General features: G+C 43.2%; 2 long non-coding RNA genes across 4 annotated transcripts; one reads left to right on the forward strand and one right to left on the reverse strand.

The window, feature by feature from the left end:
• Positions 1-7,088: 7,088 nt before the first annotated feature.
• Positions 7,089-17,681, reverse strand: LOC141420894 (uncharacterized). The gene is made up of 2 exons (XR_012445610.1): positions 17,216-17,681; positions 7,089-7,255 (listed from the first exon to the last, which is right to left on the reverse strand). It is a non-coding gene; the product is annotated as an uncharacterized lncRNA (long non-coding RNA).
• An 847-nt stretch (positions 17,682-18,528) lies between these two features.
• On the forward strand, positions 18,529-33,326 carry LOC141420895 (uncharacterized). 3 transcript variants are annotated; one of them, XR_012445613.1, is made up of 6 exons: positions 18,529-18,589; positions 24,338-24,365; positions 25,510-25,719; positions 26,488-26,666; positions 26,798-27,262; positions 32,805-33,326. It is a non-coding gene; the product is annotated as an uncharacterized lncRNA (long non-coding RNA). The 3 variants fall into 3 exon arrangements; XR_012445611.1 differs by lacking the exon at positions 32,805-33,326 and having other exon boundaries at positions 26,798-30,848; XR_012445612.1 differs by lacking the exon at positions 32,805-33,326 and having other exon boundaries at positions 18,554-18,610; positions 26,798-30,848.
• Positions 33,327-72,089: the final 38,763 nt, after the last annotated feature.

Here is a 72,089-nt window from a genome sequence, read left to right on the forward strand (position 1 = left end):
GGTATTCCTTGTTCTGAGGGAGCAAAGCAGCTGATTAAACTATGGATTTTTATTCTCAAGATTCAGACTGTGTATTTGCAAGGTTTCAGCATGCCAGAAGTTTCTGGAGATGTTAGATGGGGAAGACTACTTTCTGAAGCTTTCAGGAAGGCTTAAAACTGACACCCCTGAAAAGAGTTAGAGACAAAAATATGGATTTGTGAAGAGAAGCCCTTTTTAGCTAATAGTCTGCAATATAAACTCCCCAGGGACCTGGCAATTAATAATGAGACTTGCAGAGTTGGGAAAGCCACATTCTCTGCTTCAAGCTTAATTTCCTGCAGTGGAGGCAGGAAGTGAGAAACTCAGCAAAAGACAGATTAGTACCCAGGAGATGCCTAATCCCCTAGGTGTTTCTCAAGTACACCTGTTAAGTGAGCACAGGGATGTCTCACTCCATTGGCTAAAATATAGCTGTAAGCATGAAAATTTAGAGGTGTAGCCTCACCCCAATGGGAGGTCTCCAATTGCCCCAAAACACAGCCCATTAATGGCTAGAGGAAAAGTACTGCATTGACGCCAGGGCTAATTGTTTAGAAATAAAAGTGTCCAGACTCTTGTCTAGCCTCAAAGACCAATTCACTAGCTTTAATTGTCCATGGCCTGAAGGAAATAGACTCATAGGACCTATGAGGATTGAGTTTACTTATCTCTATAAAAGCCCAATTATAGTGGCTTCTCCAAAGTATGAGTTTACTTTTCCTACCATTTCCCAGAATAAAAGATGCATCCCAGACATTGAGGAAACACTAGCATATGATGAACAAATGAGTGAATGAATCCAGCCCCCAGCCCTACCGATGGTACACAGAGCATGGAGCTCAGGTTGAAAAGAAGCAAGGCAAATTCCTCGGTTTGGTCTGGAAAAGAGAGACCCCGGATAAGGGAGGTGAGCCTTATCCCCTTACACCTGAGCTGCCTGTACTGCCTCTCTCAGATGGAGCTTCACTACTAAGGATCCTCTGAGCCTTCCCTGGAACTTTACACTGAAACCAGAATTCACTTATATTTCCCAGGCTCCTTTAATGCATTGGGTGACAGGCAACATGGATAAATGCAAATTGTTCTCTGCAGGAGAACAATGGACAAGGAACCAGGGACACAGGCCATCTAGTTCATATGAAAACCCAGGGTACCCAGAATAGCCAAGCCATTCTTGAAAAAGAACAGAGTTGGAGGATTTACGCTTACCAATTTACATGGGTACACTAGTCAAGACTGTGTGGTATTGGCTAAAGATAGACATGGTGTGGAGCGTCGAGACACAAACCTCTGCATTATGGCTAGTTGATTTTACAAAGGTATCAAGGAATGAATAGTCTCGCCAACTAATAGTGCTAGATGTTTTCTCTCATAGGCAGAATCTGGACCTAAAAGAATAATGACATGATTGTAAAAGGGGTACTGTTTGTAGGAGAAACCAGTAGGGGGTGCCCACCACCATCACTGTCATCATCGCCTAGATTCATGTTTGTGATAAGGCACCTTAATTTGCATTTCTCATAAGCTTCCAACAGTGTTGCTGCTGTTTTGGGGACCATATTTAGAGTGGGATTGGTTTAGAGCAGTGGTTCTCAAAGTGTGAATCCCCTAACCAGCAACAGGAGAAGCAGCTTTTGGAAACTTGTTAAAAATGCAAATCCTCATAGCCCCCCAGACTAGAAATTCAAAGGGCAGGGTCCAGCAATCCGTTTTGATAAGCCCTGAGCTGGGTGTGGTGGTACATGCCTGTAATCCCAGCACTCAGGAGGCAGAGGCAGGAGGATTGTGAGTTCAGGGCCAGCTTGGTCTACTTAGTGAGAACATGTCTCAAAATAACAACAAAACCAAAACCAAACAAGCCCTCTAGGTTGTTTTGATACAAGCTCTGTGATTATAAAACCACAGAGCTAAGTTTTGCAGCTCTAGTCAAGTGTCAGAATCACCTAGTGAACTTTAAGAAACACCAGTGGCCTCACTTACCACTGATTTATATAGGATACCTGGGCTTGCTTGGGTAAATATTCTTGGAGAAGCTTTCTAGGTGATTCTAAAGCTCATGAAGGTTGAAAGGAACCTTGTCTGATGGCTTACACTTTCACAACAGGTTTAGAGAAGGAAAGTGACTTATTGGGGGTCACACGGAGGATGCAAACCTTCTGGAGACCCCAGTTCCCTCCCTGAAGTGGCTAGTATCTGGGAGCCTGCGTGGGGCTTTGCAGCTCCTAGAACACCCTCTGAGTCCTTGTTCCACCTCTCCTGTGCCTTTGGAGGAGTGAGCTCCACCTATGTGTTCTGCCAGGTGGGCCTCACCTTGCTGTAAACGCAGGACCAGTTTTCCTGGACCATGTGCTCTTCAGCTGTGCCTCCATAGTCCATGGGACACACACAGAATAAGGGGATTGTCTCTTCTAGGACATCACTCCTTTTTCTGGCTTCCCTGAACCCACAAATCAGGTCTTGGGAAGTGGGGACTGGTTGAGGGAGAGGTGTGGCCAAGTCATTTCTAACTGCTAAATTCAGTGTTTCCATTTGGGATTCAGCTGGGACATCCTTGTTATTTCTCTGATGGAGGCTCTCAGGCTGGGAGAGGCCTGCTACTCTGGGCTCTCACATTCACCTGCCTTCTTTTGGAGCCCACACTGTGATTTCCCACTTGTCTAGCATTGCTGTCTTAGCTGACCTCCCCCAGCAACTGAAGCAGGACAGCAGAGAGAAGAGGGAGACAGGATGTGAGGGTTGGAAAGCAGCCCTCCATTGTCTGAGGTAAATCCCCCAAGCCAAAGTGCTCCCAAGTTTGCTTCTGTTCAGATGTAAAATAAGTCATCGTGTTGCTGGGTGTTTTCCCCCCAATTAGCCATCTTAATTTCCTTGAACTTAGTCAAAAATTAAAAACTGGTTCCCTGTGCTTGCCCCAGGAGCAGGGATGGTGGCTGGTGGGCATGATAAATGACAGGGAGGAGCCAACACAGGACTCAATATTTGCACAGTTCGTAGCAACAAGGTTGTCAGCCATGCACAGCCTGCCGGGTCAGTTCTGGACCTAGAGTGTGCACATGCATGAGTGCAGGTGACTGTAGCAGGCCGGTGAATCAGGGGGCGGTTTCTTAGTTGGTCCACCTGCCCCTCAGTAATATTTGGTGCCTGTGCCATGAAAGCAGCTGGTTTCCTGGCACCCGCTGCCTGGCAGATGGGCCCTGACCTTTGTAGCAACTAGCAGTGTGTTAGGTAAACAAGGCCCCCTGCCCCTCACTCTCAGGCTCCTGCTGCCAGTGAGCTCTATTTTTGACAGGCTTGGGCCTGGGAGACTGGGATAGCTGATAGTGGGGGCAGAAGCAAGGGCACCTGCTGAACTGGGGGCGGGAGGCAGATGGTGACTAAAAACACAGCCTCTCACCTCAACCAGATCTGGTCTGTCTACAGGAACCAAGGAGCCAGAACCCAGCCCAGCCCTGCCCAGCAGCTCTGAGATGCTGTGGGGGAACTAAAGCTGTCAGGAGAAAGGGGAAGATGAGGCAGAGGTGTTCCACAGCTGCGTGCTTGATCTTGTGATTGTGAGAAGTAGGAATCAGACACCTCTAATGTGGGCCGAGCTGCTTAAGGCAGGGCCAGGCTGTCCCAGGCCCCCTATTAGCCTGATGGATGGTTCTTGTGCTGCTAATGTCATTAGGGCAGGCAGTGGCCTGGGGGGCTGGGAACACAGAGACTGGCCAATACAGGCCCTGCAGTAATCACATTTGCCTGTACACAGAAGGGACACAGAGTCCCCACCCAGAAGCCCAGAGGACGTTAGTTAAAGTCATTTAGAAATATTTTTTCCATATCAAGCTTTTTTTACCTTATTATTATGAGTATTTTAAACAATCAGTTTACTGCCCAGGGCATGTGAAAAAGGAGCAGCTCTAAGAATAGATTATGGGGGACTGGCCCAGGCAACTTAAGTCTGGGTGTGAGTATGATTTGGGGGCTCAGCTCTGCAGCAGGGAGGTGGGGAGCACCCCACATTTCCGGGCCAACAGAACACTGAGCCTCTTTCTTCTATTGCCCAGCCCTGAAAGGCCACTCTTTTTTTGTTTAGAATAGCTTTAGTTTTACAAAAAAATTGTAAAGACAGTTTCCAGACACCCCCCCATAACCAATTTTCCCCTTTACATTTGTAAGATGAATTTGTTTTAAGTAATGAAGCAATATTGCCTTTTTCTTTTTTCTTTTTTTGGTAGTGGTGATTGAACTCAGGGCCTCATGCTGAAAAATAGATGTTTTTAAGATTGGGTCTTTGGCTTTTGCCTGGGGCAGCCTCAGACTACAATCCTCCTACCTCTGTATCTTGCATAGCTGGAATTACAAGTGCATGCCACCACTTTAAAAAAAATCTTCCTATGTAGTCCAGGTTGCCCTTAAACTGATAGTTTTCTTTCCTCAGCTTCTCAGTACTAAAATTACAGACCTGGGCCACTATCCTCAGCATCTGATCATTAACTAAAATCCACAGTTTATTCAGATTTCCTTAGCTTTATCAAATGTCTATTTTCTGCCCAGAATCTCATCTGGGATAGTATGTGACATCTAGTCATCATGTCTCCTTAGGTTCTTCTTGGCTGAGAGAGTTTTTCAGCTATGATTTATTTTTTTTTCTAATTAAGAAACAGTTTACAAACTATAAAATTGGCCCTTTTAAAGTACAGAGTGGAGAGTTTTAGAATAATCACAAAGCTATGCAGCCATTCCCACTGTCTAATTCCCAAACCTTTTCGTCACCATGCAGAGAACCCCTGTACCCATTAGCAATTACTTCCCACTCCCCTCTCCCCCAGCTCTGGCAACTACCAATGTCCTTCCTGTCTCTATGGATTTGCTTTTTCCGGACATTTCATATAAATGGAATCGCACACAAGGCAGTCTCTTGTGTCCGGCTGAGAGGCTACTCTTATACATGCTTTAATAACTTTAATTTTCATCCTTACACTGAAGACAGATTTCTAAGGAAAACATATTCATGGAACATAGGCAAGACTTAACTATGGGATTCTGACCCAAATACAATTGTTCTGATTCCAAGACTGGGACATTTTCTCTCACCCATCTATCCAAGGATTCATTCATTCAACATTCATCCACTGTCTTCTCAGTGCTAGGTTCTGGGGATACAAAAAAGAATTTCCACCATCCTCACTTCTCAGTTTGTTGCCACATCCCTCTAGTTGACCTGCTTCGGTCCGTGTCTTCTCCAGCCAGGGGGACCAGGTCATATCTCAGCACATTGTTTAAAACATTCAGGTGTGTGTGTGTGTGTGTGTGTGTTTAAAGTTTCATTAGGGTAAGAACCAAGGTGCTTCCAGAGATCACATGCCCCCTGAGAGCTGTCTGTATTCACCTCTTGCTGTCCTCTCACTTGCTCACACTGACTGGTACAACCAACCTCCACACCTATTTTGTCCTGCCAGGAGCATTCTGGCACTTCCTCCTCTGGAGCATTCCTCCCCAAATACCTGCCTGGCTCACTCTCTCACCAACTACTGTGAAAGGTTATCTCAAAAAGGCCTGTCCTGACCACTCCATTTCAAGTAGCAACCTTCCCTCTGGGTTCCTTGTTCTCTTTTCCTGCTTTATTTTTCTCCATTGCACTTATCACATCTAATACACTATTTCTTTATTTTATTCCTTTATTTTCACTCTCCTCTCATTACCGCATAAACTCCATGAGGGAAGGAACCTTTTGGATGTCTCCTATGCTTACTGCTATAATCCTAATATCTAGAAATGTGTCTGGTATATGATAAATGCTCAGTGGATAATAGTTATATGGATTGTAACTTCTTCACTCTTCATCCTTTACTTCCTCTAATCAGAAATCTCCCAGGAGTCAGCTTCCTCTTACTATGGGATGTGTATGGATGGTACAAGGTGGAGACTTGTTTTGTGGGATCCCCAAGAAACACAATGAGCACCACTTGGGAGGGAGAACGTTTAGGAAGATAAATATGCTCCTCTGTTCATTTACTCATCATTAAAGGTGTTACTCTTTGTTAAGAAAGCGCAATGTCAGATTGTTAAACAAAATTACAAATAATTGGTTCATCTACCTAGTCAATAAATAGGTACTGGATGTCTATTAATTCCCTTTATACTAGGTGAAAAGATGCAGTCCCTGCCCATGTGACTTTTACAACGTAGTGTGGGATGCAGACATTGAACAACTTAGTCCGTAAATAACCTGTAAATTGTAATCTGTAATATATGTTCTGAGGAAATGTATACTTGTTCTATGAAGCTGACAACTGGGGAAACTGAGCCAATCGAGGGGGTAGGAAGGTGAGGAAGAGCTGATTTAGAGTCAGAGCTATCCAAAGTTGAACGGTCTGCTTTGCAGGTGAGTTTCCTTTGACTGGAGGGTTTAGTGGGGGCTGGAAGACTCTTGGTGGGAACTTTGTGAAGTACACTAAGTGAGCATTGGATAGAATGGGGGTGTTCCTGTTCTAAAAATCTGGCTATTTGTTGTATTTCCTGGTCAAATATAAAAAAAAAAGTTTCAAGTTCCCTCTTGAAAATGAATTGAATCTCCCCACCCATTGTATCTCCTTTCCATTGAGTGTACAAGGCCCAAAGCTAGAGACTAGGGGTGAACCAGGATGTTGGAGAGAGACTTATGAATAAAATTTCTCAATAACAGTAACCCTTGGGGGAGATGGAAAGACAGGTCAGTGGTACAGGGCTTGCCTAGTATGCATGAAGCACTGAGTTCAATCCCTGGTACTGTAAACAAAACAAAACAAAAAGTTGAAACAACAACAAAAATAATCATTTATCTCCATGCTGCTGGTTAGCCCACCATTATTTCTTATCTTTATCTCGGTAGAGATTAACCATAATCTTTGGGAAATAGTTAAGCCAGAAATTGTTACTCAAACTTTATAGAGGAAGAATTAACTCTTAGACAGAGTGAGATGCTAAACTTCATAAACCATGGTCTTCTAGTTTAAAAAAAAATCTTTTGTTTGCTTTCCTCTGTGTATTGGTTAGCTATTGTCAAAATAATGCTGTGTAACAAATCAGCCTTCAGACTCAGCAGCTTAAACCAATAATCATTTATTATTACTTGTGACTCTGGAGCTCATCTCAAGTGGTATCAGTAGTCTGGTTTTGTGTCTCACTTCAGGTCTGTGAATAGCCATGATGGCTCTGGTAGCTCAACTCTCCTTGGCTGACATCCTCCTCTTGGAACCATGGCATGTCCTTTCTATATTAGGAAGTCAGAGAGAGGTGTAAGACCTCTTAAAGCTTAGGCTTAGAGCTGGCCCACTGTCACTTCTGCTTCAACACATATTTGTAAATCCAAAGTAAAGAGGAGGGAAAATAAACTCTACTTCTGCAATGAGAAGAATTGCAGACACATGAAAAAGGGTGTGTGGATCCAGGGAGAGGTGCAAGATTGCTGCAGAAAAATGGAACCCACCACACTCAGTTTGTTCATTTGTTTGTTAATTTACTTCTTCACTCTGGGCCAAACAATATGGCTGGCATTGAGCAAGCTGTTAAGGATACAGAAGTAAATAATATATAGACATTATTTAGTAGACCATGAGACGTGATATAAGAGAAGTAAGCACAGATACTTTCAAGAAATGAAAAATAAAAGAGTCACAATGTGAATCAGTGAAGGAAAAATATTAAGCTGAAAAAAAAATTCTGGAGTTAGCTCCAGTCATATTGTACCCAGTAAAACCAGCTAAGGCAGCAGTGAAGTCTTTCCGTAGGTGTCAACATCTCTGTCCGTTATTTTGTTAACTCTGATTTCTCTTTCACTGATGCAGTCAAACCCTTGGAAAATTTGTGTTAATTTTAAAATAAGGCATGTAAGGAGGAGGATGAGGATGGCATCACTTATATAAATACTATTTAGTAATGGATTTGGGGGAAAGAATGTTTCTGGGAAGTGAGACTTTTCCTGAGGACTGTAGAATAACAGCGTAAGAATAGATATTTGTGATAGGTACGGTGCTAAGTGCTTTGCATGAGGTGAGTACTGTGAACAGTCCCATTTTAGGGGTGAGTGGAATGAGGCTCAGGGTGGAGCAAGAAGATCCAACTCCCTGGCTCAGTGGAATAGAAAAAGGATGATCGACCAGAACCTACTGGGTCAGGACCACGGACAGCAGCCCTGTCTACCTGCAAAGCTCTGATCGTATTCTGCAGGTGAACTCTCATGAGCAGAATAGCAGAAATGTTTTTCTGTCAGTTATTTATAATATCTCCCATGGCCTGGATGGAGTTTTGATAGCCAGGGGCCACTTCTTTGAGAAGGACTTGGTAGTGTGTATTGGATGGGGATGGGGGCAGCTTAGGGTGTGAAAATTTGAAGACAAAAGAGCCACACTCTTGTGTGTAATAAAGTAGCAGTGAGAAATTGAGAAGCTAAGTTAGTTTTCCAGTAAAACTTTAGGAGAATATTTGGGTAGCCAGAGAGAAGAAGTTCTGTGTGGAGGCAAGGAAAAGAGAGGAATGAACTAGGGAAATGTTAAAAGGAGATTTCTTTGGTACGTGCAGTAAGTTGTGCTCTCTGCTTTCATGTTCAGTAAATCCCACACTGCTGACATAGATACACTTGGATTTGTTTGGAATCTTGGAGAGGAAGCTGGAAGGGACAGTGAGCTCTGTGTTCCACGTGTGAACACCCACAATTCTGAGTGGCTGACTGGCTGGAGAGTGTCTTCCCTGGGCGTGCTAGTGGGTTCTTCTAGAGTTTAGACTCCTGTGTTCCAGTTTGTCTCCTTACCTTAGTCACTTTATCATCCTGGAGAAAGGCATTGTGCTTATTTGAATCCTTCCTCCTGTGGTCTGGCACACGGGTGGGTACACGTCACACACTCAGGACAAACTCCTACTCATTTCTCACTCATGTCAGGTTGATTTGTTTCCTCTGGCTGAGTCCCATTCAGAAAAGAACCAAGGGTTTTCCTCTGCCTGCAGCAATCAGACTTGCCAGTATTTCCATGTCACTGGTGATTTTAAATATTTTTTGCCCTTGTCACTATATATGTTCCTCAACCAGTCAGATCACATCTTTGAATTTCAGGCTTAGGAAAAATGGTCATCGTGCTTTTGGGATTAATGCTAGAATATGCTACAGCACAGAACTGACTTGCTTGTCCTAGTCCCAACCACCAATGAAAATTCCCAACCACAAACTGGACTTAGCAAGGGCCATGTGGAATGCCCAGGGGTCTTCCATTCTCATGAAGATGACTGCTCTTTTATTCTGATTCAGAGTCCTACAGAGCAGCTGACCATGAAGCCTCCACATCTTCAGAAACAGCTTTTCCTTAGATCTAGAAGTGGCATCCAAAACTGTTGGGGATGAGATGGTGGTGATGGGATGAATTCTCAGAGTTGGGTTTGGAGCCTCAGTCATGGACCCCCACAGAGACTCCTATGAGCATTGATTAAGGATAGCTGAAAAGTGCATTTTGTTTTCTGTTGGACAAATAGATTTTGGTGATTGGCCTAGGAGCTTGGACACGAGTTATGGAAGATAGTGTGGAAAAATTACTGGCTTTGAGTCTGACATGGAGTTTGAATCTTAGCCCTATGATTCCTTGCTGTGTAAACTTGGGAATGTCTTGCTACGTCTCTGAACTTCAGGTTCCTCATTTGTAAAATGGAGAAGGTGACATGTAATGAGTGAGTTAGAATAGATGAACTCACTGAATCTCTGTGGCTTAACACAATGAAGTTTATTTCTCATGTTGCAATTGCGTGTAGGCCTGTACAAGGGTTTGGCTCTATGTGGTTGCTCAGGGACCCTGGATTCTCCCATTTCGTGGACGTAATTCTCCTGGGGGAACCTTCCACTGGGTCCTGTGCATCAGGCAGGCAGGTGAGGGAGGAGAGAGAGCATGAAGGGTTGAGCAGGAGGCATTGTTTTGGGCCAAATTAGTAGGTGGTTCAAATGATTTCTATCTGTATCCATTTTTATGCGGCAGCACCCATATAAGGAAGGCCGAGAGATGATTGTGTACTTAGGAGGAAAAGGTTACTGATTTGGTGAACATTGAGGCAGCATCTGCCCTATATACATTGTGGGCTTGTAATAAGGTGAGGTAGTAATGAAAAAAAAAAAAGGGAGGCTCTATCTAGTACATAGCAGGACTCAATAAATGTTAGTTCTAGTAGATTAATTTATGTAGAAAGTGAGTTTCGAATTTCAAACAAGCAACTTAGAAAGGACTTTCAAGTCTCAAGTCCATTGTCAGATATGTGCTGCCTTGCCTGCTTGTCTTGGGCTCCCTAGGGATTCTGATTACTTGGGCCATGAAGGGTTAAAACTACCCTGGCCTCCATGGATTCTCGACAGCTGGGTGTCTTTCCAAGGGCCTTCAGCACTCTCTTTCACCGCAGTAAATACATCTGGCATTCCCTATTCTGGAAATACAAGCAACCAGTCAATTGAAAAAGGCGTCTGCTGATGGTAGCATGACAAGCAATATCCATAACTGCTTGTAATCTCCTTCAGACATCCGCCTGCTCCCATGCAGCCCCACTGAGCACAAAGGGGCTCCTATTATCTCCACAGCCTTCTGTCACCAGGAAGGCAGATGAACCCTGACCTGATATTCCACTCAACATGCCCTCTGAGCACAGGACCTTCTTCAAGTGTTTACCCAACCAGAATAGCAGATGAGCGGGGCACGGGGCGCGGCCTCCAGGAGGAGGGAAGCTGTGGCAAAGTGATAGGGAGGGCAGATTTTGCGTTTAGGAATTAACGACTAAGATCTGCAACTTGCTAGCTTTGAGGGCTGGAAAAGACACTCATGTCTATTGCCTCAGTTTCCTCACTGTTTTTTAAAAAATAGTTTTGGTGGTACTGGGCTTTGAATTCAGGGATTTGCGCTTCCTAGGAAGATGCTTTATCACGTGAACCATGCCCCCAGCCCTTTTTGCTTTAGTTTATTTTTCAGACATGGTCTCACTTTTTGGGGGTGGGGTCTGGGGCCAGCCTGTTACCTATACCTGCTGCATAGCTGGTATTATAGGCATGAACCACTGTGCCCAGTTTGTTTTTGAGATAGGCGTTTCACTAAGTTTTTGCCCTGGCTGTCCTTTAGCTGTGAACTGTGATCTCCGATTAATCTCCACCTCTTGTGGAGCTGGGATTATAGATGTAAGCCACAGTGCCGGACTCTTTTCATTGTTGTAGTGAGCATAAACACGGTATCTTCCTTATCTACATCATGGGAGCTGTTGGGGGCTCAAATGACGTATCTGAAATATGTCTACATCTGCATTCTTGAATCTTTTTTAAAGGCTAGCTAAAAAGGGGAGGTGGAATCATGTCCGCAAGCAGGTGGGAAGTAAACTTTCATTGGAATAGGATGAAGATCCCAGATGACCATAGAGAAACTTAGAGGAGCTCCCAGTAGTGTTCCCTCTGAGGGCACTGAAGTAGGATCAATGCTTTGCTTGAATGGACCTGTGGCAGTTAGGCAGAGAGAAAAGAGTGACTTGGATCCTACTGCTTGTAGAAGGTCTGAGCAACTTGTGACTCCAGCAGAGCAGAATACAGGCCCAGAGGTCTTCTACCTCAGCAAGTGGAAGCAGGTTAGAGAGTCCACCGAGGACATGTTGAACGTAAATAAGGCACTGTGTGGGAAGAGAAGACTCCAGCCCAGCTCTCCCGGGATGGGGAGGAAGAATGGCTCTGAGAATGCAGTATAAAGGTTGAGCTGGAGGAAGCTGAGATAGCTAGGAAATGCAGGTGGTGGCTGAGAGTCAACCATTGCCTGGAGACAGGAAGATCGGGGATTACAGTGAGAAGGTCCAGCCCATGCAGGCAGCAGCACCAAAGGAAAGAGGAATGGAGGTTGTGATGGCTAATTTTATGTGTCAATGTGGCTGGATGAAGGCATGTTCAGATAGCTGGGAAAACACTATTCAGGGTGTTTCTGGAAGAAATGAACATTTGAACCAAAGTTGACTGAGTGAAAATTGCCCTTGCCAGTGTTTGTGGACATCATCCAATATGTTGAGGGCCTGAGAAAAGAGGCAAAAAGAGGGCAAAAATACCATAAGCCTCCCCATTCTTTGATCTTCAGGTTTGGACTTGAACTACATCATCAGCTTTTCTGGGTTTATAGCTGGCCAACTGCAGACCATTACTGTATGCATCAGTCCCTCAAAATAAATCTTTTCGTTTATTATGTAGATTCTATTGTTTTGTTTTTCTGGAGAGCCCTGACTACTATAGAGCTTTGAAGAGTGAGTTCAGCAGAGTTTTTCTGAGGGTGGCTGGAGAAGACAATGAATTTGTAGGAAGGGTGTGTGTATATGGGGGAGGGGACTTCACCCTTGAGCATGGATGGGTATTGAGGGTTCCTGCTGTGGTTTGAATATTGCCTCCAAAACTCATGTTGAAATTTAATTGCCTTTGTAAAGGGTGGGCCCTTTAAAAGGTGATTAGACTAAAGAGGAACAGCCCTCATGAATGGATTATTGCTGTGATTGAGGAAGTGGGTTAGTTATCATGGGAGTGGGTTCCTGACCAAAAGGATGAGTTCAGCCTGATTTTTCTCTGTCTTGTGAGTGTTCACTTATTCTTCTGCCATGCTGCAATGCAACTGAAAGGCCCTCACCAGATGTGGCCCATCAGTCTTAGACTTCCCAGGCTCAAGAACTATTAACCAAATAAACTTGTATTGTTTATAAATTACCCAGTGTGGTTTTTCTGTCGTACTATCAGAAAACAGATGGAGAGAGCACCCCAATTAAATGGAGGGGGGGGGTTGATCCACCTCTGAGGACATAGAGTTCCGTCCTTGTGATTCTGGGCAAACTCCCTGCAGTGGTCATCTTGCCTCCCCTTTCCCTTGGATGCCTTTTCTTGGGGGTGGGAGTAAGATTGCAGACAGTGGTCCCTGCACAGCCATCTTGCTCTTCAGGATTCACGGCCCAGCCCATCCTTCCTGATGAATGTGACCCACCACTAAAACCTCATCAGCTGCCAAGACAGAGGAGGTCAGGCCCAGCGGCTACAGACAATGGCCTTATCGGCGGCTGCTAGTGAGGCTATAAGCAGGGGATTGGATGGTATCATTCTAATTTACACGGGATTTTGTTTCTTTCCAGGTACTTAGCATGTGGATCTAGGTGATATCAAAGGCAGGGCATTATACAATAAGTAGGCTTAACCTCCATCTCACCCCCTCTCATCCTTCTGTCTCTTCATTGAGGCCACGAGGAGCTGCAGCTTGGGTTGCCATAGTGACCAATTAGGATTACTGAGATGTTCTTGCAGAGAAAAAAGAGAGTATCGATTTAGCTTTGACAGTGGGGCATCTGGGGACCAGGGGGAGCCCAGGGTGTTCAGCATTAATGGGGGGCACAGTGTGCCACCCCTAAGGACTTTATGGGTTTGTGTTGCTTTGGGGTTGGACTTCATATGTGGCAAGACCACTGGCAGCTTCCTGACTGCTTGGAGCTTACATGGCAGTACTGAGGACATGGGAAGGTATCTGGGGCCACATGAGAGTGACCCCTGCTCCCCACTATTCAGAAGACCCTGAAGGGAAGTGGGATTTCTTGGCTCGGTTATGGGGAGGGTTACATGTCCAGACAGGTTTACCCCAGCCATGAGCTTTCTGTTGTAAATTAAATATTTCTGAGTGGTCTGATATATCACCTTCAGCTGGGGTATGGATTAGAGGGGAGAAGGCGATGTGAACCCTGACCACTGTGGGGCAAAAACATTTGATGTCACCACATCTAATCTGCTCCCTGGAATTATTCTGACTTTAGGAAGACAGAAACCAAGAGGACTCATGAAGCTTTTGAGGTGAGGATGGGATTTGAGGCTGGCGCAATGCAGCTGTGTGGCTGTGGACACGTCACAGAACACAATGGAGCCTTCATTTACCCCTCTGTAAAGGGTGATAATAAACAAGTAGGAGGGATGTAAAGATTAGAAGCTATCAGATAAAATGCTTGGCACTTTCTAAGTGTGGGAGTCTTGACCAAAAGACACTGGAGACAGAGAACTGGCAAATGAACAAGTAAAGGGGAGGGGGCTTGGAGACACCAGGTGAGAATTTAGGTGGCTTATGGCTAGAGAAGGGGAAAGGAGATCAGGGACTAGAGAGAACATGGCCATCTTCTCCATTTTATGTTTCTATAACAGATTACTTGAGGCTGGGTGATTTATAAAGAAAAGAAGTTCATTTTGGCTCACTGATGGAAGCTAAGAAGGCTGAGAGTGTGGAGCTAGCATCTTCTTGGCTTCTGGGGACAGCCAAGTGTTGCTTCAACTCATGGCAGAAAGCAGAAGGGCAAACGCATCCCTTGGAAGAGAGAAAAGTGGGCTAACCTCCTGTGACAGCTAACCCATTTCTGCAAGATAAGCATTAATCCATTCCATTACCCAAACACCTCCCTCATCTCTCAACACTGGTACACTGGGGACTAAATTCCAACATAAGCTTCAGAGGGAACAGACCATATTCAAACCAAGGAGTCTCTTTGAGGCCACAGAGGAGCTCTGGGGAGAAGAGAACAGAGAGGCAGAGGGACAAGTGGCAGCCTGGAAGGGCAGAAAGCTCCCTGACTTCATCAGAGGAGACTTATTTTTTCCTTTCGTTATCCAAAAGTTCAGAGAAGTAGATTCATCTAAAGTACTATGAAAGTAAAAAGGGAGCAAGGAAGAAGAAATCACCAGCAGGTCCCTAGGGAGAAAGGTGATCCTGTCTTGGGACTGGGCACATCGGTAGGTAATGTATCCGCTGGGCTTCTGGCCCCATAGGCTGTGTGTGGGAACCTCTGGGATGAGCCTCCCTTCTATCCTGCTTTGGCCTTGGACTGCAAGGAACCAAGGCTAAATTAACCACCCTCCCCCGTCTCGCAGGGGCCATTCAGAGAGACCACACCCAGTGATGCTCTGCCTCTGCTCCTCATCTACATCCCCAGGTGGGCTCCAGGATGTTTAATTACAACAGAGCTGAAGAAGACCCAGGAAAGTACAGCTTCTTCTCCCTCTCCCCCTATCCTCTGCCTCTGCAGGATTTAATAACTGCCCTCCTTAAAGATCAGGAGACATGATTAATTCTGACTCGAGGATTCTTAAAATGCTTCCACCAAGCACCTGGCATTAAAAGTTTTAAATCAATTAATCTGTTGTTTGTGGAGGAGCGTTCCAGTTAGCACAGCTGCAAGAGGGTGCTCCAGTTGCTGTTGGGTTGGGAGAAGCTGTGCTGAAGGGAGGGCCCAGCCTCCCCTGGGAACTGGAGGACACCCGCTGGGCTTCTGGCACTTCCCTTGGCTCCAAGCTTCTGTCACCTCTGTCATGTGCGACCAGTTACTAACTGGTTATCCTTCTCATCCCCTGATAAAAGACAGGATGTTCACTTGGTTTTGAATTTGAGATAAGGAATTAATTTTTCTTCAGTGTTAACTATATCTCATACAATATTACAAAATTATTTTTGCTTGTTGATGTGAAATTTAAATTTAACTGGACCTCCTGTATTTTTATTTGCTAAATCTGATAACCCCGTCTGGTGCGTTCTTAGATGTAGGACATTGAGTCCAGAAGCATGGCATCCCAGTTAGAGCTAGACTCCTGGGTGTGAGGCCTGGGAGTTGCTATCTTTATGTCAAATGTCCAAGGACAACATGTCTGTGTCCCCTTTTCTAGGTCAAGTGGGTAATAAGCAACCTTGAACTCTGGGGCACTTACAAATTTGTGGGACTCTCATTCAGTGGTTTACAAAAGCTCCATTTGATTGATAAATCACATGGAAAAATTACATTCTCAACCTATGATCCCAAGACAACCTGCCTGGCATTATTCATAGCAGGTGGTTTTGCCTTAAACTCTGAGTGCCCATGGCATCTTTCTGTTCTTCCTGATGTGGGTGTCTAGCCGTGAGCTCTTGATGGCTTGTGCAAATGGCCACATTTGCATCCCCAGCACCCAGCCTGATGTCCTGCCTGGGCTCGCCATTTACATCCCCATGGCAGTCACTCAATTTAACCTTATAAAGTGAGCTCATGAGCAAACAAACCTTCCTGTGTTCTCACCCAATCTTCCAAGTGGCCAGAATTGTCATTTATAAATCATAAAGGGTTAAGTGAATGGGCCACGATCAGAACTAATCTTGAACCTACTGGATTGGCAGCTGGCATTCCTAGGCTCAAACCTGAATGCAAGTTCTGGCTTTTGCTTTAGGATCTCCTAACCCTGGCCAAGTTCCTGTCCTTGTCTGGCTTTAGTTTCCTCATCTGTAAATCCAGACAATCATCCTTGGGAGTCTATAGCCCAGAGATTCTGAGAGAACCCCATGAGTGCCAAGTTCTGCAGCTGAATTTTCAGTGGATGAAGTTGAAGCCTGCCTCCTGGGACCAAGCTGAGTCCCATTGCCTGGTACATGGTGAGGACCTAGCCTGAAAGTCCAGGGGAAGGCCTGGCCACTTAGTGTACACTGGCCTTCTGGGCTGTAGTCTGTTTTGGGTTTTGATTACCTCTCTGCAAATCAGGCTTTGACTCTCTTGTTTCCTCAGCACAAGAGGAGAGGGAGGAGACCGGACTCTCCCCGACTCTGCATCCTGTCCAAGCCTCTTTTGACCCTGACTGCACCTCAGATATTTCTTTTCAGACACTGCAGTCAGACCAGATTTATCCTGCCTCGTGTCTCTCATGTAAAATGCATCTCCCGACACTTTGCCAGGTTAAATGATTTAACAGCCGAGGCAGAGAGAATTAGGGGTCCAGGAGCAGGAGGCAATGCCTGCTTTTCAGATGAGATTGGAAAGGAGATAGAGATAGGTGGTGATGATAATCTCTTATTTTAATAATATAAAATAACTGTCCCACTGAATCAGAGTGAGCGATGAATTCTGTGGCCTAGGGTTAGATATAGCCCAACCCGGAGGAGAAAGCTGGGGTGCAGGGATACCTCTTTGTTGCACCTTCTCTTTTGTTTTTCTCTTCTGAGGATTTGTGCCAGCACCATGCTGTGACTGCCCGGGATCTGGTGTCACTAAGAATGTGGGGAGTCAGACAGACTGAAAAGGGGTGTGATAGATTTGGGGAATGTGTGCATGTGTGTGTGTGTGGTATGTGTGTGTGTGCGTGTGTGCATATGTGTGTGAGACAGAAAGAGAATGAATGACTGAGTCAATGAATAAGTATAAATTCAGAGAAACTGATACCTACCTTTTTTTCTTAGAGATCCATTGATAGAAGATACCCTGATTTGTGACCCAGAAAAGGAGTCCAAAGGCAGAAACCTGGACAAGATGGCCCCTAGGAGATGAGAAGGTTTGCAAACTAGGGTGCAGATCATCGGAGGCTTGGTCCTGCTCCAGCAAACCCAGGTGTAGAGTGACCTCTCTTCAGATGATGCCTTCATGGTCAAATGCATATTGAACACCTAACCTGTACTAGTCTTCCCAAGGTGGCTAGGCCAGACCAGGGAGCTTCCAGAAGGAACCAGGTGGTGGGGAACAAACTCCGTGACACACGTCGGCTCAGCAGGGCTGCTGATGGCTGAGGTGCTGCAGACCTGTCTTCTTCCCCAGGATTAATTCATTACTCCAGCCCTACTTGGATTCTGTCAGGTTCAAACGTCAGAATTTAATATGCAGCTAATGAGTCAGATGCTCTCTCTATCTCTCCCTGTCCAAGGTTCACTCTCTGTGCAGATGATTGCAGGTTCAGGGGTTATATGAGGGAGAGTAGAGGCTGGGATCATGTGGCCCAGTGAGGGGCGTTTGTTCCCTTCCTTAGTCAATGGAAGTCTGCTACATTTACTGTACTCATTTATTAAAAGCATAAGTGCTTGGATGATGGAAGCCCACTCCCACTGGGGCTCCTGAGTTGAGTCATCAGTGCTCATGGAGAAGTGGGGAGTGCTGAGGACAGGGAGAGCCTCATTTCCCTGCACTTGGAAACTCTGTTCTTCATTAGTCAACAACTATTACGAGACCTCATTATGTCCTGAGTCCAAGCAAGGTACTAAGAATCTGATGTTGAATGATTGACTGAATACATAAAGAAACAGTGGGGGACAGTCATTAGATTAGAGGGCTCAGAGCCAAACTTCTTAGCTTTGGACCTGCTGCTTACTGGCTGTGCAAATGTAAGCAAGTTGGCTCTTTGCCTCTGTTTTCTCATCTGCAAAATGGATATAGCAAAATAGCACCTTCGTACATATATTAGGAACATTAAATGAGTGGATCCAATGTGTGTGTGCATGAATGTGCTTGCGAGCACTAGATGAATGTAGTTATTATTCCTAGGTGGTAAGAACGTAGGGTCCCAGAATCTAAAATAGATTGAGCCAACACTGAATGGTGGCTTACTATATATGAGGTGATGCGATTTTTATGCATTAACTCAAGAACCACAACAGACTTATAAGGTGGCTCTTGTTATCCCATTACTATTTTACCCAGAAGGAAGTAGAGACTAAAGTCTGTTCTTGCCCAAGGGCACCCAGCTAATAAATGATGGAGCTGGAATTTGATCTTTGTTCTGTTACTCTGTGAGTCTCAGCTCTTGGGGAATGAACAAGCATGAGGCCGGCAGGTGAGAAACGCACTATGCAAGGTACTGTCTGTAGTCAGTTTTCTGTGAGACAGTGGTAACTGCTGGGAGTCTGAAGCTGTGAAATGCAAACCAGGGAGGGGAAGGCATGAGAGTAGGAGGATACTTTGAGTACTGGTAAACGTGTCAGGTATATTGCTCTAGACAGGACAACTCTGCTGCCCATCCAAGGAGGCTTGAAGGTGGTGTGAAAGGAGAGTGGGGTTTCTGAGTAGAAAGGCATATGGTATCTCTTTCTGATCTTTGGAAGCTGACAGTGGAATTCAGCCATGTCATCAGTTCTCAAGGCCTCCTGGAAGTCAACGAGAACATGGTGTGGATGAAGAAGAGGTGCAGAAGCTGAGCCTCCCTGGGAAGAGGTTAAGTTTTAACTGGTACCTAGTGGAGAGCAAACCAAGCACACAGTGAAGGGATGTGGAAGTGGGTAAGAGGACTATTCTAGGCTCAATCAGAAGGGTCTTCGTGTTAGTTATTTTTCTGTCACTGTGACAGAATACCTGAGAAAATCAACTTAAAGGAGGAAAGATTTATTTTGGCTTATGGCTCATGATTGTTAGGTCTTATTGCTTTGGGCCAATCATATCACAGTACATCATGGGAGAACGCATGGAAGACAAAGCCTGTTCATCTCATGATGTCTGGAAAGAAGAGAGAGAGAGAGAGAAAGAGAGAGAGGAACAGTCTAGAATCCTAATATTTCCTTAAAGACACTCCCCCAATGACCTAACTTTCTTCTACTAGGCTCCACTTCTTAAAGGTTCCACCACCTTCCAATAGCACTACCAAGCCTTTAGCATATGGATCTTTGGAGGACATTCAAGATCCAAGCCATAACAGTCATGAATGGAAGCAAAAATTGCTGGGTTAGTGCAGGAAGGCCTAGGCTGGGACAGGGCACAGAACAGCATGCCAAGTAGTCCGTTTATCTGAATCGGGTGAAGAGTGTCAGAGTAGAAATTCTAGTCTAGTGAGGGTAACCAGAGACCCAAATTGAGAGACAAGGCAGGCTTGAGAAGGCACTGTGAATCCCATAGCCCCTAGGAGCAGGGCCAGGCCTAACCTTCTTGGGGAGAAATCCCAGTATCTCTTAGGTATTTAGAGAAGAAAGGGTTGAAATAACTTGAAGAGACTGGGGCCCAGGCCATGCAGAGACTGGGGGCCTCACGGGTTGTTGCCAATCAAGCCAATATTTTGCTAAATCCTCAGGTTACAATCAGAAATGAGAACTCTGCAAATAGGTTTCTTTTTATAGCCTTTGGTATTTTTCTTTTGTTTTCGTTAAAAAAGTAGTTCTCTCTGATCCCATTGTGGTTGCATTTGCAAGTCACAGAGAGGGAGAGACACCTTGATGGCTGAGTAGGGTAACAGCCAGGACTTTGGTCAAAGAAGATCTAATGCAGGCATTTGGAGAGTGCAGAGACATGAAAGCAGCAGCTATAGAGCCAGTCAGAAAACTATGCTGACCATGTCCCATGGTGACCGATTCTTCACAAATAGGTGACGTGAAGCTCTAATGGAAATAGTCAAGTTGGGTGAAGAAATGGAGACCTGCAATGGCTGCCCTGACCATTTTTTTTTTTAAGAACAGCCACAACTGTTTAGTCAGAGAGATTCTAAAAACCTTGCTGAATCATATTTGACCTTGAATTATAGAATTCTTATACGTGGCTGGCCCTCTGTACTGGATTTCAAGCTTCCTGAACAATGCACTACTGTTAAGTTACTATTTTCAACACAGGGAGTTATAACAAGGGTGGGTAGGCCCCATGGACAGGAACACGGTCCAGTTCCTAGGAAAGCAATACTTAAAAACTATCTCAAGCAGACAGAGATTGGAACTGTGTTACAATGGAAATCTTAGAATAAGGTCCATCACAGAGGCCTAGTGATTCTGCCTGGCACACTCAGGGTGAGGAGAGAGGGGTCCTGGAAATTAGGAACAAGGTGAGGGCTCCTTGCTAGAGTCAAACAAAAGGGAAGAGATTAGTTTACATTTCTGTCATGTAGGCCACTGCAATGGCCTCCAAAGTTGTCTCTATTCTATTCTCTCCCCATTTCAAGTCATCCATCATTGACCATCACCCTACATCACTCGCCATTTCAAAAGCCTTCTGTGAGTGCACTTGGTCTCAGGAGGAAGTCCAAACTCTGAAGCCCCAATCTGTCTGACTTCCCACTGTCTTCAACCTCCACCTCTGCATCATTTGCTATTCGGGGCTGTAGCTTATTTGTAACTTCCCCTCACCCTGATGCACATTACAATTTCCTACCTGGACACCCTTTCCATAGGCCCCATTCTGTCTCCCACATACCCACACCTACAACTACTTCCTGAGCCCAATTTAAATCTTACCTTTTCCAGGAAGACTTTTTGGCCTACATTCCTTTTTAGTCTAACATCTGTTGAGTATGTACCATGTGCCAAGCATGCTATGTGTTTTTAATCTCATTTAGCCCTTCCAGTAGCTACATGACATCAGCTCTGCTCTTAGTCCCAAAAACAAAATACCTTGCACAAAGTTACCTAGTTGGCAAGTAGTGAAGTCAGTATCAAACCCTGGTATCTTAAAATTCTGATTATTGGTCCCAATCTTGTCATATATGAAATAATCTGTTGGTCCTTTCTCTTGTCATATAAAGAATATAGCCTTAGTTCCCCTCTGTGACACCAGGAACTATGGGTACTATGAGAAAATGTGGAGTTAGGACTTTCTAATCCAAAAGCAGATGATATTTTATAAGGATACTGAACTAGGATTCAAGGAGCCTGTCTTTTGGCTCTGCTCCTGGGTAAATCACTCAACATTTCTGAGCCTATTATTTTTTTGTTAAAAGCAAAAGGTAACTTATGACTTGGGCCAGTGAAGGTCAAATTAAAATTTATTGCAGTCTGTAAACTATAGAAGATGCAATTATTATTGTTATCCTTTTTTAAAAATTATGTACTGGATAATTATGATAGATGACTGAAGTGATGTCTGGAAAAGCAAGGGATAGAAGACAGGGGTATACAAATTGACATTTTGCAAATTCTTTAAAATTTATTGGGATTGGTTAGATTTGACCAATATTGGCAATCAGATCAAGAAGCCTCTACAAGGATGTCATATAGAGAAGGCCAATAGACAGAGGCCAAGGTGTTGGGCAATTCTGGGAAGAAGACCCATTGGGTTCATTGGATTCTAGTGGGGTCTATGGTCTCCAGAGGCTTAGGAAGCAGTAAACTAAGGAAAGGGGTTTGGCCAAGGATCTGATACAAAACTAGTAGCTAAACAGAAGGTCTCTTTGATTCAGAAATGTAGGCAGGATGGGGAAGTTGTGGGGGTTGCTAGGAGTGGAATCCAGTCAACTTGAAGGTCACCTGACAATTATACTTCAGCCTGGTGAGTAGTCTTACCAGGAGGAAGCCTTGTATCTACATGGGAAGTCAGAGGTGTCCAGAGATGAGATGAGCATCCAGAGAGCAGAGAGTTCCTGGGTGCAAGTGCTCAAGCACTGAATGAATCTATCACACAGGTTTCCTGGAAGAATTCTAGCATGAGGTGGGCCACGGGGCTGAGAGATGTCTGTACTTTCTTACACCTTTGAGTCTCTGATGCTGTCAAACAAGCAGAATCACTTAGCTGAATATCTGTACTATATCTATCTTGGCTTCCAATTCCTTAATCTATCAAAAATTCAATTTTTGATAGCTATCTATTATGTATGTGATGCTTTCACAGCTCGAATTGCAAGAAGCAACTTGGAAGAGAACAGAGTGTGGGCTGGGTCTCCAAGACCACATTTAAGGAGGAGAAAATGATCCTTGTGGTCTGCTCAGGGAAGACTGTTCCACAGATCAGTGGATAGACCCAAATATTATGTGCTTTGACAAAAAGAAAAAAAAAATGGCTTCTGGGTCAAACATTCGGGAAATTCTGATAAAGCAAAGTTAAACAGTTTTGTGTTTATTGGTTTGTTTGTCTTACTTCTTTGAACCTGTGACTTCCCAAGAAGGGAGTAATAACTTCCTGCCTCCCCCCACTTTTGAGCACAGAACCTTTTCTTCCTCAAGAAGCAAGTCTCATGACTCATGTCACAAAGAATACACTAATATTCCCAAGACAACTTTGTCAGATGCTTTCCATGTTTTCTACCTCTGGTCTGTCCCTGCTTTCATTTTTCTCAGTTCTTTTCTGCAGCCAGGATTCTGTAGGGAGGCATCTGGAGCCTCAAGAAGACCCTTCCTCAGCCCAGTAGGATTTCCGCAAGTGGTATAGGTTTAGGCGTGTAATGAATTTAGATTTAATTTGCAAGTGAAAAAGCTTGCTTTCTTCTGTAGCTTACACCAAAGCTCAAACGTCTAAGCTTCCAGGGTTTAAGTCTAATTAACTGTATTTCACAGCTTATTTAAAGAAAAGAATGGAGGCATTAAAATTGTAAAATCTAATTTTTGAGTAAATCTTTCAGTGCAAAATTAATGTCGCAGTATTAGAGCCGCCTTGGCAATAATATCTCTTGTCTTCAAATTTCAAAATGAGCTTTTGCAAACATGAAATTATTCATTAGACTGTCTGGTAAAGAGATAAATAAGTGTCTCTTCAAATCCTCCACCTCCTCTTCTCTATTTAGCCAAAGACAGGGTTATTTGGTCTGAGGGGCAAGTGGGTTGATCAGATTTGTGAATTTCGACAGATAAGGAGAGAAGTGGAAGCAGGAGCTTCTGCATGTGGAAGGAAGGAGTAGGGGTAGACACAGAGTCCCTTCTGTGTCCTCCTGTCTACTCCCAAGGACTAGCTGGGCTTGGGGGACAATGAGATGTTTCAGCAGTCATACTGGAGCCAGAAGCAGGGGTCCATGCATTAGTGGCTGATCTGTCTGAAATACCTGGATTCTGTAGTAACTTCAGGTGGGCATTTGTCCATTCATTCTTATAACCAAATAATCAGCATCCTTAGCATCATCTATGCTATTCACTTTGTCTCCTGTGCTATGACTGCAGTTCATGTGCTCTCCCACCCAACTTTCTATTTGCACTTGTCCCCTCTTCCCCTCATGGGTCCCACTCTTTGCTCGCACTTGATGCACACAACCTGTTCACCACTCTGAGCCTCTGCACATAAACTGGACACTTTCCTCTGTTCCTCCCCACCAGATTCTGAGTTCCTCCAAGACAGGGAGCATACTCAGTTTTTGCTATCCATATCATTTAGTCTAATACTTGACATACAGTAGGTACTCACTAATTGTTTGTTGGCGGTGATTGGTATTCCCAAACCTCAGGTTCAGGCTTTCCAGCCTTTCATTTCACTTGATAACTGTTCCCTTTACCTGCAGTGCAAAGTTGGGGGGATTAGGCATAAAGAAAATGGCCTTGGGGGGGTGCCTCAACTTGGAAGGGGCCATTCTGAGAATTTACAAGGTGGGACTTTAGCTGTGCTTCTTATTCCCAGGTGACTTGATCAAGCAGCTTAGCTTTTCAGTTTCCCAACTTGCAATATGGAAATAATAACACTTGGGGTGAGGGAGTTTTGTGAGACCTTGGGATGATGCAGGAATGGTATATATATATATATATATATATATATATATATATATATATATATATATACTACCTAATGCTGTTGCCTGGTACATAGTAGGCCTTCAGAAAATGATAGCCACTTGTTTTGAACATTATGCAATGGAGAAACGAGTTTAAGAATGGTAACCTTTATATACTGGCACTTACGTAATTTTTTTGTTCAACAGGTCTTTCATTCATTTGTTGATCCACTCAGTAAGTATCCATTATTCGTTTGCACTGAGTACAAGGCAGCAGGGTAGGACCTGGGGACGTAGTGCTGAATTAGATCTCACTCTGCCCACCATTTCCTATGTATCATCAGAATCCAGCATTATTGCCCATTTCCCTTGACTGTAAGCCAGTCCAGGCCAGCATTGTCTCCTCACTGGTCTACTCTAATAGCATACTAGTCTCCCTACCTCTGTTTTGCTTCATTCTAATCCATTTCCCATAGAACAGACAGAAGAATATTTTAAAATTCAAAATGGCCATATTACTGTCCTGATTAAAACTCTCAGTGGCTCCTGATTGTCTACTGGACATGGTCTATTAGCTATCATATAGCTCATGATAGGTCCATTCTCACCCTTTGATCCCATCTCCCCTCACATCTCTATTGTAGGCTGTCTGTCCTGCTATCCTCAACTACTTCCAGGTCCTGGGGTCTGCCCTCCAATCCTCCACAAGCTCTGTCCACTTTTTGCACGCTCTTGCATCACCTTCTCCTTGATGTTGGCTTAACATCTACTCATCCACATGTTAGTTTAAAGGATTCCTCCCTGGAGCATTTTCTTGGCTCCAGATCAGGAGGGGGCCTCTCTCAGGAACTACCCCACCCTCTGTATGTCCCTCTCATGACTTGCTATGTTTTATTAATATTCTCTCCTAATACCCATCCCACAGTGTTACACTCACAAGAAACTGAGGACAGACATCCAAAAAGCATTGGAAAATAATTTAAATCTTTTATGAAGCCACTTGAAAAATGCCACAGGGGCATTCATTTCTAACATATGGCAAAACATTTTAAAATGCCTTTTCTTTATCTCTTTCTCAATATCCCACAGAAAAGGGCGGCATCATCACATTTTCTTTCCCTCTCCCTAAACTTTTCCCAAACCATTCTGGACACAACCTTTGTTTGCTTTGATTTTTCTCACATGTTCCTCCAACCTCCTAGACTTCAACTTGTAAGTAACTCTCTTTAGTTCTATTCTTGTGCTTGAATTAAAAAAGGAAAGATCCAAATATATATACAAAAATAGAACGTAATAGAACAAACACTCTCATACACCTGCCACAGATTAAAGAAGTTAACATTTTGTCACGTTTGCTTCAACTTTGTCTTTTCTAACAGGCCATCTAGTGAAGACAGCCACAGAATCAGCATCCAGGCAAGGATCCTAAACAAGAGAAGTGGTCTAGGTGGACCGCAGGGAATGGTGGGATGTGTGACAAACTACAGGGAACATGTCCTGCAACAGGGTTCCTTGAAAACATGCTTCTCAGGAACAGTGACCTTGACTGCCCCACTCACCTGGCAAGAACAGGACCAGGCTATGGCTAAGTGAGTATTTTCTTTTTGCTGGTATGGGGTTTGAACCCAGGACTTTATGCTTGCTAGGCAGGTGTTTACCACTTGAGCCACACCCCCACCGTAGTTAAAGAAAAGCATGAAGGAATGAAGAAATGGGGCCCCTGTTACCTGATCTCCTGAGTGTACAAAGAGAAAGCAGGAATCTGAATCTTAATGAGAAATCTGAGTTTTTTAACTCCCTTGGGCTAGGTGTGGGCGTTGTCTATTGAGGTCTCTGTCTCAAGCTACTGGGCTTCTTGAACTTACTCTCCAGCTTTGGCCTGATTACAATATCTGAGAGGCCACCTGGACAGCCAAAGCTCTTCTCAGAAGGCAGGGGAGATGGTGGGGACACTGAATACACATAAGAAATAGGTTTGGGGGGCAGTGGTTGGTGTTGTAGCTCAGTGGTAGAGGACAATGAGGCCCTGGGTTTCATCTCCAGCAACACAGAGAGGGGGAATGGGGAAGAGAGAGTGTGGGCTTTGTAAATGCACTGGCTTGGGTTCAAGGTCCATGAGAACTAGGAGTGCAGAGAGGCTGAGAGTAGCAAGGCGGGTGGGGGTGGGTGAAGAGGATAGGGGATTCCTTGAGTCTGTTGTATCCCTAATGATTGACTATGTGACTCCTCTGAAGAGCACATGTCCTCTGTTTGGCTCTACAAGGGCTGTGCCTTCCATAGGCCTCTGATTCCATATGACCTCAAAGCTAGGCAACAAGGGCAATATGTGTTACTGCAGCCCGCGTCTGTCTTTGCAGCGCCACCTACAGGCCATTGAAGGCCATCTCTGGGCCGGCTTTCAGGTGCTTGGAGAGGCAGGGCATGCTGTTTGTTTTTTCTGAGAATCTTTATCTGCTGGGAACTTCTTTGAAGTAATCGCTTCTCAGAGCCAATTAGTGTCTGTCTGGCCGCTCTCTGTGGAATGATCCAGGCCGAGGTAGGTTGGACTGATTATCTTGCTGGGACAAAGGTGGTGGGCTGGTGGGGAGGGTGTTTGGAGGTCCTGGGTGGGGTGTGACAGGATGACCTTCTTTGGCCTTCCCCCAACCCTTGCTATTTATTCTGCAGGAGTCTGAGCAGCTTTCATGAAGGTCGTGGGCCAAGGAGAGATGGACAGCACTTCAGAAGTCTGGGCAGTTGGAAGTTGGACCTTAGCCATAGCACCATCCTTGTTAGCTCCAATATTGGAGTACTTCACCTGTCTCAGCCTCTGTTTCCTTTTTGCTAAAATGGAAACACCTGGTTGTCTATCTGGTAGGCCTGTTGTGAAGGTGAAACTAGAGGACGAATTACTTGGTCTTCAGACTTTGGCTCTCTCTCATTTGTAAAGAGGGTTGAATTAAATAGCAGTACATGTAAAGAGCCTGACATGCAGTAATGACTATGAAGATATTCATTAGCTTCTGCTAGGATTATTAATAACTCTGAACACTGCATGGAGGTGCCAGATTGTGGCCCCCAAGGGACAGATTTCAAGTTTCCAAGATGAGTGAAACATCTCAAGGTATCACCATGAAGTTTCCAGACGGATGAGTAAGTTTTTGGGTGGTGGTGGGCTGGCAGCCTGGGCAAGATGGAGTGCAGATGGCTTGGACTTCACAGAGCTGTGGAGGAGAGGGGTCAGGTAGGAGCTGAGAGTCTCATAATGGGGTTGCTGCTGAAAGAGCCATGGAGTCAACGCAGGACCCAGAGGCACCCCAGAGAGGACCTTTTATGAGGACAGGGTGTCAGGGGCAGCAGAGACTCAGCATGAGACAAGTTCATGGCCGAGAGGTCCAAGCCTTGGACGTCAGTCTCCTGGTCCAGGACTCTGCTCTCAGTCCCATAATGGGCACCCATACTCCTCAGACCCATAGGAGCTCACTGTTCACATTTCACAGCCATCTATCCCTTGTGACTATTCTTTTACCTGGATCCCTTTTCCTCCCCTAGATACTCCCAGGGTGGACTCAACCTGGTCCTCCCTTCCCCAAGTCTGTTTCTCTGCCCTACAGCAGAAGCCCTCTAGGGAACAAGTATCAGCAGCTCTTCTGGCCCAGAGCAGACAGATGCATTCTAGCCTACTGCATCCTGGTCTAGAATTGGAGAAATGTTTTGGGACCTTTGAAACCACCAAGCTTGTACGCTCTGGCTTTTAAGAAACAGGATAAACAAACCTGGACCCAAGAGGAAACTCATTCTCTTTTCTTTCCTTTGCCTTTCAAACTCATCAAAGTCAAGTTCTCAGAGCTCCCCTGTCTCACAAGTGCCTTCAAATGGGTCTCATTGTTTTATTTATTGTGCTTATCACAAGTGCAGGCAGCCTGGAGATTTCCTGGCCAGTGGAGATCTCTTTTGCAGAGTGTTGACATTTCTGGGGATCTGAATGGTCCTCAGTGTCTTTCTTTCCTGGGGCGGGCCTGATTGAGAGAGGTGGTTGCTAGTGGGGGGTTCCCAGGTGGGTCTTCTGATCCTAGCGGGCCTGGGGCACTTCTCCATCCATACTTCAGTGTCTCTGAGCAGCCAGGTCTGTGTCCAGCCTAGGTTAACTGTGCTCTACTCTATGCCCTCCTGGAGAAACACTGTCCTGCAATAGAAGGCTTGGGCAGCAGCACTGATGACAGCTACTGCAATTTTGTGATGAAACAACATTTAATAAATATGAATCAGGTACTTCTGTGTGTTTGGCAATGGTAATGGGAGGGTAGAGCAATAAAGGGGTCCACCCTGTGGTTCCCTATGGGGTGATGGAGGCTTCCATCAATCCCTCTGTCACCTGGTAGGCTGGGATAGGTGTGACATTAAGGTAGAGACAAAGGTCTGGTGGGGAGAGGGATGGATATTGATGTGAACGGGAGAAGGAGGCAGTCCTCATGAAAGAGAAAAGTCTGATGGTCAGCAGAGGCCAGGGGCATGCCTTAGGTGGAGAGGACTGGAAGATCAAAAGTTCAGAGGTGGTGCATGCAGATAGGTTGGGGGAGATGAATGGCGAGCACCCTGGTGTTGAAGAAGGAAAAGATGGTCAGGAAGGGACAGTGGGAGGCTGCATTGGGTTGGATCATGGAAGGCTCAACTTTGCTTTGCAGGCAACTGGCATCCTCTTCTAGTTTTTGAGCAGTGTCCTTGGGGTAGCTGTGTTCCTGGTGGATGCACAGCATGACACACATTCTCAGAGTTCCTGGAGGGTTTGCTGACAGAGAGAGGTGGGGCTTCAGCTGGAAATTGAACGTGGAGCCCAGAGGCTTGAAGCAATGGCTCTTGGGCCATTGGCTTTGCTAGACATCTGGCCACTCCTGTCCTCTTGGAGAACTGGTAGGAAGGCACACTGTGGAGATATGAATCCTCAGAGCAAGGATGTAATCCCTCTTGATGGGCTCAGAGTGGGTGCACACTTGCCTTTCCAGGCACAGCGGTGTACGTAGCAGAGGAAGCCAAGGCCACCTGTGTGATCTTGGCTAGCCCCCACCTCTCTGAGTCTGGTTATCATCTTTTCAATGTGGTTGATATTACCTTTCTTGCCAACATGAGATAATGTATATAAAAGTGCTTTGAAAGCTATAAAGCATTATACAGATGCAGAGTATTATCTTTTTCCTCCTTTCCTTTTATTATCTTCTCATCTATTCTCAGCCTTCCCTGTAATTGAGCCAGGCCCAAAGACCTGTCTCCAACCATATCACAGTGGCTGGCTGCTGAAGAGGGCAGATTGAATCACCTCTATGTTTTAGAAATTCCAGGAAGCAGAAGCTGAGAGGTACAGTGGCTTGGATTTGGTCAGGCAGTAATGAGCAGAGTTACTAAGTCTGGGTCGAGGAGAAGATGCTAGAAGGGAACTTTCGTTATTGTCACTGACGTTTTCATCTTATTAGCACCATAATCATCATCATCATCTTCATCTTCATAATTTCCTGGCCCCCAAATGCCCTGTACACATCTTCTTTTGAATTCTTAATTTCTTGATTCTTAATGGTCTAGTTCACATGGTGTCTTTTCTGGGAAGCACGTCCCAATTTCCCCAGGTGGCAGTGGTTTCATTTTCATAGCCCTAGTTGGCCTTTCTTTCATGACACTTTTGCTCTATGCTCTGTGTTACAGTCATCTGTGGACATTTCCTTTCTTGTGGGTGTAAGTGCTTCAAGAGAAGGGACCATGTCTCTGGTCCTTTCTTGTGTACCCATGTCAACTCTCCTTGTACCCAAGAAGCTGCCATGAATGCCGGAGGGACTAGGGACTCTTGAGGAGGCACCAAGAGACCTGAGTGCCAGGCTGGCTGCTGAAGCAGCTCCACACTTGCTCAGCTCTGGAAAGTAATGTGTCCTGCAGACTACACGTCCATGGGCAGAGGCCTGGCAGGTCCATCTATCAGCCCTTGCTGTGCTCCTGTCCTGAGCCTTGCCGCCTCTGGCTTCCTTTGTGCTTGGTATTTCATTCCTGTTGCATGGCTGAGAAATGAGGGCTCCATGGGCACTTGGGGGCAAGGGACAGAAAGAAGGAAGGAGAAGATGAAAGGTAGGCATGGAGATGAGGAGGAGACTGGGGATTCTGACAGAGTGAGGGTCCCTGCTTTGCTCCAGGGATGTGCGGGAGAAATTGCCCCACCTTGCTTGTTCTTGGCCTTTAGAACCCCTTGAGCTCCTTTTTTGTCTTGATGAAATAATGGCTTGTCAGGGACATGAGGTTGTTACTAATTACTAGATTGTTTTGTGCCTATTGTTCTCAGACAGGCAAGGCAGGGCCTATCTCTGGAGGTGGGGGAGAACTCTGGGTAATCTGTCCTGGAGAGGGAGCAACCAGCACAAGGAGAGTGAAGGAGCAAGGAAAAGTGACTATTGCACTTTCATCCCTCCTGGCATATAGCTGGGGGCCATGCAGGAAGTTGGCTGGGGTCTGGGCTAGGACTATGACTCACATTCATACCCAAAGACAGCATATGCTGGTGAGCACATGAAGTCATTCACACCCACATAAAAGAACCTGTGTTCATTCAAATGGCCAAAAAACACATGAAAAAATGCTCACCATCTCTAGCAATAAAAGAAATGCAAATTAAAACCACGCTAAGATTCCACCTCACCCCTGTTAGAATAGCCATCATCAGCAACACCACCAACAACAGGTGTTGGCGAGGATGCGGGGAAAAAGGAACCCTCTTACACTGTTGGTGGGAATGTAAACCAGTACAACCACTCTGGAAAAAAATTTGGAGGCTACTTAAAAAGCTAAACATTGATCTACCATTTGATCCAGCAATACCACTCTTGGGGATATACCCAAAAGACTGTGACACAGGTTACTCCAGAGGCACCTGCACACCATGTTTATTGCAGCGCTATTCACAATAGCCAAGTTATGGAAACAGCCAAGATGCCCCACCACCGACGAATGGATCAAGAAAATGTGGTATCTATACACAATGGAATTTTATGCAGCCATGAAGAAGAACGAAATGTTATCATTCGCTGGTAAATGGATGGAATTGGAGAACATCATTCTGAGTGAGGTTAGTCTGACCCAAAAGACCAAAAATCGTATGTTCTCCCTCATATGTGGACATTAGATCAAGGGCAAACACAACAAGGGGATTGGACTTTGAGCACATGATAAAAGCGAGAGCACACAAGGGAGGGGTGAGGATAGGTAAGACACCTAAAAAATTAGCTAGCATTTGTTGCCTTTAACGCAGAGAAACTAAAGCAGATACCTTAAAGCAACTGAGGCCAATAGGAAAAGGAGACCAGGAACTAGAGAAAAGGTTAGATGAAAAAGAATTAACCTAGAAGGTAACACCCACGCACAGGAAATCAATGTGAATCAATGCCCTGTATAGCTATCCTTATCTCAACCAGCAAAAACCCTTGTTCCTTCCTATTATTGCTTATACTCTCTCTACAACAAAATTAGGAATAAGGGCAAAATAGTTTCTGCTGGGTATTCGGGGGGGGGGGAGAGGGAGGGGGCGGAGTGGGTGGTAAGGGAGGGGGTGAGGTCAGGGGGGAGAAATGAACCAAGCCTTGTATGCACATATGAATAATAGAAAAATGAAAAAAAAAATAAATGCTGTGTGAGTTTGTGGTGATAGTGTCTATTTCTGCATAGCTCCTGCATTTCCCACTTGTGTGCTCCATGTTCACCTTTGTGGCTCGTGCTGTGTGAGCTATTCTGCTCAATGCCTGTGGTCCCTGGGGAGAAGCCCAGCCCCTGGTGCCATCTGCCTTATTGGTCACTTGATCAGCAGCCGTGTCTTTCCACTCAAGGAAAGGTCGCTTGGACCCCCATGCAGGCTCAAATCATGTAACCTTTCATGTTTGCTCTCCTGTGGGGACCATTCAATTTCCAGCCTCTCTGGGGTCCCATTTGTATGATGTCAGGTGGAGAGTGAAACTGTGGCCTGGTACAATTTTTCCAAAGCAGTGTGACTCTGTGCCCAGGGAGCAGCTCACTGGGTGGAACTTTCTAAGGGCTCAGATAACAATTCTTCTTCCATATTGCAACCCTGACCTCAGCATTATGATCAAAACTTGAAGGAGATCATGACATCCATCCTTCTCCTCCTTGTAGGGAGGAAGACATGAGGCCTAGAGAGAAGGGACATCACACAGTCTGATAGTGAGAGAGCCTGGGGTAGTTTCAGCACTCTTGGATTCTTACACCAAACTTATTTACATGGATAGATGGCTAGCTGTCCACCAAAGATTGGTGTTTCCACTTTAAAGGGTCAAGTGGTCATGGGGAAGTCCCTATGTAGGCAAGGACCACATTTCGATCATCCCTGGGTCTACATGAGCCACATAACTGAGTGGAAGTGATTGACAGATGCAGTTCCATGCCTTGTTCCTAATACCCTCCTATGCAAAAACCATTTAAATCTTCCCTTATTTCTTAGCTGGAAGTCACCCCTAGATGACTCTAGGGTAACTGTATTATGGCAGCAAAGATTTTAGTCTAGGTCCTTGAACGACTCCTTGAAACAGAGCACTTTCCCATACAAGGAAGAAATAAAACTGTTGGGTTAAGCTCCAGAGATTTTGGGTTTATTAGTTATAGCAGCTAGTATTACCTTCGTTGATACATTGCCTCTTTTTTTTTTTTTTTTTAGGAGCTGGCCCTCAAGAAAAACCTCCCCAAATTCTTCTTCCTGAGCCCCAGAGTACCACAGATTGAAGTTCCTCTTGGTCACCTGGAGCAATCCAAACCTGGATGGAAGGCTGGATCACTATGACGACCTTCCTGAACCTATAATAAAATGAATGGATGTGCTTATTACAACAATTGTGGGTGTCCTTTGAGAAAATTTCACTCTTCAGAGGATCACTGGCTTTTACTCATGGTGCCTGGGAATCATTGCTTAAGATTATGACTGGGATCAGCTTGCCCTGCAGACGTCATCACTGGGGCCAGAGGTTTCGACTCTTGGAGGATTGATGAGTGTGACATTTGCTAACTGGGAACTCATGGTTGACTTTCCCTCCTTAAGCCCTTCCTCAGTTCCAGACTCCTTCCTCTTGCCAAATGGTCCTGGCGAGAGTTCTTCCTCACCCTGGCCCCATGAACTACAGCAGGCAGTAGGTTCTCTTGTTACATCCCTGTCAGTGCTAGTGATCTAATTAAATGCTTCCGAGGATTTCCCCAAGCTGAGCCCTTTGAGTTGGTATTTGCGTCATTCTTGGAATTGTAGCTCTGCAAGAAACAGAGGCAGGGTCAGTCAAATGAAAAACACCTGGTAGTATGAGACAACAATTGACATCTATTTATTTAGCAGAAGTCCTCAACTACTAAGTATGTTGCTTGTTTACCTAGAAGGCATGCTACATCCTGCCCAAATACCTTCCATGGCTCCCTATTGCCAGGGTCAAAGTCTTAAATCTTTTTACTGCCTGTCAAGGTTTTCACAACCAGGCTCTATGTAATTCCTTGACATTTTCCCAATGTATCCCCTCCTGAGAGCACACCTGGGACCATTGTAGCTCCTTAACATGTTTTGTTTTCTATGTTCATGCTCTTTTGTTTTTTTCTGTGGCAGTACTGGGATTTGAACTCAGGGCCTCTGCTTCCTAGGCAAGCACTCTACCACTTGAGCCGTGTCCCCAGTCCATTTTGCTTTAATTTATTTTCCAAGCAGGGTTTTGCTTTTGCCCCAGGTGGGTCTTGGACTAGGATTCTCTGACCTCTACCTCCTGAGTAGCTGGGATTACAGGCAAAGCCACCTTGGGTCTTGCCCAGCTTGGGTCTTGCTAACTTTTTTTTTTTTTTTTGCCCAGGCTGGTCTTGAACCACAATCCTCATTTCCACCTCCTAGGCGGCTGGGATTTCAGGTGTGTGTAACAATGTGTGGCCCATGTTCCTCTTCTTGGAATATCTTCACTTTTTTTTTGGCTTGTTAATTTCTTCTTTATCCTAGATCTGGCTTAATGATACTTCTCCTGGAGTTTTCTCTGACTTTCACTCTAGCCTCCAACAGAGGGCAGGACTGTCTCCATTTAGATTATGCCCCATCACAGAGTTCTTTTCCATGTTTCAGAGTTGGTGGCTGGCTGGACTGAGACAGGATTCTTGATGTCAAGGGACAAGTCTTAGTTACCATTGTCCCCCAGTGCTCAGCTCGGTGCTTGGCATGTAGTGTGGAGTGACCAGATGGGTGTGACTCCTGCCAGCTCATCCCACTGGGGGCAAAGGCTGCTCCAATGGGGCTTTGTCTGAGGGTCTCCCCTGTTGCCTCAGCCCCTCTGGTTCCATGGTTTTCACAATGTCATCTTGTTAGCATGGAGAGGGCTGAGGGATTGAGACCAGGAGTGCTTTTCTTCCTTTATAATGAACAGTGAGAAGGAGTTAGGAACTGCAGAATGAGATGAAGCCAGAGGCCTGAGGTGGGTCAGTCTCAGACACACAGCTGAGCAACTTTAGCGCCATGATGTGGGGGGTAAGACATGGAATCAATGAGTGAAGTTAATGTATTTGATCAGTTCTGCATTTATTCACATTTTAACATCTTGGTTATCAGGCTACATCTTACGATGGATGCCCTATAATATTTTATTTGACAATGTGCTTTTCTTTCTTGGTGTTTCATAAAGTGACAAGTGATGGTGCATTTTACAAATAATGGCATCTTAGACTTGATGAAGAAAGTCGCCATCTGTTAGCAGAGGTCAAGACTGAGACATGGATGGCTGAGTAAAGTCAACACTAGAGTCAGCTTCGGATGTTAGGAAGAGTCAGGGCAGGACCAGTGAGCGGCAAGTGAGGCATCTAGAAGAGGAAATAGGAAGCAGAGTCTTGGTTGCTGTCTTTGGGAGGAAGAAGGGGGCTTCTTTGTCACATTGTGAGTGCTCCCTGCTAAGTGGAGCTCTGCAGGGGGCAATGAGCACCCCAATCCTTCTCAGTCTCCAAAATTCTAGGGCTTTTGTTACTCTTACAGATCTCTTTTCAAAGACCACTTTGGATGGGGGAGATAAGAAAGGAGGGGGAGGAAGGGAAGTTTGCTCATATAACAAGGGAATGGATAGGTAATACCTCCATAAAAATGGAAAAGTCATATATGAATCATGGGTTTTCAACCCTGGCTGTAAGATCACATTCCCTGGGAGCTTTTCAAGAATATTTTGCTTACCTCTCCACCCAGATCAATGGAATTGTGATTTTTTGTTTAGGGTTGAGATGCATTGGCCAGAAGTATTAACAATTTAATACTAATCACTGAGGATTGTGTTTAAAACACAAATTACTTTGTCAATCCCTGAATTGGAGACATGATGTAGTCCACATTTGAGGAGCCCTTTTGGTCTGCAAGGCACTTACACCTGTGTGGTTATATCTGCCCCACACTGAGGGGGGTAGGGAGTTGTTATCATTGCACTCACTTTAGAAAGGGGGATCTAGGCCCTGAGGTCAAGAAAATTTGTAAAGGGCAATGATGTCCAAACTGAGCAATTAGGAATTTCCCACTCTTGGCCAGTTGTCCAGAGGACTCAAGCAGCAGTTAAGCAAAGCTAGTGGTCGGTGTTTCTAAAAGAGAAAGAAAGAGGAAACAGAGTGCCAGGTAAGGACAGAGATGATGCAGGTGGATAGAAGATGGTGGAACTCACGTGCAGGGAGGGGGACAGAGTCTGCTGGAATAAATCACTCAATAATAACATAGAAAATAACAATCAGCTTTAGTGGTGGAAAGCCACCTTTAGAATCAGCTGAGGAAGGGGCTGAAAAGAGGGGCCAGAGAAAAGCCAAGATTTTCCTAGAGAATCAATGATGATGATGAAGGTCAAGTTAAGACCAGAAGCCAAAAAGAATACGCCATGATCCCGGAAAGGACCCGGCTTTTCCAGCCAAGAGGAGAGAGAAGGGGTAGTGGAACGAAAAAGATGAAAGAGGGGAGGGATCTCAGGACCACAAGCACGTGGGAGGTCAGAGCAGGATCTGCAAGAGACTTGATAACACTGTCCCAAGCGCCAGCAGGTAACCCAGCGTGGCATTTGGCTGGGCATCCATAGTAACATGAAGCCCCCTGTTCTTTATCTAACTTCAGACTCAAATGTGTGAGCTCACTGCAGGGGAGGAGGGAGGATGGAGGGAGGGAGAGTAGAGGGCTGCTGAAGCTGAAGTGTGGTCTCCCCTCCCTGGGAGGTGGTAACAAAGAAACTGTCCCAAGAAGCCCACACCCATGCAATGGGGTCATATCCACAGTACCACTGCTCTCCACAGGATACACGCACAGTCTGCAGGTCCCCAGGCTGTGACAGGGAAATTGCTATTTCCTCCCTGTGCTAGTAGGGTCGTTTTGGGGGACAGATCCCAGGCTAGCCTTGGGTCTCTGCCCAAGGACACGGGCAGCTACATGTCCTTGCTCCACCGCCTTCTTCTCTTACCTTCTTTTTAACAAGTTCAGAATCAGAATGAAAATTTTCCTTGGGTGTAGTGTACGCCTGACAATCAAATCACTACCAAATCAATTCTTTGCAATCAATGTTTTTCTAATGAATTTTGCATTTCTAATGGCAGGACCTGACACTATCTCTTTGTTTTCTGTCTTGCCCTTGGCTCCCGCCCCTTCCTCCTTGTTTAAAGCAAACTACAGAAAAGGCTGCAGGAGCCAAATGGCAGGTCTCTGAAGCAGTTTTCCTTTTTCAGCTTCCCCTTAATTTCTCTTCTCCTTTCTCCCCAGCATCCCTCACTGGGAAACTTAATGGGGTGTTTCTGAAGCAATTAGAATGATTTAAATACCCCTGCTAACAAAGTTTTTCAGAAAAAATCCCACCACTCACCAGGGCTCAGCCTGTACATCTGTTGTATCCTGGCCAAAGAAGAGGTGTAGAGGCTCTGGGGACATGAGAGGCTCTTGGGGACATGAGAGGCTCTGGGGACATGAGGGGGCCGCTCTTCTTTCACTCCTGCCACACCTTCCTGTACCCTAACATCTTTCTAGACCACACAGTGGGTTATATGTAAAATGTATTTTCATTTCACGCATTCTGCAGGACTTCTGCGCAAAATAACACATCTACTATAAACATTAAAAGGAAAGGCGGGAGAGTGACTCCCAGACCAGGGCTGGTTCCTAAAGCCCAGACTCTTGAATGGATGGAAGGAAAGAAGGAAGGAAGGAAGGAAAGAAGGAAGGAAGGAGAAAGAAAGATAAAGAAAGGGGGGGAGGAAGGAGGAAGGAAGAAGGAAGGAAGGATAAAGAAAGAGAAAGAAAGGAAGAAAGGAAGGGAGGAAGGAAGAAGGAAGGAAGGAAGGAAGGAAACAATAAGGACCTGTAGGCTAGCATTCCAGAGATGTGACATGTGTAGACTGTGAGCTAGAAATTTAGAGCCATTGTGGCAGGCAGAATGCTATGTCCCCATGTCTGTGCTCTGAAGTCTGTGAATATGCTGAAGGGGAAACAGAGTTGCTAACCAGCTGACCATAAGGGAAGGGAGAGTGTCCTAAGTTAGCTAGAGGGGCTCCCCTGTAATTACAAGGGTTCCTCAAGGTGAAAGAAGGAGAAAGAAGAGATCAGAGTGGTTCTGTATGAAAAACATCCAGCCTGCTTTGCTGGTGCTGCAAATGGTGGAAGGGACCGTGAGCCAAGGGATGCAGGTGGCTCTGGAAATGGATAAGGCAAAGAAACAGAGTCTCCAGAAAGGAACACAGTCCTGACAATACCTTGATTTTTACCCATAAGATCTGTGTCAGATTTCTTACTTCCAGAGTGTAAGTAATAAATTTGTGTTGTGCTTGACTTGTTGCAGCAACAACAAGACACTCACACAGAAATACTCATGGTTCTCAGATGTCTTGGATCTGCCTAATGGAGTCAAGGGAAGCCTGACAGAGTCCAATAAGCCATGAGAAATTGCAGTCTTTAATTAAGATATGTATAAAACATAGTAAGAGCCCCCAAAGGGACCTGGCAGGTGTGAGGAACATCTGAGCAACTCACTGATGAATTCATTTGCTCAGGGGTGTTTTAAAAAAATTTTTTTTTTGCGTGGCAGAACTGGAGTTTGAACTCAGGGTTTCATGCTTGCTAGACAGGAGCTCTACCACTTGAGCCATGCCTCCAGTCCTTTTTGTTCTAGTTACTTTTGAGATAGGGTCTTGCTTTTTGCCTGGCCAGCCTGGACTGTGATCCTCCTATTCATGCTTCCTATTGTAGCTGGGATGACAGGCTCACACCACCATGCCCAGCTTTTTCCGTTGAGACAGAGTCTCTTGAACTTTTTCCCTCTGGAGCTGGCCTGGAACTGTGATCCTCTCTATCTCAGCTTCTTGAGTAGCTAGGATTACAGGTGTGAACCACTGGTGCCTGGCTGCTCATGAATTTTGAGGCAGCCAACTAGCAGCTCTTGTCTCTCACTAACTTGAGGTAGGGAAAGTTTCCTTCTTCCTTCCAACTACAGCTTCCTGCTTCTGTCTTTCACTTTTCCCCCAGGTTCGGGCATAGTCTTTGCTGTGAGTCAGGCTGGTGTTTGAATCTTGGCTCTTTCCTTATCAGCCAGGTGAGCAAAAGCCATTTGCCTGATGATTTTGAGCCCCTGTTCCCATCTGTAATGAACAACCTCTGGTGGTTGTTGTGAAGACGGTGCATGGCAAAGCTTGAGAGCAAGTGAGCATTTGATGACTATCACGTATCTTCTACCCTATCATGCTGGCATGCACGTCCTAAGGTTTCTCACAGGTCACTTCATCTACCTTCATTCTCAGCTTGCTTCCTACTTTACTGAGAAAATTGAAGCAATCAGAAGAAAACTTCCACAAACTTCTACCACAGCATCTCCCCACATGCCAGCAACTGCCCTCTTGCTTTGCCCTCCTATATGATGCCCGAATGAACCATCCATGTGTCTATCTAAGGCGACTCCTCCACGTGTGCGCATGACAGATCCCCTCTTCTTATCTACAGCAATTCTTCCCTCTCCTCACACTTACTCTGTCGTTATGGCTCCACTGGCCCATCCTCATTTGCATTTAAACATGCTAAATAGTATAATTAGTTCTCTTGAACCCATTTCTACCTATTAATGCTACTGCCCATATCTTTCTTATGATGGCATACCTCCTCAACGGACTTGGCACTGTCCAGGGAGGCCTCTCGCCCCGCCTCTCCGTGGAGACTGCTCTTGTCAAGGCTGCCAGTGGCTAAATCAAGTGAGCAGTGCTCCGTCTACATCAGGCATGACCCATCAGTGATGCTTGGATCCAGGCCGTGGCACCCCTCTCCTTGTCTTCCCAGCCTTTGGTCCTCAAAGCTCACAGATGATTCTTCCATATCTCTTGTTTGCTCATTTTCTCTGGGAAATCTCTTACTGGTGGGCTTTTACTATGACCTCCAGGGCTCACTCCTTGGTCATCTTTTCTATTATGAGCATCCCTAAGTCTTGAAATGTCAGCTATCTACTGATGACTCCAAGGTTGAGCTCTCTCCCGAACTTGAGGCTTGTAGATCCAGTAGCCTCAAGGAACCTGCTCTGACCTATTTAGAAGTTCAAAACCACCCTGCATTGGCTAGAGTTTTGATAGACATATCAGACTCAACGTTCCCAAACAGAACTCCTCACATTCTCCTGAACCCGTTCCAAGCCTGCTCTCCCTCCAGTCATCTTTCCTTCTCCCGAGGACAATTCCAACTTCCCAGCAGCTTAGGCTAAAAGATACAGTCATCATTACCTCCTTTTGTTCTCTTGAAAACCTCATCCGATTGGCCAGGGAATGTTTAGAAACACATGGATTCTAACCATTTCTCACACAGACACTGTTCCCACTCGGGTTGGGGCCACCTTCCTTACACATTTTAGTTATTCCCTCAGCTTTTTAACAGCTTTCTCTGACTCTACTTTTCCCCTCTATCCCAATACAGGAAACATATCCTTCTAAACCCAAAGAAGGATCATGTCACTCCTCTGCTCAAAACCTGCAGTGGCTCCTTATTCCTCTCTGAGTGAAGGCAAGTCGATTCTGCACCCCGCCCCCTGCAAAGTGTTTACTTTACCTTAAATCCTGCTGCTCTCACTGTGGCTCACTCTGCTATCGCTATGCTGACCTCCCTGCTGCTTCCTGATTTCTGGATGAGGTCTGCTCTGGGGTCATTACTGTTCCCTTGCTTACCACACGCTTCTTCCAGCTACCTGCTTGGTGAACTCTCCCACTTTCTTCAAGACTGTGTTCAACACTCACTTCCCAATGAGACCACACTGATAATTTCTTAAAATTGCAAAACCTCCCTGCATCTGCCAGTCACAGTGTCCAGGTGTGTAGTAGTCATTTTTTACTTGTTGAGTGAATATGTCTGGAATATGGCTCTAAAACTTCTGCACAAGGTTTTCCTTTTCAATTTTATATTTCTCCAGGAGAAAGAGTGGTAGGAGGCAGTGAGTGGTCACACACGGTCTTCTCTCAATATTTTTCTCCCTGCTCACCATCCTCTCTATGGATTGACCTGATTCAGTGACTTTGTCTCCAGGCAGGTTGTGTTCTTCCTTAACTGGGTGGCTGATGCTTCAAAATTAAGAAGTAGTCTTGGTAATAGACCACTTGAAAATCTTATAACTAGGCATTTAAAGTCCTCTTCAAAGAAATAAATAGTCATTGTCTCTCCTTTGCCATTGCTAAATAGGTCTGTGGAATTTCAATCTTAGGCTGAAATTCTTTTTTTTTTTTCAGTGGGACTGGGGTTTGAATTCAGGGCTTCATGCTTGCAAAGAAGATGCTTCTTCTACTGCTTGAGCCATGCCTCCAGTTCATTTTCCATAAAAAAGTCTGAATTTTTTATGGAAATCTTATTATTGTCACCATCTGTTAACACTGCTATCACACTGGGAACTCCTCAGGTCCAAGGGTGCTATATTATTCCTAGTACCTAGCCCAGGCCCAACACAGGGTTGGTACACAGTAAGTGCTTGCTATTAGATAAAGTCACTGAACTGACCATTGACCATCTGGTCAGTAGAGTTTGGAGATGTGGTTTGTTTTCTTTTGCTATAACAAGATACCTGAGCCCAAGACATTTATAAAGAATAAAAGTTTATTTGGCTCATAATTCTGGCACTGGCATCTGCTTAGCCTCTGGTGAGGGTCTTGCTGCATTAGAACATGGTGGAGGGCATCACAGACAAGATGGAGCAAGTGTGTTAACTTGGGTCTCTCTTTCTCTGATAAAACCCATAATACCATTAACTTCATCTAATCCTAATTAACTCTTAAAAGCATCCATATGCCATTAACACCTGACTTCAGGATTAAGGTTCCAATACATGAACTTTTGGGTGGCGTGCTCAAACTATAACTGTTGGTGAGACTTTCCTAGTTCCAGGAAGTTAACTCAGGTAAACCAGTCTCAAACACTTTCCCTATTCATAAAATGGATTCAGCCCATCATAATCTCAATGCTTAACCAGGGACAGTCATGAAAGGCAGTGAGAAAAGGTGTGCCAAAGAATCAGGTGTCAGGCTCCTGGAAGGGAACTCACTCATGAGAGTGGGTCCAAGTCCTAGTGGGAAGTAGCAAAAGGCTGTGGGCTGAAACGCACATTTGGTCCTTTGCTGTCACCTCTGATGGCCTGTCCTGTGTTCCAAGCATAGCATTAATCTTTATATTTTGGAGCAATTTTACATGCAATATTGCCTTTAAATCCTCATGGTAATCTCACTTGGTAGGTATTATTACTTTCTCCATTTTAAAATGACAATTTATTGAACATACAATATACACCAGTCAAAGCAGGTACTACATGCCACACTGTATGTGGTACAGATCATCGCAGGAGCCTATAATGGAGGTATTATTGTCTCCGTCTTACAGAACAGTGTATTTGTTTTCTATCATCACAAAACAAATCACCACTAACTTAATGCCTTTTAACACTGCCTGTTATTACCTCACAGTTTCCGTAGGCCAGAAGTCCTGGCATGGAGTAGCTGGGCTCTCTGCTCAGGGTCTTACCAGGTTGGAAGAGAGGTGTCAGCCAGACCTGTGATCTCTCTGAGGCACAGGGTTGTTTTCCAAGCTCACTTCATTATTGGCAGAATTTCCTTTGCTGCTGTTGCCCCTGTGTTTTGCTGGCTATGGCTGGAATTTGCTTTTTAACATCTGCTATGAGTTAGAGATGGTTTGTTCTTCAAAAGCTCATGTGCTAAAAACATGGTCCCAATGTAACTGTTTTGAGAGGTGGTGGGGCCTTTAGGAGGTGGGGCCTAGAGGGAGGTAATTAGGTCATGGGAGCATCACTCTCATGAATGGATTAACGTCTTTCTTCAAGACTAGATTAGTTCTCTTGTCACAGAATTAGTTTTCACAGGACCAGCTACAGCGATAGGTTGTTACAAAGCAGGTCAGTCTCCCCTCTGTCCTTCTTTTGCACACACACTCCTCTTGCAGGTGCCTTTTTTAATTCTACTTCTCTGCTATGTTGTGATGCAGCACCAGGCCCTCACTAGCAGAACAGATGTTAGCTCCATGATCTTAGATTTTACTCTAGAACTGTGAGTAAAAATAAACCTCTCTTTTGTAAAGTAACCAGCCTCAGGTACTTTGTTATAGCAACACAAAATAGACTAAAACACCAACTAAAGGCCACCCCTTTACTCCTGGCCAAACGACTTCATCCTTAACAATTCACAACATGGCAATATGACTGTTTTTGTCTTCCTTTTCCCTTCTCACTAAGACCTGCAGAGGACACTCTCTGATCCATAACTTTTTTGGGGAGAGGTTGAAAATGTATTTATTTTTCTTCAAATTATCTTTTTAAAGCAATAAATGAAAACAGACAACTTGACTTTTCTAAGAAAAAACAAAACCAAACAAAAAATCACCTTCTATATATCTACATATAGACATAGATACAGATAGATATAGATATTGATATAGATATAGATATAGATATAAATATAGATATAGATATAGATATAGATATAGACTTCATGGTCAACTCCTGACTTCCAGCCCCTCTCCTGTACATTTGAGATCAACCATTCTCCTTCTCTTCCTCCCTCTCTCTACCTATCCACAGACTCTAACTTGTTTCTCGTGGTTGTCCAACCTTGTTGAAAACTGAACACCCGAGCACAATGGCCTCAGTGAGGAATGACTGAAGATGGGAGCGCTGGCAGCCAGCCTATTTGTGCTTTAGCTTAACACTGCTCTGGACCTTCTGCCTTTGTAGAAAGATCTTACCTGGTCATGGAAGGCCCACCCACGATTACCACCCTTTTGATTCACTCAACATCAGCTGATTGTTAAATTAATTCTGTCAGTGATACTCCACACTCATGGGGGAGGATTGTACAGAGTACATACACCTCATGTGGGGATCTCAGTAGCCATTTTACAATTATGCCTATCACTGAAGCTCAGAGGACTTTCATGTCTTGTCAAGGCCCCATAGCTATAATGACAGACAAAACTGAACCAGGTCTCATAATAGTCCATGGAGTTGTACTGCTGTAAGGGCAGTACATAGAAAGATCTCAGTAGAGCTAAGACTCAGGGTTGTAGACTTGAAACTTTTCCCCTTTTGGCAGATAAATAGCAAAGGACAAACTTCAATCACCCACAGACAGGGCTCCATGGGCCTTAGGGTCATGTCATAGGGACCCAGAAAGATTGTCTGTGTCTTTAGCCCTGTTGAGTGATATTGTAGAGCTTAGATTCTAGAATCATAAACTTTCAGGGCTTATAAAGCATTGAGAGAATCAGCTAATCCATAACTTTCCAAAGTGTATTCCATGGAACCTGGGTTCCAACATGGCAGTAGTTATGCTTGGAAGAAAGGAATCCATGGTTAAACAGGCTTGGAGAATCTTGGGTTAAAAGTGGTAAAAATGCTTCTTCACTATAGAACTTGGGGTGCCTTTCAGGTATTGTATGCTGCAGGAGTCTGTAAGAGGATGGAGGCATATTTGATCCTAGATTCCTTCTGAGTTTTGTGTAAATGGAGGATCAAGCTTTGAGGTGCTGCATGGTCTAGTTAGCTACTGATTGAAGTTGATGATATTTTACATTGCTTCTCCCAGCATCATGGGAAGATGGGTGGTTTGGGATGGGAGTGGGATTCAGTTGGGGGTGATCGCACACTCTTTCATACCAAGAAAAAGCAATTGGTCAAGTGCTGAGGGGTAGAGGGGCTCAGCGTGTGAATGGTGCCCCTGGAGGAGGGCTGACAGCATCCATGATGCCTGTCTCTGCTCTGATAGTGAATAAAGGGAAGGACTGGAGCTTTTTGGTTGAATAGGAAGACACCTGCTTGGAGATTACCAGGAGATAAGGACTAGAAAACCCAGTTGACGCAGCCCAGGAGAAAAGGCTAGGGTCTGCCTCTTCTGCTTGCTTTGTTTTGTTTGTTCTTAATCACAGGCTTCTAGGTTTCAGGGGAGTGAATGGATGACAATGGGATCATCCAGGCTCTGGAACTCCACCCCTAGTATTACTAGGGACCACGAGGGGGTGGTAATGTGGGTATGTGTGTGGGAGAACCAAACCATTGTCTACTGGGTAAGGGGCTCCAGGAGCAGTTTCTCACCCTAGGGCAGGGGTTGATTGTAGTGTTTCTGTTCCTTCCAGCTCTGGGAAAAGGAGAAAGAATCAATTTGAATATTCAGCTCCATAAACAGTGCCATAAAAATCACATGCATTTGCTGAGAAAGACTTGTAGCTAATGTGCCAAAACGATGTTGTGCGTTCACAGCATCAAACTCTGATCAATCTTCTCTCTGGGGCCAGAGAGCTGCCTCCTGGGGAGGATCAATTCCTAGCTTCTGTATGAAGAACCAGGAAGAAGCTGGACCTCCTTCTCCACTCCACACTGCTCACTGTGGGCTGCTATAACAGAGAAGAGACTGTGGCTCGATTTGGGACTGGCACATGAGGGTGGGGGTGCCCTAAATGGTGTAAGGAAAAGTGGAGGGTGGAGAAAAGTGGTGGACTTTAGTTTCATTTTTCCTTCCTGGCCCATGAATTTAGCTAAGTAATTTTCTCCTCCAAAGATTTTCTCTTCTGGAAACTCCAAAATTTGACATGCTGAGGCTAACAGGTTGTTGGAAAAGTTAAATGACCCAAGGATGTGAGGTTTCTTGGCAAACTGTTTCAACAGGAAGGAATATCTCAGGGCATCCAGCACAGCCTTCATTTTATAGATGTGGAAGCTGAGCTCAAAGAGATGAAGCAACTTGAACCAAGGTCACCCTGGGAGAGAGGGGTAAAGTCATCATTATTAATTACAAACTGGGGCCAAAGCAGAGTGGGATTCCAGGCAGCCTGTTAACACAAAACCTCCACTGCAGCCATCAGGACGTTTGACCACGCCCACTTGCCCACTTCCTAATTTCTGGGTCAGTATTCAATCATCACCTCCCGCTGGTGCCTTCTCACTGGGGTCCCAGCCGGCCAAGGCGACCTCTGTGCTGAAAAAATGTGCTGGCAGCCATCTGTGAGGCAGAGGCTCCAGGAGAAAGGGAGCCCTTTTCCCTGGACCTTCTGAAATGTCACTCTTGGACCTGACTGCCTGCAAAGCCTCCTGTTCCCAGGGGAGCTTGGTGGCTCTTGTAATTAAATTTCATTTCTGTTTCCTCTCTGAGCCCCCCCAGGCACCTGGCCTTTACTTGTGCTTACTCATTGCTCAGGGGCCAAGACACAAGCCCACCATGTGGAGCTCAGGGGCGCCTGCCTCCCCAGGGAGCACTCAGAGCATGGGCCTCCACTGACCCAGACTCTGCTGCGGTGAGCCATTGTCTGGCTATTCTAAGTGGGGCTCAGCAGCTTGCAGTGGAGATCTTGCTTACTCTTCTACAAAGTATGAAATCTTTTTTTTCTTTTGTGGTGCTGGGGATTGAGCTCAGAGCCTGTGCATGCTAGGCAAGTGCTGTATCACTGAGCTACACCCCAGCCCTAATGCTCCATTCTTACATTCCCCATAAAAAAGGGAATAAATTGACCAGATTCTCAAAGAGGTCAGGAAGGGAAAGAGATTTCCTGGAGACTCCAAGTTCTTCATATAGAACCTTGTTCAGTCTGTCACCCAGTGTAGAGGTCCTGTCCAGTGTCCAGCTCATTTGACAGATCTGATGACCAGGAACTCTCTACCTAACAGCCTTCACACTCCACGTGGGCAATAGTTCTGGTTATCAGGAAGTTTTCTCACCATTGAAATGAGTTTTCTGGTAACGTCTATACTCCTGGCCTGGCCTGCCTTGTGCAGCCACAGAGTAACAGTGACCATCATTCCTTGAATACTCCACTTTGTGCCTCTCTTCTCTTGGAGAGCTCTGTATGGGTTCACCCATTCAACCCAGTTGATAAGAAGCACTGAACCTATTATACAGATGAGGAAAGTGAGCTACAGAGAAGTGGAGAAATTTCCACTTAGATTACCTACCTAGTAGATGGTAGAGCTGAGTATTTGAGCCTATGCAGTTCCAGCTCCTACACCTGCCTTTTAAACCTGTACACTGCCAGGTAGAGCTGACCTTCCCTCTCCTTCATGGGGCAGTTTATCAATTGTTCTGGATGAAACATTCTTAAAGTATCTGCCACTCACTCTAGACTCCTAGGTGTCCTGGTCACCTGCTTTGTTACTTTTAAAGGGAGATGGTAAGAGCACACAGTCCCATGGTCCAGATGGGCCCAACCAAGGTGGACTACAGAGAAGATGTTTTTCTCCCTTCTAGCTGGGCCCCTTTAAGATTTCTTTCTCTTCTTAGCCACTGCACCTCCATATTGAGTTTGTGGTGGTCTCAGCCCCCAAGATCTTTTTCTCATGGATTTCTGCCAAACCAGAGTACCTTTATCTTGTATTTGTTCAATTGATTCTTGAAAAAAAAAAAAGTGGAACACTTAGCACTACTAGATTTCATCTGTGTGGTTTTGGCATGTATCCTTGCTTGCTGAGATAGTCAGAGTCTGGACGCTCCATGCAATTAATTTCTTCAAAATTTGTCATATACAAATTAGGTAGTCATTGCTCCTCAAACTTCATCCATGTCATTGATCAAACTGTTGACTGAAACAGAAGATGGCTCCGGTGACTCTTTTCTGGAGAAAGATTTCCCACTTGGTGACAAGAACCTGTTCTCTTGAAATACCAACATTGTAATTTTGGACTTTGTAATTCTGTATTAGTTCTACAATGAATGCTTAACTAGATTTCAGCTCAAGTACCAGGCACTGAGGAAGTACAAGTGTTCAAGTCAAAATTCCTGCTTTCACAAAGCCCCACATGGAGCTGGGGACACACACATAGATAAATAATGGCCTCCTAGTAGTTGTCTGGATGCAAATGTCCCCATTTTCAGACAATGATAATGCTGCCATTTTTTGAACATGTCTATGAAGAGCTATGGAGTCTGACTACACATGCTCATGTCATTCCCCGCCTCAATCACTTTGCCCCATGACTCAGACTACCCCGTTTCTTTATCCCATAAATTCCTTAAATCCTACCCTTGGGGAAGTAGATTTGAGACTTGGATCTTCTACCTCCTCACAGTTGGCACTTTGTGAATAAATTCTCTGGGCAAAACTTATATTACAATGCTTGACCTACTGCATGGTGAGCAAAACAGGCCTCACTGAGTTGAATGGGGGTGGGTGGAGTTGGTGGAAAGTGGATAATTTCTTGCTCAGTTAAGTGGTCATTCAATATGCTTTTATTACTAAGAATATAGCAAATCAGGGTGATTTTTGGATCATCTGGGTTGTGGCTCTTTTGACCTCTGTTGGTGCCTTGCCTGCATTTCATACTGGGTCACTGTCATCCCAGGCCACCACAGACCACATCTGGTACAAAAAAGAACCTTGATGGAGATGCTTGCCAGAAGTTTTTTCCCCCTAGCTCTAAAACCTCAGCTGGGTGTTAGAGCACTGTAATTCATGCCAAAGGTGGCTCCTTGCAATTTCTCTTCCCCCTCCCTCTTCCTCGGCCTCCCTCCCCCAGTGGGAAAGGAAAAGCAGCTATGCTTATAGAAAGATTGATTAGTTAAGCAAGTCAATTATATCTCTTGCCGAGAGCAACTGTATATTAAGTAATGCAGCAAAAATGATTGTCTGCACAGATCCATTTTGTCGAACAGCTGTTCCAGAGGCCCGGAAAGAGAAGACGAAGGTTAAAATCCAGTAATAGTCTTTGCTCCCCATCTCACCCCACCCCATCATGCCGGGCCCTCTGGGGACTCCATTTATCATGAGATGGAATAAGGTTGGGTAATGAGCATGCTGGCGGCCTGCTCCATTTTGCAGGAAAAGTCCCCACCATGCCATGGGCTCCTGAGCTGCCATCAGTGCTGGCCATGCTGCCCTCCTGCCACGCGGGAGGTGACTGATGTCCACTCATAAGCAGGCGCTTGCCTCAGTCCTCCCATTCCAGCCTGCCAGCTCTCATGCTGTGGAAGGAGTTCTGGATGCAGAGTGTACAGACCTGGGTTCAAGTCCAAAAACTGAATGCCAGAACTTAGCTAAATCTTTCAATCTTTCTGAGGCCCAGTTTTCTTGTTAGTAAATGCAATACAATTGAAATGAGATAATGTGTGTGGATGAAACTGGGGGTTTATAATTAAAGGATAAAATAATGATTTAATGTTGGGTGTTATTACAGTAGGCAAGGGGGAGATGGAGAGAGGATGTGTGTATTATTTACCAGGTGCTGGGCAGGGCCTGCAGGTGGTTCAGCTAAAGTACTAACCAGGACCAGATGTTTCATGCCACATATAATCAACCCATGCCCCAAGTATAAGGTTTGCCTCCCCCACTTTTGCCACCCCTTTCTCCTGGGTGACTTGTACTGATTTTTTTTTAGTTTTCTATCCTATAAGGCTGCCCTTGGTGTTTATTTTAATCCAATGTCCCTTGCAAACAAAGTTTGATTTACGGGACCCCTCTCTCCATCCCTAAAGGTTTTGGCACTGGAAGTAACTGGTTCCCTTTGTCCCCAACACTCAGACTGATGCTCAGCAGCGCAGTGGGAAGGCATCTGGGGACACTTCTGGGGTATTCACAAGACTGTTGGGGCTAATGACTGATTCCTTTTCCTATTTTGGGGAGACTCAGTCAAATACAGAGGTTCAAGCCCTTCACTCTTGTTTTTTGGTGGTACTGGGGTAATATGTGTTTTCTCGTTTGCTAGGCAGGTGCTCTACCACTCAAGCCATGCTGCCAACCCTTTTTTGTGTTGAGTATTTTTGAGATAGGATCTCATGGACTATTTGCCTGGGTTGACTATGAACCCACATCCTGCTGATCTCTGCTTCCTGACTAACTAGGATTATAGGCGTGGGCCACTGGCACCCAAGTCCTTCACTCTTGTTAAGGGATCTCTTGTATCTTTTCTCTCTCTCAGAGGTGAAAAATGGGCTTGTGCTCCCACCTGAACTTCTGTCACTGTCCGTCATCTTTGGTAGAGTTTTCTCTTCCTGTTAGAAGGTAGTGAGTTGTCCAAGTTAGGAAAGGAAATGTTTTGCCCTTATTTACATGGACTTTAGCATAAATGAGTCCAGCAAACTCCTCTTAGGAGGAGTTTTTGGGGTCACATTGCTAACTCCCTTATGGCAAACCTGAGGTCCAGACAAGGTTATAGCCTTGGTGATATGGGTGCACAGCTAGTAGGGCCCAATCTTCAGAGTCCAGGCTGAGTCTTCTCCATTGGGCATCCTGAGTTCCTTCTGGAGAGTTGGTTTCCACAAGGAGAAAGCAAGGGATGGCTGCTGTGAGCCACTGTCAGTGTGGAAAGGGGTCAAGTGCTGTCCCCACTCTTGGGCACAGCAGTGTTCTAAGTGGAGTTGCTAGTTTCTAGGGACAGTAGCCCCTCCTCAAGGCTGATGAGTCCTCAGTATCCAGGGCCAGACTCAAATCCAGGTCAGACCTTGGTGGACTGGGCTCTTTCTTTTGGCCTTCAGGGCTGGGGGAGTCTGGCTCCCCTGATTTCTCACCAGTTCTACAGTTTTATTTTTCAACTCTCAGGCACTTAGCATAGAAATGGCTGTTTCCCTGGCCTTCTTCCTCTCCCAGATCCATAAATAGGAATCTATATTTGTGTGCACAGAGGGGTGTGGGAAGGGCAGGGTGGTGATGCCAACGGTGACCCACATGGGCATCCAGCCTTGGAATAGGCCTCAGCTAACAGAGGGCTCTGAGCAGGGACTCAAAAGGCAGGCATGGCAGCTGTTTCAGGGATGGCCACCCAGGTACCAATTCTCATGGGGGTCCCAGCACTGAAAGGGGCTTTACAGCCCATAGGTCCCGTCTGAAGCTGGAATCCTTTTGCTGGCCCTCCTGCAAGTCCATCTCTATCTTTAGCAGAGAAGGGTGCAACTGGGTCTGGATGGAAGAAATCAGGCTCCTGGCCTCTCTCTCAGTGCATCTTGCCTGGGGTGGGTCCTGAACTGGGTGTTCATTCAAATTAGGACCTAATTGAGTGGGGGTATCAGTTTCCACCCTGGTATTTCCTTTCCTCTCTCATCGCATCTGGTACCAGGAGAAAAACAACTAATTGACCCATTAGTGAAATTACAGTCTCTCTCTACTACCCAGCTTCTTGTCCCCTTGGGCATCACCTAAGTACCAGAATAAAAGGTGGGCCTTTTTAATGTGTGTTTTTCAATGTTTCTTCTCTGGTGGAGGGTGGGAATGCAGGTCACCAGGACAGAAGGTAAGGACAGACTTTCCTACTAAGAGGCAACAGGACAGAGATCCAGGTGACCAGAATGTCAGGGAAGAGGTGGGTTTAGTAGCCGTCTAGTGCAAATTCCTTGTCCTGTGGACAAAAAGCCCTGCCCAAAGAGGGGAAGAGGCTTTCCCTGGGTGACATGGTGAACTTGTGGTCAGCTGGGATGGCCAGTCTTGTGGGGGCTTTCTACGTCCACTGTGGACATTTGCCCACAGAATACATCAGGAAGAGGGGAAAGGGAACACGATGCCTCTTGATATTATTCAGTAAGTTTTCCAGCCCAGACGGGGTGGCCATTTGTGGTGGGACCAGAAGACCTAGAAAGTAGCTCCTTCTACTTCCCCCTCTTGAGCCGGATGTCTACAATCCCACCATTTGAATGTCATCCTTCAGTGTCAAGCCTGTTTCTTTGCAAGGTAACACACAGGTATGAATGAACTCATCAGATCCCTTGCCCAGTGCTTTCAGACTGGGATGAGCAGTGGTAGAACAAGAGAGAAGCCTGGGAATTCAGAAAGATACACAGAAGAAGCCCAGAGCTGGTGAAGAAGGCTGGTCTTCACTTTGCAATGTTCCCCAGGTCACTGGGCTAGAACTGGGGTGGGCGGGTTGGGTGGGAGGCATGTGGGGTGCCTTCTGGATCTGAGGTTACCATCCAGGGAGGCACCTGCCACTGTTGCCCTATCTGGGTTAACATCGGTGCAATTACTAGAGTACATATATTGGTGTCTTCCCTCCTAGAGGAGCTATTTTCTCATCAGGGTCCCTCTTCCAGCCTTTCTTGTGAGATTGACTCCCTAGACAGCATATCTTCTTCTGCAGAGTGATTCAATGTCAACTACCAGGGTGTGAAATCTCCTCCAGCTGACTGTAAGGGCTTGGGAACAGGTCTTTGATGGCACATAAGTAAGGTAGCCATTGCTCCCAGGCCTGTCCTGTCCATGGAGATGCCTCTGTTGTCCCTAGCTTGCTCACTGAAGAACTTTCTCAAAATGATAGGGTGCTCAAAGAGATGGAGTGCCCTGTCATTCCTCCACTCTGAACAAAGGATATTTTTATGGTTTGAATATAAGATAACCTCACAGGCTTATGTATTGGGGACTTGGTTGCCAGCGGATTGGCTTTTGGGAAGTGATTGGATCATGAGGGCTCTTACTTCATAAATGAATTAATCCATTGAAGGATTCATAATTTGGTGGCATTGTGGGTTGATGACCCTGGTTGGAGGTATGGCCTGATTGGAGGAAGTTATGTCACTAAGGCATGCTTTTGAAGGATGTATCTGGTCCCCTGACTGTCTCGTCTATCTCCCTCTGCTCCCTGGCTGCCATGAGGTGACCAGCCTCTGCCTCACTTTAGGTCCAAAGTAATAGAGCCAATCAACTATGTATTGAAACCTCTGAAACTGACCAAAATAAATTCCTTGTCTCCTTAAATAGTTTATCTCAGGTTATACCAACAAAAACTCACTTGCACAGAGAATCTCTCTTGGTGTCTCCAGCTTGTAGTCCATGACATTGTTCTATTACCAGGCTCAAGTCACTGAAGCATCACTATGGTCCCCCACCAAATTATGAATCCATCAATGGATTAATTCATTTATGAAGTAAGCACCCTCATGATCCAATCACTTCCCCAAAGCCAATCAGCTGGCAACCAAGAAAGGTAAGGGGCTTTGTGGTAAGGGTAGAGAAATGTCTTTGAAAGCAAAGTGTCCACACTCAGCACTAGAGGCACTTCTTTTTCTTGTGTGTGTGGATCTGGGGTTTTGAACTCAGGGCTTTGCGTGTGTAAAGCAGATGCTCTTTAGTCCATTTTGCTCTGGATATTTTGAAGATGGGTCTTGTGAACTATTTGCTCTGGCTGATCTTGAGCTGAGATCTTACTGATATCAGCCTCCCAAGTAGCTAGGATTATAGGTATGAAATACTGGTGCCTGGCTAGAGCCAATTCTTAAATAAGAACATGGGAATTCTTATTTTCTTACTTGCCTGGGACTCTCCCATACAGATGAAGGCAATATAGGTGAATTTAAGAGGCAGATTGTCCCACAGCAGTACCTGAAGGGTTCTGAAGGTTTTCTGAGACCATAGTAAGTCCTGGCAATTTAGATGGGTTCGTATGTGTCCATCTTCTGCAGCAATGGCTGGGAGCAGAAGTCTCTGTGTGGTGTGTGTGGGGCCACAGAGAGAGGACCAAGTGCACCCCTGAGAGAGATACTTGTAGCAAATAGTGAACCCTTGTACAGTGCTCTGCTCAGAGAAATTTTTTAGCCAGAGCACATTCAGTGAAGAAGGACTGAGGTGTCCTGAAAAATAAATGCCATGTCTTGTGATGAATGGTTGCAGGAAGTGACGCTATCCAGTCTGGAGGCCAAAAGACAGGCAGGGGTGTTATAACCACCTTCTGAGGGTATTGCAAGCAAGAAAGGACACACCTGTTCTCCATATCCCTACAGGATACATGTAGACATGTATAGAAGTCATCAGGGAGATGGCTTTGTGTTCCATGCACGGAAGAGTGACTTCAGCTCCCCCCACTTTGGGAGGTGTTAAGTTCCTGGTCACTGGACCAAGCTTAGGCTGAGAAACTTCCTAAGGGGAGAGAAAGAGTTAAAGGCTGTTAGAGTTTCTTTGGAGATATCTCCAACTGTAGTGAGGAGTTGGAGAAGATGACCTTGAAATCTCCTTCTAACTCTGAGTTTCTCAGATTTGCGGAGGCTTGGCTCACCAATGGTATCTTGGGCTCATTCCAGCTGCTCTGAGTCTGCTCCATCACCAGAAAGGGAAGATTCTTGGACAGATGCAGAGTGAAAGTCTCATGGGTGAATCTTCCTTGTGTATGAGCCAGACTATCAGGTGTGGAATCACAGTGGTTGAGGGATTTAACTGGTTAGGACATTCCATGGGGAACACGAGATTTCCACCAGAACTGTTTCCCTACACACGTTCTACTGAACTTCTCAGCTACATTTACTTGCTGGGGTCTAGGAAGCAGGTAGATGTTCTCACAATGTTTACAGACTACTCATAATAAAAGAAAAAATAGTGAAGCCAGAGAAGACCTGACTTCAGGTAGTGGCTGTGTCAGATCCTCTAGGAAGAACTTTAGAGAAACTACTTTCACTCTATGAGATGCATTAATTTTTCCATCTGTGAAATGGGAATAATAATTTCTGTCTCATAGATCTGTACTGAAGGCTAAATTAGGCAATGGCTGTAAGGAAGCACTTAGACATGGTATGACTCAATAAAAGGTAGTTCCACCTCTTCTAGGATCTGGGCTTTCTCTTTGTGTCCTTCCTTGTCTCTTGGATGTCTCCTCCTAAAATCGCATTTACGGAGATATCCCTGATGTCCATCAAGGGACCTGGTATATACTAACGCCTCAGTGGTGGTCTGATTGGTAGGTGTCCATCTTGTGTAAGATGCAGAGTCCTAGGAGCTATCACTGTCTTATGGCTTGTAAGGAGGTGGGGCAGGCCTGGAGAAGATCAAGGTGTGCCACAGGAAGGCACAGGGCAATCACTGGAGGGGCAGTCCTGATGCTGGGAGAGGAAAAAGAGCAGGTGAAGGTGGAGGTTCACAGTGTGATGGCAAGTGGGCTGGAACAAGAACAAAAACATGCGAGTGCAGTGGTTCATGCCTGTAATCCCAGCACGTGGGAGGTTGAGTCAGGAGAATTTTAAGTTCAAGGACAGCCTGGGCTACATATGGAGTTCCTGGCCAGCCTGAGCTACATAGTGAGACCCTGTTTCAACACACCCTCCTGCAAAAAAAAAATAACCAAACACTCCATAAACTCCTGTCAATTAAAAACCTCCATTAGTGCTTAATCCCGGTATCCCTAGGTACAGACCTGCAATGTGCTCCCTGCTCCAAGCCTGCACTTCTGTTGAAATCTGATGCAGCAGCAGGTGAAATGCAACTCTAAGGAACTACTGGCTTGTCGTGGCACTGTGGCCCCCTCCTCAGTGTCAGGCAGCTTGGAAAACAAAACTGGTAGGGGGAGAGGAGGGACATCGAGATGATCCAGCAGATTCCAAAGAGGACTTTCTGGCAGCTGTCTGTCTCTGGTCATCTTTTCATTTCTGTAGTGCTGGGCTTCTGTGGCTTTACACATCCAGCACCCACCTGCTCTCTACACCTTCTAGAAACTTTCCCATTGTCTCTTTGGGTAAAATGTTGGTCAAAAGCCAGAATAATGGTGAGCAGACGGCACAAGGCTAAAGTCCTGAGGCTAATGTGTTGCTCTGGAGTTCTGTAACCGAGTGAGACATAAGTGACAAATCCAGTCTTGGGCACAGAGCTGAGTAGAAGTCCTTCTTACTGAGGACAAGGTCTTTGAGTGGTAGCCACTACCCCATATTCACCAACACTTCTTTGTATGTGTTCATCTTTTTTTTTAAAATTTGCTACATAACGGCTGTTGAACAAATATTGACTATAAAAATAAAATAACGCATTTTCTTGCATATACTCTGGATAATGCACTTCTTAGGCATTATGTTTTGCCTCATTTATCCTTAGCTCAACTGAGAAGCAGATATCATCCTATTTTATTTATTATATTTATTTTGGTTTCTTGAAACTGGGTCTCAAAATACAGCCCAAGCTGGCCCTGAACTCACTGTGTAGCCCAAGTTGGCCTTGAACTCTCAATTTTTCAGCCTCCTGAGTGCTGGGATCCCGCCTCATTGTTCCATTTGGATAAAACAAGTGAGACTTGAAACATCTCAAGATCAAACATGTGAATCCAAAGTCCATGCTTTCCATCACCTCATGCCATCCCTTACAACTTATTGAAACTAATTAATTTGCATTATGTTTTATTTTTCCCAGGTGTATCTTCTCAGTATTTCACTTAGCTCCTTTCATTTTTTGGGATGAGTTCTGCAAGTTTTATGTGTAGGAGAATGATTATATTTAGCTCTGAGCACTGTGCTCATCACCAATAAAGGGTCATGTGTTTGGAACCATCAGTCCTCCAATGACCTGTAAGATACATTAGCACACCTTTACATTTTAATTATGCATACAAACATAGATTAACTTTTTTTGGAATAGCCAAATATCCCCATTCAAGATGAATAAAATAGATTCTGGGGCCAGTTGGATAGCATTTTTACTAATCCTATAGCTATTGTCAATTATTGCTTCATATAGATCCAGTCTAATCTCAGGACTCGAAAGAAACTCACAATGATTTCTTCAGGGCTTGTGTATGCCTGGCACTTTGAGGGTATGAGGACAATACATGGAGGTAAGTCAGTTCTCTGGATGTAATAGCCTTTAGTTACAAGGGGACAGTCCCTCCTTGATTTCTAGAGCCATATGTGGCTATTGACTTTTCAAGTATATCTATTCTGAATTGAAATGTGGCCAAGTAAAAAATGCACACTGGATGTTGAAGATTATAAAAAGTAGTTCAGAACATCCCACTGATGTTTTTATGTTTATTACACATTAAAATAAGAGTATTTTGGATGTATTGGGTTAATAAAATATCTTATTAATTTCATTTTACTTTATAAGATTGGCTATAGGAAAAATTAAAATTACACATATTTCACATTTGTGGTATACATTAAATTTCAATTCAATAGTGGTGTTCTAGAGAATGCTTTGCCCTGAGTTCAAACACCAGTGCTAAAAACAAAAAGAAAAAAAGGGCTGGCAGAGTGGCTGGCTCAAGTGGTAGAGCACCTGCTTAATGAGTCTGAGGTCCCGAGTTCAAACTCCAGTACCACTAAAAAATAAAAAACAAAAAACATTTGCCTGCATTAGTGCTTGCCCTTGATCAGTCCTCAGGTTCCAGGTTTCCCCCCAGATTAAAAACCAAAGTGGGGTCAATTTGGCAAGAGGATATAATAATAGTACATGCATGTCTACCCAGCAGCAGATCACCCAGATATGTAAAGCCAATATTAATAAAGCCAAAAGGAGAGATGCATTGCAGTACAATAATAATAGGGGATGCCAGCACTCCATTTTCTGTCATCCAAACAGAAAACCAACAAAGAAACATTGGAATTAAACTGTACTTCACTCCAGACCAAATGGACCCAATAGACATTTACAGAACATCACATCAACAGCTTCAGAATGTACATTCTTCTCATCAGCATCTGGATTATTCTGCAGGATAGACCTTATGTTAGCCCATGAAACAAGTCTCAAGAAATTAAAAAAAAAATCAAAATCATAGCAAGTATCTTTTTGGATCACAGTGGAATGAATGATTCCTCTTGGAATCAATACCAAGAGGAACTTTGGAAATTGTACAAATACATGAAAATTGAACAACATTCTCCTGGGAAATCAATGGATCAATGAAGAAATTAATGAAAACAAATTAATTGAGACAAAGGGAAATGGGCTCAATACACCAAAAGCTATGGAATATAACAAAAGCAGTTCTAAGCGGGAAGTGCATAGTAAGCAGGAAAACGTCAAGTGAACAATCTAACAATATATCTCAAGGAAGCAGAAAATCAAGAAAAAACTAAACTCAAAATTAGAGAAGGAAAGAAGTAAAAATCAGAGCAGAAATAAACAAAATTGAGACTAAGAACAAAGAAAATATTAACAAAATAAAACATTGCTTTTTTAAGATAAAACTGAAAAAAACTAGCTAGATTGACTAAAAAAAAGAGAAGATCCACATAAAGTTAAAGATAAAAAAGAGATATTTATAGTTGGTACCACAGAACCAGAAAGGATCATTGCAGAATATTATGTATAACTATATTTCAACAAATCAGAAATCTTAGAAGAAACAGATAAATACCTGGATACAATCTGCCAAGATTGAATGAACCATGAAGAAATTGAAAAGCAGAACAGACCAATAATAAATAATGAGATAAAATTGGTAATAAAATTCTCCATAAAGAAAAGTCCAGAAATGGATGGCTTCACTGATGAATTATATCACATTTTTAAAGAACTAACATCAGTCCCCTCGAACCATTCCAAAAAATGGAAAGGGAATGGAATTCTTCCATGAAGCCAGCATTACCATCATTTCAAAACCAGACAAGGACACAACAAAATAAAATTATAGGCAATACATTTGATGAGCATAGATCATAAAAAAATCCTCAATGAAATATTAGCAAATAAAATTCAAGGGCACACCAAAAAGATTATATACCACAATCAAGTGGGATTTATCTCAGGGATGCAAGAATGGGTCAACATACATAAATCAGTAAGTGTAGTCCATTACAATAACAGAATTAGGTTAAAATCACATGATTGTCAGGGCTGATGGAGTGGCTAAAGTGGTAGAGTGTCTGTCTAGCAAGTGTGAGGTCCTGAGTGCAAACCCCAGGACTGCCTCCCCCCACAAGTCATCTCAATAGGTACAGAAAAAACATTCAACAAAAGTCAACATCCCTTCCTGATAAAAGACTCAATAAATAAGGTGCAGAAGAAGTGTGCCTCAGCACAATATATGACATATATGACAAACTCACTGCTAACATTGTGCTGAATGAGGAAAAGTAGGAAGCTTTCTGTTTAAGATCTGGAACAAGACAAGAATTCTCACTTTCACTGCTCTTACTACTGGAAGTCCTAGCCAGAATAGTTAGGCAAGAAAAAGAAATAAAGGGATTCCAAATTAGAAAGGAGGAAGTGAATTGTCTGTTTGCTGATGACATAATAATGTATATAAAAAAGCCTAAAAAAAAAAACAGCTTAAAGCTTCCACCAAAAAACTGTTAGAAGTGATAAATTCAGTAAAACGGTAGGATACAAATCAACATAAAATAGCATTTCTATATGCCAACAGTGAACTCTGAGAAAGAATGAATGAAATCAATTTCATTTTTGGTAGCTACAAAAATGGGAATAAATTTAACAAGGAGGTAAAAGATATCTGCAATGAAAACTATAAGACATTGTTGAAAATATTAAAGAGAACGCCCCCCTCCCCCCAAAAACACACAAAATGGGAAGGTATCCCATGTTCATGGACCAGAAAAATTCATATTGTTAAAATGTTTATCTCATGCAAAGCAATCTGCAGATTAAATGTAATCTAATCTACATCAAAATACCAATGAAATTCTTCAAGGAAATAGAAAAAGAATCTTAAAATTCATGTGGAAACATGAGACTCCAAGTAGCCAAAGAAATTCTGATAAAAAAGAACAAAGCTGAAGGCATCATACTACATGACTTCAAAATACACAACAAAACTATCACAACCAAATCAGCATGGTACTGGCACAAAACCAGACAAAAATAATGTGTTTTGTTTGGGGTTTTTGGTGGTGGAGATCAAACCCACAAAAATAGTTTGTTTTGTTTTGGGTTTTTTGTAGTGGAGATCAAACCCAGGGCCTTGTCATTCTAGGCAAGAGTTCTACTACTGACTCACATCTCCAGCCCAAAACAGACACAAAGATCAATAGAAAAGAATAGATTACCCAGAAATGAATACATTTGCTTATAGCTGACTGAGTTTTTAAAAAGACACCAAGAACATACATTGGGGAAAAGATTGTCTCTTCAATGAATAGTGCTGGAAAACCTGGGTATTCTTAGGCAAAAGAATGAAATTAGACTCTTATCCCTTGTTATATAAAAATGAACACAAAATGGACTAAATACTTAAATGTTAAGGCCCCCCAAATATGAACCCAGTAGAGGAAAACATAGATGAAACTCTTCATGACGTTTGTCTGGGCAAAGATCTTTTGGATATGACTTCAAAAGCACAGGCAAAAGAGCAAAAAGTGACAAATGGGTTTGCACAGAACTTTCAAGCTTCTGTGCAGCAAAGGAAATATCAATAGAATGAGAGGCAGCCTATAAAATAGGAGAAAATACATGCAAACTATCCATCTGACAAGAGATTAACATCTAGAGCACATAAGGAGCTGAGATGACTGAGAAAAAAGTCTGAATAATGATAGACAAATAATACAAATAGGCATTTCTCTAAAGAACACATACAAATGACCAACAAATATGTGAAAAATGGTCATCATCACTAATCATCAGGATAACGCAAATCAAAACACAATGATACCCCCCTCTTCCCAGTTAGACAAGCTAGCATGAAAAAGACAAAAATAGCAAATGCTAGTGAAGATGCAGAGAAAGAACTTTTATACCTGGTTGATAGGAGTACAAATTAGTATAGCCATTACAAAAAAGAGTATAGTTGTCCCTCAAAAAATTATCAGCAATCCCACCACTGAGTACATATGCAAAGGAGAGGAAGTCATTAAAGAAATATCTGCACACATGGTATCGGAGAACTAGCTATGGTAGTCAAGATATGGAATCAAACTAAGTCTCCAATTAACAGATAAATGCATTAAGAAAATGTGATATATGCACATATATACATATAAGATATATTCATATGTATACATGCATCACATGTCATAACACACATGTACATGTACATATAATATATACACATATACATACATATACAGATACACACACACATTGAGTATATAGCCAAAGGAAAGCAAGTCAGCATATTAAAGAAATATCTGCACTCAGTATGTAGCAGTATTCATGATAGCCAAGATATGGAATCAAACTAAGTGTTCAATTAACTGATCAATGTGTGTACACGCATACATATATATGTACAAACATATATGCATACACATGAACCCATACACACATATGTGCATTTGTGTATGTATGTATGCACACACATATATGCAATGGGATGTTATTCATCATAAAGAAAGAATGGAATCCTGTCATTTGAAACAACATAGATGAGACCTGAGGACATTACATTACTAAGTCAGGCACAGAAAGACAAATGCTGCCTGTTCTCATGCATATATGGAAGCCAGAAGTATTGATTTCATAGAAGGAGAAGGGAGAATATTGGTTACCAGAGGCTAGGAAGGATAGGGAGGAGGAGGAGATAACAAGAAGCTGGCTAGGGTTAAAAATTCCAGTTAGGTAGGAGGAAAGAGGTTTCATGTTCTATAGGACAGTGAGGTGACTACAGTTAAGAATAATTTATTGTACATTTCAAATTAGCCAGAGGAGAGGATTTTGAATGTTGTCAACATTCAAAATCAAAATATCACACTGTTTCTTGCAAATATGTACAATAATTATATGTCAATTAAAGAACAAGCAAGCAAACAAAAAACCCAAAGTGAAACATAAATTTTAGGAGCAGTCTAATTGGTGTGATTATGTGAAGAAGCTTGCCAGTCTCTCCCTCATCCAGAAGATTTCTCAGCTGCTTTCCTGATTCCTCCCTACCCAATACCCCTCTCAAAAAGAAATTAAGGTCTTTGACCTGTATTTGAAATTTGTTGAAAATTCAGCTAGTGGTAATTTTAATCTGTTAATCAAAATGTGTTATGAAAAAGGTGGTAAGCATTCTATAGTGTCAAGGCCTGTTTGGTCAAAAAGTCACTTTGAGGCATGACTATACCCAGATGGACCAGGATTAGGTGAAGAGCAGACAAAAATCCAGGACTAGGGTCAACCACACAGTCTGACCTGGGATCTGAGGGCCACTGTCAATGCATTTAAGGGTCTTTCACTCTGGCCATGACGCAGCAGCTGCTGCCTTATAAGGCCATATGACCCCTTTTCTTCATCACCTCACCCATTCCCCACCTTACTCTTAGGGTTGATAGGTCATGAAACTTGTAAGGCATGTCTTGATTCTCCATAATAGAAATTGCCTCCTTGTCCCTTTGTAGGGAAGCCTCAGAGAAGGGGCAGATATTGGTGACCTATCTTTTGAGTACATGTGCTCTTCACTGGGGCCTGGATCGTCTCAGGTTGGTGGGAGCTTGGAATTCCATGAGGAATTTCCTTCCTTTGAGGCAGGTGTTCTATCTGAGAGATTCCTGATCAATGCTTGGATCTCACAGGACCTTCAACATGGAAAGACTTACTTTGGTGAAATCCAGCTGCCCCTCCCCCAAGCACTGAGACATTCTCTAAGAATTCAACTTTCTCTGGCTATATATAGACTATGCATAGCTTTTGCTATGAGCAATATCTGCTGTGCACAAGTTCTATGCTTATGAAAGAATGTTTATTTGTTTTTCAACATTTTATTATTCAAGCCTACATTGGTTGAGGAGAAAATATAATGAATCCCTATGGACCATCACTCAGCCTCAACAATTACCAACATATGGCCATTAAAAAAACCCCATATTCCTTACTTCTTCCTGCCCCCTGTTAGACATCATATTATTTCATCTGTAAATGCTTCAATTATGTATTCCTGGAGATAAGGACTCTTTTCTTCTTTAAACATAACCATAATACCACTTTACCATCCAAAAAGGAGATTTTTATTTAAAGCCTTATTATTTTTAGCTTTTATGAAAGCAATGCATTCTTACTGGAAATATTCAGACAATACCTAAAGGCATAAAGAAGAAAGTGAAAGTTACTCAGGAATCAACACCCAGAGATAATTAGTCTTCACATTTTGTTACAAATAGTTCTGTGTAGTATGTTTTGTGTGCTCTTTATATGAAACACACATATATGAAATCATGCTATGGGTGATTTTATAATTTTCTTTCATTTAATTTTTGATAAGTATGTTAGTCAGGTTTTTTTTTAATCACTATGAAAAATAGCTGAGCTAATCAGTTTGTAAAGAGAAAATGTTTATTTTGCCTCACAGTTTTGGAGTTTTAAGAAAGACCATGATTGATGGGCCCCAGTGCTTTGGGCCTGTGTGGAGGAGCACACCATGGCAGAAAGGTGTGGAGGGGCAAAACTACTTACCTCATGGCCAGGAAGTGAAAGAGAGAGAGGGAAAGTCTGGGAACCCCAAGACCCAGTTCAGGGGCATGGCTCCCAGTGACCTAAGGACCTTCCACTAGGCTCCATCTCCTAACTGTTCCAATATCTTCCAACAGTGCCAAGCTGGGGACCAAGCCTGTGCCACACTGACCTTTGAGGGACATTTAAGATTCAACTATAGCAATAGCTTTTTTTGGTGGGACTGGGGCTTGAACTCAAGGCTTTGTACTTGCAAAGCAGGTACTCTGCCACTTTAGCTACATCTCCAATCCATTTCACTCTGATTATTTTGGAGATGGGGTCTTGTGAACTATTTGCTAGTCTGGCCTTAACTGTGATCCTCCCAGTCTCAGCCCCCCAAGTAACTAGAATTACAGGTGTGAGCCACCAGTGCCAGCTATAGAAACAGCATTTTAAAAATTAAGATATAAAATGTCTAAAAAAGTGCACAATTTGTAAATGTACAGGTCAACAACCCCCCATACAGATGAAAAAACAGAGCACCCCAAATCCTTCCTCAGGCCTGTCTCCGTCACTAACCCCATCAAACACAGCCACCGTTCTGACTTCTTAAGTCCAGGCTGGCCTACTTTTGAGTCCTATGTAAGTAGAATCACCCAGCATATGCTCTCTTCTGAGATTTCTTTTGTTTCACAGTCCATTTGTAAGGTATACCTACGCTGTTGTATGTAACTCAAGTTCATTATTTTTCCATGTTGTTCTATTCTGGATGGGCTTTGTTTCTCACCCATCCATGTGTTGCTGCTAGGAATATCTTTGGGCACATGTTTGTATGCACCTCTACATACATTTCTTCTACTTTTTTTGCAGGGTAGGGGTAGTACTGGGGATTTAACCTAGGGCCTTGCACTTGCTAGGCAAGCACCCTACCATTTGAGCAATGCCTCCAGTCCTTTTTGCTTCTAGTTTGTTTATCAAATAGGGTTTGCAATTTTACCCGAGCTGGCCTCTGACCTTCATCTGGTTACCTCTGCCTCCCAAGTAGCTGGGATTATAGGCACTTACAACCATGCCCAGCCCACTCTACAAACATTTCTACATCACATCATTTTCTAAGGTATATACTTAGGAGTAGACTCATAGTTTTAGAAGTAGTTGTGCCAGCACCTATTAGATTTCTCCACATTCTTGGTTATCAGTGCTTTAAAGTTTTATGCTCTGGTGAGTATGTAGTAGTAATTTATTGTAGTTTTAATTGCCTTTTGTGAAGTACCTGTTTGTATTTTCCCCCATTTTTCTGTAAGGTTGGCTGAGCCTTTTCTTATTGATTGTAGGAGTCCTTCACATACTCTGCCCATGAGGGGTTTTGGTCAAATATGTGCATGTGAAAAGCTTCTCCTGCTATGCAGACTGCCTTTTCACTCTTTTAAAAAGTCATCTGATAAATAGAAGCTTAAAATTCTCGGGAAGAGATGGTTTTGAGACTCAGGTTTCTTTGTAGTCAGGCTGGCCTAGAACTTAGCACATAGCCCAGGCTAGTCTTGAACTTGCAATCCTTCTGTCTCTGCCTCCCAAGCGGTAGGATTACAGGTGTGTGCCGCTATTCCTGGCCTTAGTTTTAAATTTTAATGTTTGCCACTATATCAATATTTTCCTTTATGGTTGCTGCATTTTCTGCCATATTTAAAAAAATTACTTGCCTACTGTAGAATCATCCAGCATATGCTCTCTTCTGAGACTTCTTTTGTTTCCCAGTCCATTTGTAAGGTATACCTACACTATTGTATATAACTCAAGTTCATTATTTTTCCATGTTGTTCTATTCTGAATGGGCTTCCTTTCTCACCCACCATATACTCTTATGTTCTAGAAACTTTATTGCTTACATCTGAAATTGATTTTGTGTATGGTGTGAGACAGTGATCAAAATTAATTTTCCCCACGTGCACATTCGACTGAATGAGTGCTACTTATTTAAAAGATTGCTCATTTTCCAGTGTTCCATGATATCATCCTGTGAAAGGTAATATGACGACATCTGTGACTCTGTTTTGGGGTTCTCTAATTTATTCAATTGGGCATTGGCCAATTGAACAATGTTGTGATAGTTCCACAAGTGTCTTAATTATTGGAGTGTTATAATATGATATATCTTATTGTTTAGCTCTGTAATTCACCCAAGTTTGTTACTCTTCTTCAAGGTTGTCTTGACTGTTTTAAGGCTTTCTATTTTCATGTAAGCTTTACAATCAGATTGTCAATTTCTACAAAATGTAAAATATGCTGAAATTTTGATTAGGATGTCATTGAATTTTATATCAGTTTGGGGAAAATTAACACTTTTATAATATTGACTCTTCCAATCCATAAGTATATCACCTCACTTATTTCCATCTTCTAAAATGTGTAGGTTTTTGTTGTTTAGAGGCCTTTCACATCTTGCATGAAATTTATTTAAGGGTATTTTAGGTTTTGGTGTTATCGAAGTAGCATCTTTTTAAAAGTTTTATTTTATTATTTTTACATTTACTCATATGTGTATACATTATTTGGGCCATCCCCCAACCCCCCACCACTTCTGGGCAGAACCTGTTCTGCCCTCTTGTTCTCTGATTTTGTTGAAGAGAAAACATCAGAGATAATGAGAAAGACATAGCATATTTGCTAGCTTGAGATAAGGATAGGTATACAGAGAGATTCCTAGCATTGCTTCCACGCACTTGTGTGTTACAACCCGAATCGGTTCAACTCTACCAGACCTCTTCACTACTTCCCAGTCACCTTCCCATAGAGGCCTCTGTCAGTTTAAGATTACTTTATTCGCTCCTTTACAGGGGGCACATTAACCACATTCAAGTTTCAAGTTTCCTTCCCTTTCCCTATCTCTCCCACATGCATTCTCCCCTTAGCGTGTGACCCATGTCCAATAATATTTGTTTTAGGTCTATAATCCGCATATGAGGGAGAACATATGAATTTTGGCCTTCTGAGCCTGGCTAACTTCGCTTAAGATGATGTTCTCCAGTTCCATCTGTTTACTTGTGAATGATAAGATTTCGTTCTTCTTCATGGCTGAGTAAAATTCTATTGTGTATAAATATCACATTTTCTTAATCTATTCATTAGTAGTGGGTCATCTTGGCTGTTTCCATAACTTGGCTATTGTGAATAGTGCTGCAATAAACATGGGTGTGCAGATGCCTTTGGAATAACCTGAGTCACATTCCTTTGGGTATATCCCTAGGAGCAGGATTGCTGGATCATATGGCAGATCTATATTTAGTTTTTTAAGAAGCCTCCATATTGTTTCCCAAGTAGTTGTATTAGCTTGCATTCCCACCAGCAGCTTATGAGGGTTCCATTTTCCCCACATCCTCGCCAACACCTGTTGTTGGTGGTGTTTTTGATGATGGCTATTCTAGCAGGAGTGAGGTAAAATCTTAGAGTGGTTTTGATTTGCATTTCTTTTATGGCCAGGGATGGTGAGCATTTTTCATGTGTTTTTTGGCCATTTGGAATTCTTCCTTTGAAAAATTTCTGTTTAGTTCAGTTGCCCACTTCTTTATTGGTTCATTGATTTTTGGGGAGTTTAGAGTTTTGAGCTCCCTGTGTATTCTGTTTATCAGTCCTTTGATGCATATCTAACAAATATTTTCTACCACTCTGTGGGTGTTCTCTTCAGTTTAGAGACCATTCAAAATGGCATCTTTAAAAACATTTATTGGTTGTATATATAAATACAACTAATTTTTGCAAATTAGGCTGTGATTTTCTTGAATTACTGAAGTTAAAATTTGACCTCCATCAATTTATCTGCATATGCTTTTGGATTTTCAAATGCACAATTACATATTTTACAAGGTGACAACTTTATTTCCAAAATTATGTCCACCTCCTTCTGCCTCCTCCTGTTGTACTGGCTAGAGCTTAGGCTAAAGTGTGAGATAGTGAGGTGATAATGGACATCATTGTCTCTTTCCTGATATCGGGGCTAAGTCTTTCAGTCTTTGTCATTAGGAATGGTCTTCGTGGCAGGTATTTTTAGTTACTGTATAAAATTAAGAAAGTTTCCTTCTGTCACTAATTTGCTAAGCTTTCTTTTTGTTTTAATTTTAAACACAAATAGTGTTGAATTGTAGCAAATAATTTTTCTTCATCTATTGAGTTGTGTAGTTTTTTTCTTCTTTGTTTATTCCACTAATTGGTGAATTATATTAAATTGGTAGGCTTTTTTTTCAAGGAGTAAGTTTTGCTTTCCTGTACTAAGCTGAACTTGACTGTGATGCATTTTTGTGTATTGCTAGACTCAATTTGCTAATATGTTGTTTAGGATTTTTGCATCTATATAAGAGAAATTGATATGTAGTTTTTCTTATTGTAGCATCCTTTTCAGATTTTGGCTCCATGAATAATTTGGGAAGTAGAACTTCTATTTACTGAAGAAGTTTTATAGGACTGGCATTATTTGTTTCTTAAATGTATAGTAGAATTAACTGGTGAAGCCATCTGTAACTGAGTTATTCTTTAAGTGTGATATGAGTTGTAGGTTTTGGTTTATTCTCTTTATCAGAGTGAGAAATCTCTCCTTCATTTCTAGTTTTCTGAGAATTTTTATAAAGAATTGACATTGAATTGTGCCAAATGCTTTTTATATCTCTATTGAGATGAATACATGGTTTGTATTTTTAATCTATTAATATGGTGAGTTACACTGTTTTCTGAATGTTAAACCAACCTTGAATTCCTAGCTATGATGTATTACCTATGTATCCATTGTTGCATTAGACATTAGTCATTATTTGTATTGAGTCTTTTTTATAATTCTGTTTTATTACTTTTGTTGACTTATTAGTTTTAACTTTATTTTGTCACTATAATAGTTTATATCTGCATTTTTAACTTATTGTAGTTTAACTATAAGAGACAAAAAGAGAAGGGAGGAAAGAGAGAAAAGAAAGAGAGAGAGGAGAATGAACTCCAAAATTCTTTAGAGGGTTCTCTTTAAGTACTCATTTGGATTTGAACTCAGTACTTAAGTACTTCTTAAGTACTTATTGGGGTTTGAACTCAGGGGTTCACACTTGCTAGGCAGGCACTCTACCACTTGAGCCATTCCACCAGCTCTCATTGGGGTTCATCTAAGGGCATACATTTGAGGAAACTATTTGAGAAGAGAGTTATCTGATTCAAAAAACAACTGAGAAGATTAGATAGCGCTATCTATGGTACTGCACATGACTGAGAACAGTGCTTATTCCCACTATCTAGAGGGGAAATCAGAGTTCAGGGAACATCACAGACAGACTCTGAAGGGTTTTGCCTCAGTTGTGGAGAAAATTAACCCTAGATTAAATGTTGCTCTAGGTCTACTTAAAATGAATGGTCAGTCTATTTCCAAACAATTGAGTTACAGAATAAAAATAAGGAATATTTATAGGAATACAAAAATATCTAACATTCAACAGGATAAAATTTATGATTGGCACACCATAAAATCATACATATGCAAAGAAGCAATAAAATCATACCCATAATGAGGAGAAAAATTAATCAAAATTGATTCAGATGATAAAATTAGTTGAAAAGGGTACAAAAAATTATGTCTTCTATATGTTCAATAAGTTAGAAGAAATCTTGAACTATCCCATGTATAAATAGACTGAAAGATATAAAAAAGACCAATTTGAATTTTCAGAAATGATAACTACAATGTTGAAGATAAAGAATATAATGGATGGAATTATGATAATGGAGACATTTCTTGTACACATTTTCCTGCCTTTTTCACAAGAATAATGAACTTGAGACATAGCAGGAAGTCTTAAAATGAAACACAAATTTAAAAAAGACTGAAAAAGTAAGAGCAAATTAATGAACTATAGAATGAGTGGAGTCTAAACACTTTGGCCTCCTAGACTCTTGGTCTTATCTCCTCAATTCAAGGAGACCATAGGACTCTACCTGGATTCCCATTCCTTGCTCCACAGCCCAGAAACTTTTATTTTTAATTTTTTTAGTTTTTGGTGATACTGAGCTCAGGGCCTCATGCTTACTAGGCAGATGCTCTACCACTTGAGCCATTCCACCAGGCCCTTTCTGTGTTGAGCATTTTCAAGACAGGGTTTCATGAACTATTTCTCCAGCCTGGCTTTGAATCTCCATCCTCTTGTTCTCTGCCTTCCAAGTGGCTAGGATTACAGGTGTGAGCCATTGGTGTCCAGCCAGGCCAGAAATTTCTCCAGGCAATAAGCCTGGGGCAATTGTAGGGCTCACTTACTTTTTAAAAATCTTTTAGGCATCATTGCACTTTGTTGCCTAATGTTCAAAGTCTTGAGACTTTGTTTTATAACAAAGCCATTGTTTTATAACTAAGAAGATAAAATTGTCCTAAAATTTTTAAGTTGTTTTAGGTGTGAGAGTCTATCTGGTGCAAGTTATTCTACCTTGGCTCCAAGTGAATTACGGGTATAATGCTTTATATATTTTAATTAGCTTAAGTTCATTAGATGTATTTTTCAAATCCTCTCTATCCTTTGTGATATCTCTACATATTTATTTTACCAGTAACTGAGAAAATTTACCAGTAAATGAGAAAAATGAATTTTGTGGTTCACATTTTGTTATGTAATGAGGTGCATACAAATTTAGATCTTTTCTCTCTTCCCAGTGGATTGATTCTTTTGCAATTATGAAATATCTTAATGTTTGGTAATTCTTGTTGCTTCAAAGTCTAGTTTGACTGGTGTAAGTATAGCCATGCCATCTTTCTTTTGGTTAGGGTCTGCATAGTATATCCTCTTCTAGACTTTTCCTTTTACCCTTTCTGTGGTTTTATATTTCTGATGTATCATTTGTACATGGCATAGAATTTCTCTTTTTAATTATTCATTTATTCATATGTGCATACATTGTTTGGGCCATTTCTCCCCCTTACCCCTGGCCCCTTCCCTCTCCCCCCACCTCCCTCAGTTCCAGGCAGAATTTGTTCTGCCCTTATCTCTAATTTTGTTGAAGAGAAAGTATAAGCAATAATAAGAAAGACAAAGTGTTTTTGCTAGTTGAGATAAGGATAGCTATGCAGAGAGATTCCTAGCATTGCTTCTATGCACAAATGTGTTACATCCCAAGTTGATTCATCTCTAACTGACCTTTTCACTAGTTCCTGATTCCCTTCTCATATTGACCTCTGTCACTCTAAGGTTTCTGTATTATTTTCTCTGCAGTGGGGACATCAAATACTATCAAGTTTTGGGTTTCTTACCTATCCCCATACCTCCCGTGTGTGCTCTCCCCTTAGCATGTGACCCAAGTTCAACCACATTGCTGTATTTGCACTAGATCTAAAGTCCGCATATGAGGGAGAACATACGATTTTTTGTCTTCTGAGCCTGGCTAACCTTGCTCAGAATGATGTTCTCCAATTCCATCCATTTACTTGAGAATGATAAGATTTCATTCTTCTTCATGGCTGCATAAAATTCCATTGTGTATAGATACCACATTTTCTTGATCCATTCATCAGTAGTGGGGCATTTTGGCTGTTTCCATAACTTGGCTATTGTGAATAGTGCTGCAATAAACATGGGTGTGCAGGTGCCTCTGGAGTAACCTGTGTCGCATTCTTTTGGATATGTCCACAGGAGTGGAATTGCTGGATCATATGGCAGATCTGTGTTTAGATTTTTAAGAAGCCCCAATTTTTTTCCAGAGTGGTTGCACTAGTTTGCATTCCTACCAGCAGTGTATGAAGGTTTCTTTTTCCCTACATCCTCACCAACACCTGTTGCTAGTGGTGTTTTTAATGATGGCTATTCTAACAGGGGTGAGGTAGAATCTTAGTGTGGTTTTGATTTGCATTTCCTTTATGGCTAGAGATGGTGAGCATTTTTGCATAGAATTTCTTTAGTCATAGTTTCACCATACTGGCTGGAAATCAATACAAATATTTTTTGTGTGGTGAGAGTATTCTAGGCAAAGAAAATTGACATGCTATAATAATAGAGCATGTGTCTTTTCTCCCCCAGATACATTTGTTCCTTACATTCCAGGGGTTATACTCCTGGAGCCACTTTTCTCCTTTATAACAGAGCCATCTGCTCTTAGTCAAAGGCTGAGTAAACTCGCCTGGCCCAAAGCCAAGTAAATGCATGCATTTCAGAGTAAGGGCTTTTTCCTTTCTCTTCCCTGAGAAAATTTGTTTGCATTACAAAGATAAAATTCCTTTTCCTTTCTTTTTTCCATCTTCCTCTCTCAGGATGGAAGGAAGGCAGTTCTCATAGCTCTGTATAAATGTCTGGGTTCATAATTTTGGGATTCATCTCCTGTCATCCACCCCCTCACCTTGCATGCACAGGCCTAATCATCTGAGTCTCATCACACCACCTGTAAGGGAGGAGAATTGACCATGAGAAGCCAGTATAGTTAGTCTGTCAATTCAAAAACTTTATGTTTATTTTCAGGGCAATATAAATTAATATAGGTATTAAGAATTTATCAACAATCTGACAATTTTTTATTTTCAATAGAAAAATTTAGTGTATTTATCACTTTATATAGTTACTGATATATTTAGGCTTAAATATACCATCTGTATTCTATTTGCATCCTTTACTAGATTCTTTTTTTGTTCTTTCTTCTTTTCTTCCTTTGAGTTAATCAAATGCTTTACTCTGCTTTTGTATTAGTGATATAGTTTAGATCCTTAGTCTACTTCTGAGATTACAACATTCACCTTTGATATCTTACAACAAATGGGAGACTTTTGTCACTTTTATCATTTCTATTAAAAAATTATCCATGTTTTATTGTTGTTTGAATATAATGTGGTTTTTCCTCCCTTTGGATGCTCTTGGTTTTGTATTTTCAAGAATTTTGTTATGAAGTTTCTCTGAATACCTGTGGCTTCATGTCCTTCATCAGTGTTAGAAAATTCTCAGTCACTATTCTTTGAATACTATTTATGGCACACTTTTGCTCTCCTGTTCTTCTGGGACTCTACTTACACACATGTTAGATCTTTTAATCATGACCCATGTGTCTCTTAAGCTCTTCTATGTATTTCCATCTTTGAAATTTTTCTCTTTTTTTTTTCTTTATTCATTTGTTCATATGTGCATACATTGTTTGGGCCATTCCCCCTGCCACACCCCCATCTCCTCCCTCTCCTCCCAGCCCCCTTCACTTCCAGGCAGAAACTGTTTTGTCTTTTTCTCCAATTTTGTTGAAGATTAGACGTAAGCAATAATAAGAAAGACATAGTGTTTTTGCTAGTTGAGATAAGGATAGCTATACAGAGAGATTCCTAGCATTGCTTCCATGCACAAATGTATTACAACATGAGTTGATTCATCTCTACCTGACCTCTTCACTACTTCCTGGTCACCTTCCCATACTGACCTCTGTTGTTTTAAAGTTACTTTATTAGCTCCTCTGCAGTGGGTACATCAACACTTTCAAGTTTTGTGTTTTCTACCTTTCCCTAGTCCTCCTGTATGTGTTCTCCCCTTAGCATGTGACCCA

Source organism: Castor canadensis, chromosome 2, assembly GCF_047511655.1.
Source record: "Castor canadensis chromosome 2, mCasCan1.hap1v2, whole genome shotgun sequence".
NCBI classification, from domain to species: domain Eukaryota; kingdom Metazoa; phylum Chordata; class Mammalia; order Rodentia; family Castoridae; genus Castor; species Castor canadensis.